This window comes from Theobroma cacao, chromosome 8 (genome assembly GCF_000208745.1).
Source record: "Theobroma cacao cultivar B97-61/B2 chromosome 8, Criollo_cocoa_genome_V2, whole genome shotgun sequence".
In the NCBI taxonomy this organism is placed as follows: Eukaryota; Viridiplantae; Streptophyta; class Magnoliopsida; order Malvales; family Malvaceae; genus Theobroma; species Theobroma cacao.
Genome location: NC_030857.1, coordinates 5993412 through 6063796, shown reverse-complemented (window position 1 = coordinate 6063796; position 70385 = coordinate 5993412). Strand labels below are relative to the sequence as shown.

At 33.0% G+C, this 70385-nt stretch overlaps 8 protein-coding genes across 14 annotated transcripts in view; 2 read left to right on the top strand and 6 right to left on the bottom strand.

The window, feature by feature from the left end:
- Positions 1–1070, bottom strand: part of LOC18592278 (histone-lysine N-methyltransferase ASHR1) — an 8293-nt gene extending 7223 nt beyond the window's left edge. The window contains exon 1 of the mRNA XM_018125486.1: positions 941–1070. Coding sequence (XP_017980975.1) covers positions 941–1070 — 130 coding nt within the window. The remainder of the gene's footprint in view (positions 1–940) is intronic.
- LOC18592277 (histone-lysine N-methyltransferase ASHR1) lies at positions 4455–8196 on the bottom strand. The gene is made up of 13 exons (XM_007018913.2): positions 8070–8196; positions 7494–7636; positions 7027–7161; positions 6876–6930; positions 6676–6794; positions 6298–6386; positions 6126–6207; positions 5772–5955; positions 5561–5692; positions 5317–5423; positions 4976–5045; positions 4809–4872; positions 4455–4733 (listed from the first exon to the last, which is right to left on the bottom strand). Exons 1-13 carry the CDS (start codon positions 8176–8178, stop codon positions 4586–4588), a joined length of 1437 nt encoding a protein of 478 aa, XP_007018975.2. The 5' UTR covers positions 8179–8196; the 3' UTR covers positions 4455–4585.
- Positions 13750–16832, bottom strand: LOC18592275 (histone-lysine N-methyltransferase ASHR1). Its single transcript, XM_007018911.2, has 12 exons — positions 16730–16832; positions 16060–16194; positions 15892–15946; positions 15692–15810; positions 15378–15466; positions 15206–15287; positions 14928–15111; positions 14720–14851; positions 14476–14582; positions 14200–14269; positions 14033–14096; positions 13750–13960 (listed from the first exon to the last, which is right to left on the bottom strand). Exons 1-12 carry the CDS (start codon positions 16757–16759, stop codon positions 13804–13806), a joined length of 1224 nt encoding a protein of 407 aa, XP_007018973.2. The 5' UTR covers positions 16760–16832; the 3' UTR covers positions 13750–13803.
- LOC18592274 (histone-lysine N-methyltransferase ASHR1) lies at positions 19201–24278 on the bottom strand. Its single transcript, XM_018125440.1, has 13 exons — positions 24088–24278; positions 23271–23413; positions 21963–22097; positions 21371–21428; positions 21157–21275; positions 20938–21026; positions 20766–20847; positions 20463–20646; positions 20253–20384; positions 19940–20046; positions 19659–19728; positions 19492–19555; positions 19201–19421 (listed from the first exon to the last, which is right to left on the bottom strand). The coding sequence occupies exons 1-13, from the start codon at positions 24194–24196 to the stop codon at positions 19274–19276; spliced, it is 1440 nt and encodes a 479-aa protein (XP_017980929.1). The 5' UTR covers positions 24197–24278; the 3' UTR covers positions 19201–19273.
- Positions 26734–29654, bottom strand: LOC18592273 (histone-lysine N-methyltransferase ASHR1). Of its 2 annotated transcripts, XM_018125442.1 has the most exons (4): positions 29480–29654; positions 27577–27716; positions 27029–27168; positions 26734–26852 (listed from the first exon to the last, which is right to left on the bottom strand). In XM_018125442.1, exons 1-3 carry the CDS (start codon positions 29583–29585, stop codon positions 27070–27072), a joined length of 345 nt encoding a protein of 114 aa, XP_017980931.1. In that variant the 5' UTR covers positions 29586–29654; the 3' UTR covers positions 26734–26852; positions 27029–27069. The 2 variants fall into 2 exon arrangements, with proteins under 2 accessions (XP_017980931.1, XP_017980930.1); XM_018125441.1 differs by lacking the exon at positions 26734–26852 and having other exon boundaries at positions 26858–27168.
- LOC18592272 (histone-lysine N-methyltransferase ASHR1) lies at positions 29939–35834 on the bottom strand. Its single transcript, XM_007018907.2, has 14 exons — positions 35430–35834; positions 35103–35248; positions 34887–35021; positions 34732–34786; positions 34509–34627; positions 33899–33987; positions 33738–33819; positions 32747–32851; positions 32550–32640; positions 32352–32471; positions 32001–32107; positions 31543–31612; positions 31086–31149; positions 29939–30418 (listed from the first exon to the last, which is right to left on the bottom strand). Exons 1-14 carry the CDS (start codon positions 35527–35529, stop codon positions 30259–30261), a joined length of 1443 nt encoding a protein of 480 aa, XP_007018969.2. The 5' UTR covers positions 35530–35834; the 3' UTR covers positions 29939–30258.
- Positions 36940–42864, top strand: LOC18592271 (biotin--protein ligase 2). 5 transcript variants are annotated; one of them, XM_007018903.2, is made up of 10 exons: positions 36950–37150; positions 37226–37496; positions 37593–37654; positions 37801–37949; positions 38246–38366; positions 38784–38939; positions 39479–39524; positions 40628–40694; positions 41395–41471; positions 42511–42850. In XM_007018903.2, exons 1-10 carry the CDS (start codon positions 37015–37017, stop codon positions 42551–42553), a joined length of 1128 nt encoding a protein of 375 aa, XP_007018965.2. In that variant the 5' UTR covers positions 36950–37014; the 3' UTR covers positions 42554–42850. The 5 variants fall into 5 exon arrangements, 4 of the variants coding, with proteins under 4 accessions (XP_017981762.1, XP_017981760.1, XP_007018966.2 ...); XM_018126271.1 differs by lacking the exon at positions 42511–42850 and having other exon boundaries at positions 36944–37150; positions 41395–41666; XM_007018904.2 differs by lacking the exons at positions 41395–41471; positions 42511–42850 and adding an exon at positions 41061–41179 and having other exon boundaries at positions 36946–37150.
- On the top strand, positions 54010–63959 carry LOC18592269 (oxysterol-binding protein-related protein 1C). 2 transcript variants are annotated; one of them, XM_007018899.2, is made up of 10 exons: positions 54010–55028; positions 55121–55477; positions 58414–58513; positions 59037–59482; positions 59815–59970; positions 60942–61109; positions 61189–61329; positions 61476–61706; positions 62124–62237; positions 63445–63959. In XM_007018899.2, exons 1-10 carry the CDS (start codon positions 54441–54443, stop codon positions 63610–63612), a joined length of 2469 nt encoding a protein of 822 aa, XP_007018961.2. In that variant the 5' UTR covers positions 54010–54440; the 3' UTR covers positions 63613–63959. The 2 variants fall into 2 exon arrangements, with proteins under 2 accessions (XP_007018961.2, XP_007018960.2); XM_007018898.2 differs by having other exon boundaries at positions 59034–59482.

The following is a 70385-nucleotide window of genomic DNA, read 5'->3' as shown; positions in this document are numbered from 1 at the left end:
ACCCAGCTTTTGTAATTCAAATGCTTCCAAAGCCTAACTTAAAGCAAACCAAATCAGAATCTCAAGACATCCTAATGTTTTTGTTTCCCTCAGCTGTGAATTAACAAATCAACCCATCAATCATGCCTGTTTTCCAAGCATAGACGCTCAAAACCAACCAATACAACATAGCACTTTCCATGAAATCAATTTTCCAACTATATATTCAGCCCTTCATAACAAGCTTCATTCAATAACATGCCAAAGGGGTTCCATACCATACTTAGCCCATATCCCATAAAGTTTCAACAAGCCAAGGCTTCCGAAAAGAAAAATAAAATAAAATAAATCCATGTGAACTGAAATCAGTTTGCCAATCTCATAGCCGGCCCACCAGCAGCCCCCTTCTGTATATATTGGTTTCTTGACAGTCCAATTGTCAATATCCTTCTGCTAAATCCTCAAGTAATAACTATTTAAGCACCCTCCTTCATCAAACAAAGTACCCGTCACGCTATAGCACTCTGTTCCTGCGAGTGGTTGCAAGAGTCCTAACTCACCCTATCACTCCTTTTGTGATAATGGCTAAATCACCAGATTTCCACACCACCAAGAATTTCAAACAGATAGAATTCCATAAAAAAAAAAAAAAAAAAAAAAACCTTAGATACGTAAATAAAAGTCTAGTCAATGCGTTTTCTTTCTGGTATGTTTCACTATCTTCTTTTTCTTTTCTCTCTTCTTTCTTCTGTTTCCATGCAAGAGAACAAATCAATTTCCAGTCTGCATTGTGAATGCAATAAACACAAACTCTCTTCTTTCTTGTTGCTTGTATGCAAAAAATGAAGTTTAACCTTTTCTTTCACTTTCCTTTTCCTTGTATAACAAGCAAATTAAAAGCTTCCTAAACTTATAAAGACATTGTCTTTACTAAGAAAAATGAAGAAGATCAGAGAAGAACCTGTAATAAAATCTCTGGTGGCGAAGAGGCAACGCATACATTCCCCATTGTAATCAAATTTCGGTAGAACAGAAGAAACGGTTAAGCCTTCAGCTTTAAGAAACCTCTGCAACTCCAAATCATCCTCCATTGAAATGATATCTAACTCTCTTTTCTTTCTAGGTTACTTTTTTTCTCTTTCAGAGTCAGAGGTATTCGCAAGTGAAAATAAAGCCAGCGAGCTTCTTCTTCAGTATTTATAGTATGTAAAGAAAAATTAGTTATAGGATTTCGGTGCTTTTGAATTGGAACATGATAGTTAGAGAGCTTCGAAAACTAATGATGGTCGGATTGTAACAAACTCATCAAACTAACGGCAGTCCGACATTGGTGATTGTGTCAAATTCTAAACTAGACAGTTACAAATAATTTGAAATTGTCAATCATTGTCTTAAACTATTTTTAAGTGTTACAAAATATTATTAGATATTAATTGATATTGGTAAAACTTTTGTTTGATGAAATATATATTTATTTATTTATTACATTTTTAAATTATCATTTTAAATATTTTTAATTATAATTATATTGAATGCTATCATTATAAATATTTTTATTTTATGTATTTATGAGATTTATTTAATTTTTAAGAAAGAATTCTATTTCTATTAAATAACATTCATCAAAAAAGATCTTTTAATATTAATAGTATTGAAAATTTTATAAATTAATATAATAAACTTTCAACGATATAATCTTTAAACTTTGTATTTAAAAATATTTGTACTTTACATTTAAAATCATTTGTACATATATATAAATGTTATTTGAAAATAAATAAAAATAAATATTCACATACAAGTAAAGAATGTGATGGAATCAAAGTTCTTAAAGTGCATTATTGTTTGAAAAGACATAATTGTTCTTTTTAAGGGAATATTATCAAACATCTAATAACAGAGATATAAATAAACATAATTTTGTAATTTAAAATCAATATAGAATAATAAATCAAACCCAAATATTACCAACAAGATTTATGTTTATGTAATCAATATAGAACTATACATTTTCACCTCTTTTAAGCACAAGCATGGACACGAGCAAGCTAGCAAGTGTAGATATAAATAACAGATAAATCTCCTTTAATTGGAGGCAATTTCGATTTCTTTTTCTCAAACAAGTGATTTTTTCCGTGAAGGAAAATATGGGTATCTTTATTTTATTTTATATTATTTTTGCCTATACTAAGTATTAAATCAAGCAAAAAAGCATGCACCATTAAGTATACATGAATTTGACATGAATGGCAACAAAGTCAGCAAACAAAGGCTTTTCATCCAAAAACCTTTACTGATAATGAAGGAAATGTGAAAAGAATAAAATCTTTGAAAAGAATACCTTAGTAAGTATATCTCGGATCAGCTGCAGGTCGAATGAACAAAGGATGGTAATAGTTCATGATAGATTTCTCAATCACCTTACAAGTAGACAGCTTTTCCTCAACATCTTTAACACCGTCAACGAACAACTTTTTTTTTTTTTTGTAGTGTTAATATCTCAAACTGATATAAGTAATAATAGTTAAATACAAACTATTGAGAAGGATACTGTCAAAGGTCGAAGTAGCCATGTCAATCAGTGACTTTACCATGCGCCTTAGTTTGCTTTCCTCTTCCGAAGTCCTGAAGTCTCTACATTGGTAGCATGCAAACTAAATACAGAGGGAACATCAGCAAGCAAAGCCTTCTTCCTCATCTGCAACTTTAAATATAGAAAGATCAATTAATTTTTAGATCTATCCACAACAGTTCAGCATTGATATGACATACCGTATTTATCAACCATGAACGAAACCATTGCATTCATCATTCTTGCATCGTATAGCATCCCTAATTTCAACATTAATGCAACGGGGACATTTGCAACCAAAATAGTATTTTTTTAGGAGAGCCTGCTGCCGGAACGTGGTGCTTCTATCTGTGTCTATGTAGCTTATTGATACCTTATGCCATGAAAGCAAAATGACGGAGGACTAGTTAATCCCATCATCAGACATGTTGCTAACATTTATTTCGATTGCAGAAAACTTACTTCATAAGGTGAAGGGCAAAAAGAAATAAACATATATTACCTCATCACCTCTCTTCACATGCTCTCCATAGCACCAACTACTGCATATTTTCCCTCAAAAACCAAAACAGCATTTGGCAAGCAGCTATAATACCAAAATGATTAAACCCGTAAAGAGCAAGCGCAAGAGAAATCACAAGTTCAACAAAACATTAATTAGTTATATCAGTTACCTGTGGTTAATAATAGAAGATAATAGAAACTACAATTGAAATCTCACTTTCGGTATTCAATGTCACAAATGGCATGTGCATTGCATGAAAACTGCATTACAATTGAAAGAATATCCTTATCCAATTTGGGAAATTAAAATTTGATTTCAGTTAAGAATCTAACAACATAAAAATTCTGTGCTTCAGTCCCACGGAGCTGACTTGGGATTGCCCCCACGAATGTTTGAACAAGTTACTGACTTATAGACGGAACAAATGCCTATCGACTGCCATTAACCTCCCTTGGTCATACAGATCGATTCAACATAGAATCTAGCAAATTGGACCAAATAATTGATTGTCCAACAATGTATTGCTTTACAAGCACACTGAATTTATAAGGACAAAACAAGCAATTGTTGGATACTTCATGTGGTCACTTTCATAGTACAAACCTGACAATTCTTTCTTAGTGGTTTTTCCCCCTACATGTACTTCTTTCCTACTAGGCTTCACAATGAAATTCAAGCAATCTTTTAATATATAAAAGAAACCTCTTAGTGCAAGTTATTGATACTAAAAAAACTTACCATTTTGCTGGCAAAAGTAATCAGTTTTGCTTATGTTTCTTCTATTTTGCTGCTTGAGAGTCTTTTGAATTGTATTTAGTGTTAAGGAGTAATACTTGCATTTTGGCTGCACGTGGATGCTGTTTTGATAACATATTTTCCTTACTTTGTTCAGTTTGTTTCATTGTGCTGATGGTTAGCATTAATGTAGTGTTTGAGCTGTCCTTTGATGTGTTAGTGTGCATGTACACTAACACTGACACTTGTTAATCATATTTACAGGTGTCTTTTATGTAGATAAGGCATATAAGTCTTGTTTTTGTATTAATGAAAAAATTCTGATCATTATCTTCTTCATATACTCTGTTTTTTCTCTCTTCATTACATTAACATTTAGTACTCTTGATCTGTTTCTGCATTAGTTTTACTTAGAACTCTTGTATGAATGCAATGAAACTTACTTTTGGCTTTCAAATATGTATTCTATATATATATATATATATATATATATATATATAGTGTTCCTTTAGATTAAGGCCTTGAGCTTTCTGTAGTGGAATATGATAGTGAGGAAGGTAAAAAGGATGAGATTGATCACTTATTAAAGCACTAGTTCTTAGAAGTATAAGAATGGAGGTTTAGCACTAGTTATTTTCTGTATATCACACTCCAGCGGTACCAAAAACCTGGCATATTGGAATTGAATCAAGTAACTCTTTTAGGTACACAAACAGCATTGCTTATGCTTAAAAAAAAAAAAAAAAAACCTCTTCACAGAAATGGCTCAGCAAGTATGCCTTTCTATCTATACATCAAAATCCACTAGGACCTCCCTCTTGTTCCTTGGCCAAGTTGATCAAGAGTTCTTCCACCAAAGGAAAATTTGTCCCATGAGTAATTCGCAGTATATTACCTGCCCTGTTCAGATAATTGAGAGAATCCTCTTTGTTCCCTCCAGCCCTGTAATATACTATGCCAAAATAACATCCTTTTTTTGTTCATAATATTGAAGATAAACACAGAAAATTTTCTTACCATTCAAGCATCCCTCGTGCGTAGTAGTGCATTCCAAGAACAGGATCTTGTGTTTGTAATAGTCCTGGATAAAAAGATAAAAAAAGCAAGAACATTGGATAAGAAATTTAAACAAAGAACAAAGTAACTACAATATATCTCCTACTGAAGTATAGAAAATGACATACTTTGATGTACTGGTGTTGTCAATCTACAACATTCCAGCGCTGCTTGTATATCTCCTGTCTTCATATAGAGCTGAAAAGCACAAAGTAGCAAACTTTCTGATTTAAGAAAAGGCTTCAGCTTATACTAACAACTGTCAGCATAAACAATATCAAATCTTATTAGCCCACACTTTGAGTAGCAAGTCAATCTGTATCAAGACAAGACTGTTCCTGTTAGTATTTCTTCATCTAATTAAGCCTCTCATCTATTGACTATGTTGTCCAAATGGCATCCAAGTCACCAAACAAAGACTTTTTCAACTTCTTTTCTTCCAGAGAGAATAAGATCCTTAAAAGGCTACCTTTGTAAGTAAATTTCTGACAATCATCACGCTGAATGAAGAAGGATGATAAAGATCCAGGGTCGCTTCCTCAACCCTCTTATAAGTAGACAGAGCTTCCTGAAAATCTACAACACTGTCAAAGAACAACTTTTGTTTTAAGCATACAAGGACAAAATCAATGCAAATATGAGCAAAACAAATCTCAACATGCTGTATGAGAAATAATATTTATTATTTATATACAAACAATGGAGAAGGATACTGCGATTAGCAAAATCCGATCTACCCTTGGCAAGCAGTGGTTCTAATTTCTCCTTTGCTCTTTTTTCCGCTTTCGAAGTCCTGACACGTCCACATTTGCTGCATTCAAGTTTCTGGTCACGACCATAAAATCCTGCATCTCCAAACAAAGAAAGATCAATTAGGCCCTAGATCTATCCAAAACAGTTTAGGCTAGCATTGATATGACATACCATCTTTATCAACCAAGAAACCATCGCATTTGCCATGCTTGCATTGCAGAGCATCCAAAATTTGATCATCGATTTCGTCAAACTTACAGCAGCGGCGACATAAGCAAAGACAATGGTATTTTGCATTAAGATCGTCCTGTCGATACCTGGTGGTTCGACCAAGGTCTATGTAACTTATAAATACCTTGTGGAAACAAAATAACAACAACTTAGTACTTGGTTTTTTTTTTTTTTCATTTTTTTTTTGAAGAGCAGAATTCATTTCATATCATGATAGAAGAACAACTTAGTACTTGGTCTTATCAACCAATAATCAAACATGTTGACTCAAAATTCATTTGTTACATATATTACCTCATCACCTTTCTCCACAGGCAACAGAGCACGAAGTACAGCAAGTTTTCCCTCAAAAACCAAAACAGCATTGGGCAAGCAGCTATAATCCCAAAATGGTTAAACCCGTAAAGAGAAAGCCCAAAAGGAATCACAACTTCAAAAAACGCCGTTAATCAGTTTTATCAGTTACCTGTGGTTAATAATAGACATGACAGGATACAGTCCAATTCCCAGTTGCTCCATTTCAATGTCAACGATGGCATGTGCATTGCATGAAATCTGCATTAGAATTGAAAGAAATGATTTTCAGGGAAGACCTGATCAAAACATCATTCTTCTACACGGAGCTCCGTTCTGTTTAATTTAAGAATCTAAAAACATTAAAAAAAATTATTGGCAATATGCACGGTCAAAACCTCCTTACAGCTCTGCAGAACTTGAAACATCTATTGTCTTTCAGGTTCAACCTTTAAAACAGTTTAGTGCGGCAGCTTCATTTGAGATACAAAAGGGACCTCTACAACAAATGACTAAACTAAGTAAACCTAAACTTGCTATTCTAGAATACCTTGCAAAAGTTGTTTACTGCCTCGTCTTGATTAAACCGAGGCTGCTGAAGCATTTGCTTGACGATTTCAGCCTTCATCTCAAACGCGACCACTTTCGCCGTCTCCATATTATATCGGTCTTCCCAAAAGTAGGTTAGGTGAAGCATAAGAATTTATTAAGAACATGCGCGGGAATGAAACCACAAACAAAAAAGGATACGAGCTATCATTGCCTCCACCAAGCTATAATTGTCTATAGGAGTAGTAGGGATGACCTGCCAGTATACATAAATAACAAGCATGAAACTATTAAAGTTGCAGATAAATAGGCTGAATTTGAAAAGCCATAAATTACATAAGAAGTTATTTACCTTTTCACACTGTAACTTTCTCCGAATGAAGAGCTTTACCGCCAGGCGTATCTCAGGTGTAACAAGCTCTTGCCACTTCTTTTCAAGCCTTGAGATGGCACGACATTCAAGTTTATGCAACTTCCAATCAAGCCTCTGAAATTAGGGAACAATATACATTCAGATCAAACAAAATACAAATTCCACTTCTTACTTTTATCTTCCAAGTCATTAATTCCATTTTTCATTGTTTTTTCTCCTTTGTTTCCACAAAAACTTATATCAATCCCACAAAAGATGACTACTATGATGATTACTAAGATTAATTATAATTCTCATTCTTTGGTCTTGTGTTTTTCTATCTGATATGAACCTCAACAGAGAAAGCTGGATCATTGCAATTGGTGAGCAAATAATATATAGAACCATAACCTAAAGCTGGAATCTAACCATAAAACAACACACAAACTACAAAAAAAAAGATATACCTGGCATTCTGCACCACAGTACCAAGCGATGTTACAGGATGCACACTTCAGAAGGGCGCCATCGGATTTAAAGCATCGCTGACATAGGGGTTCAGAGCTTGTTGGTATACACACATAAGGCTCCTCCCTCATAATCACTTCTCCTGAAATGTGGTTGTTACCACCAGTGCCAAAATTAGGAAAACAAGAAATAATTGTATTCCCTACCGTAGCTATAAATGAATTATTGGCATACAAACATATATCCGCTCACCAACCACAACTACATACATACGCATCTACTATACCTATTTTGAACTTTGAAGAATAAGAAAAGGATAAAAAGAAAGTACCTTCATGAACTAATACATTACCAGATGCTAATACGCATCTTCTTTCTTTTGTTTCCAAGCAAGAAAACAAATCAAGTTCAACTCTGCATTGTTAAGGCAATAAACACAAACTCTCTTCTTTCTTGTTGCTTGTATGCAAAAAATGAAGTTTAACCTTTCCTTTCACTTTCGTTTTCCTCGTGTAACAAGCAAATTAAAAGCTTCAAAAACTTTTAAAGAAAAACAAAGAAGATCAGAGAAGAACCTGGAATGAAATCTCTGGTGGCGAAGAGGCAACGCCGTTTCGGTAGAATAGTCTTAATGGTTAAGCCTTCAGCTTCAAGAAACCTCTGCAATTCCACATCATCCTCCATTGAAATGATAACTAACTCTCTCTTTCCTTTCTTGCTTTCTTTTTTCTCTCTCAGAGTTGGAGGTATTCGCAAGTGAAAATAAAGCTTTCGCTATTTATAATATGTAAAAGAAAAAGGGAAGGGGGGAAGAGAGAGAGAGAGAGAGAGATTAGAAATGATAGGATTACGGTACTTTTTGATTAGTGACATGACAGAGAACTTTGATAACTAATTATCATCCGATCAAACTCATGAAATCAACGGCCGTCAGACGTTATTGATGGTTACGAGACTGACAATTGTGTCAAATTCTAAACTAAACGGTTACAAGTTACAAGAGGAGGTTACTTTTCAGAAAAAGGTGTAGAGGAATAAATACACGTCGGATTTTGCCTGTTTACTTATTTCTAATACAATTTTAAAGAGGAAAATTATTGTGGTAACGTATAACATTAAGAAACAATTTGTAAATAAAAAGTTTAGGTATTTTATCCAAAATTTTAATTACATTGAATGAACTTTCACCAAAAAAAATTAATTTAATAATATTGAATAATTGTTTGACATATAACTTTGAAAGAGAATATTATAGAAAAGTAGTAAAAATGCAAGAAGATATTCTATCTCATTTCTTATTTCATTGTAGGGTTGTCAACGGGTAGGGTACTCGCTAATTTTGAGGTATCCGAGCCCTAACCATATAAAAAATAAAAAAACCCAAACCCTATTAACTATCCAAACATTTTTAAAAATTACCACCCTAACTCTAACTCTAATGCATCATCAATATCTTATAATTACCCTAATTCGTTTAAAAACCCGATTATATAAAAAAATTATTAAAATACTATTCATGGGTATCTAATTATTCGAACCCAAATCCATAACCGTATCCATATACAATAATATTTCTCTTACATATTCTATAATTTACTAATAATTAAATTAATAAAACATACAAATAATAAAATTTAAATTTAAATAAGCAATAACAAATATCTCAAACATAATTAATAATTTTATAAGTTATAATTTTTTTAATACTAACACAAAATAGAAAGTAAATATGTTTAATTTTAAAGTGTATATATACTAAAAATATTTTAATATATATAATAGTAATTGTATTTCTCATAAATGAACTCAATATATATAAAGTATATATATTAAAAGACATTAGTAGTCAATTAATAATTGTAGTTTCATTAATTAATTTAATTAACTATATGCATTTGTCATTAATTTCATAAAATTAAAAAAACCCTAAATTTAAAAACTATTCTAATCTCACAACTTCCCTTTAGATATATATATATATATATTATAAGTTTATATAAAAAAGGTACATATATTGTAATTAATAATTTTATAAGTTATAATTTTTATAATGTTAACACAAAATAGAAAATAAATATGTTTATATTTAAAGTATATATATACTAAAAATATTTTAGTACATATATAATAGTAATTATATTTTTTATAAAATAACACAATATATAAACTAGATATATTAAAAGACATTACAAGTTAATTAATAATCATAGTTTCATAAATTAATTTAATTAACTATATGGATTTACCTAAATAGAGGGGATGACCTTAATAGATAGAAATGTACATACACTAAATGAAACTAGGAGATAAGGATGTATGTACCAACATAAATATGTATATTGGATATAGAGAGATACATTAGATGTTATAAATACAATGGATATTCACATATATTCATAACAATAACTTATATATTAATTAATTTTAATATATTTTGATTATATATTATTGAAACATTAATGGTCTTTCAACTATAATTATCTTTTACTTATAAACAATTAATTTTACATTTTGTAAATATTTACATTTTATATGTAATTATTATTTAAAAATAAAAAAATAAATATTCACATGTATTTCAGGGAACAATAAATATTGGTACATATAAAAGCACAAGTATTAAAAAATTTTTGATTGATAAAAATGAATAATTTTACTTATTATATTTTTAAATTGTCAATCATCATCGTAAATAATTTTTAAATATTATGTAACTAATATTTAAAATTTTATGTAATAATAATAGACATAGATTGATATTGGTAAAACTTTTGATTAATGAAATAAATATATTTGTTCATTCTATTTTAAAATTGTCATTTTATACATTTTTAATTATAATTGTATTGAGTGACTATCATTATAAATATTTTTTAAGTATTAATAATTAATAAGATTTATCTAATTTGTAAATAAGAATTTTACTTATATTAAATAACATTTATTAAATTTTTTTAAATTTTAATAGTATTAAAAAATTTATAAATTAATATTATAAAATTTCAATAATTTATACTTCAAACTTTGCATTTAGAAACATACGTGTATATCATTTTATTAATAAAATAAAAATTCACATGCAATTCAAGAAATATGATGGAAGCAAAATTCTTGAACCGAATTATTGCCTGAAAAAGACATGATTAATTTTTTTTTAGGGAAATGTTTTCAAACATTAGATATAAATAAACACAAATTTGTAATTTAAAACCAATATATCAAACTCAAATATTATCAACTAAATTTATGTTATGTAATTATTAAATATATATAAATAAGTAAAATCTCACCCTAAAATCAGATTTATGTTACCTCTTTTGAACACAAGCAAGGAAGCAAGTGTAGATGTAGGTGACGGGCAGATCTCCTCCAATCCAAGGAAATTTTAACCTACTTTTCTCTAGCTAGTGATTTCTCTTTTAAATTGTTGAGTTATATCCATTATATTATGTGTAAATTATATTTTTCTTCCTTTCTTTTATTCATGTAGGGGTAATATGGATATCAATCATATAATATCTATATGACTTTTTTAATGACAAGACTTACGAAACATGCTAAGTTGATAATATTTTGGGGTAATATAGCTATTGTGTTTGAACTGATTCAAATACAAACTATTGAGAAGGATACTGCCAAAGGTCGAAGTAGCCATGTCAATCAGTGACTTTATTACACGCCTTATTTTGTTTTCCTCTTCCAAAGTCCTGAAGTCTCCACATTGGTCGCATACAAACTTAATGCAGAGGGAACAGAAGCAAGCAAAGTCCTCTTCCTCATCTGCATCTTTAAACATAGAAAGATCAATTAATTTTTAGATCTAATCCACAACAATTCAGCATTGATACTACATACCGTATTTATAAACCATGAAACCATTGCATTCGGCATTCTTGCATCGTATAGCATCCCTAATTTCAACATTAATATGAAGCGGAGACATTTGCAACCAAAATAATATTTTTCTAGGAGAGCATGCTAGAACATGGTGCTTTTATCAGTGTCTATATAACTTTTTTTTTTTTATATTTGAGAAAAAGAGATTCGAATCTTACTCTTTTTAAGAGATAAATCATGTACCAACTAATAAACTAAATACTTAAGTGCAATGTCTCTGTAGCTTATTGATTCCTTATGCCATAAAAGCAAATGATGGTGGACTAGTTAATCTCATCATCAGGCATGTTGCTTATATCTAATTTGATTGCAGAAAACTTACTTCATAAGGTGAAGAAGGGCAAAAAGAAATAAACATATATTACCTCATCACCTTCCTTCACATGCTCCATAGCACCAACTACATGTCACAAATGGCATGTGCATTGCATGAAAGCTGCATTACAATTGAAAGAATATCCTCATCCAATTTGAGAAATTAAAGTTTGACTTCATTTAAGAATCTAACAACATAAAAATTGTCGGCATCGTACTTATATGATTACAATTTTGCCTTCTTTATGATACCCTCAGTAGTGTATTTTTAAGTTGCCGGATTAAGGAACTACTATGCTTCTAACATTGCAGCATGCACCTCTCTACAACAAATGACTAAAATCAGTAAACTAAAATTACTAAACCAGAATATCTTGCAAAAGTTCTCTACTGCCTCGTCAAGATCAATCACAAGCCGCTGAAGGAAGCCTGGCAAATGAAAATTGAACTTCTAAAGGATCCTGATCCTTGTCCTCAGTATGATAAGTCAATCAAAGGGCAAGATTTTGCAGGCGATGTCACTAATATACAATCTCAGGCTCCATTGTCGAAAGACTTGACTTCAGATGTCAAGTTAGAGCCTTCTAAAGCAGAGAAGCAGGGGAAGGTTCCAAGTAGTAAAGGAGCATCAGCACCTCGGAATCGGAATTGGAATTATGCTCCTGACTTGTTCTTCAAAGTGAATGGAAAGCTGTATCAAAGGCTTGGAAAGATAGGCAGTGGAGGAAGCAGTGAGGTCCACAACCACAAAGTCTTTTCATCAGATTGTACAATATATGCAATTGAGAAAATCAAGCTCAAAGGTCGTGACTATGCTACTGCATATGGGTTTGCTAGGAAATTGAATATTTAAACAGGTTGAAGGAACAGAATAACATGATCCAGTTAATAGACTATGAGGTACCTCGTTCCAACCTTTGTCCTGTGTTTACTTCCAGTACACTAAAAAGTTTATCCTTTTTGATTGTTTCAATTTGTTCACCAACAACACAAATCTACCAGCAATCATTTCATGGATTTGCTATTATTATATTAAATAGACACTCATGTCGGTCATTTTATTCATGCTGAACTAAAATGCTTCAATTAGGGGCCTTTAACTTTGTAGCCAATGAAGGTTTTGAGATATTGTTGCTCTAAGTAGGCGGTTGATATGCAGACTGATTTCATGGCCATTTGTTGTTCATATGCTGTGGAACTTAATTATCTCTTATTTTCTGCAGTTTGGAAAATTTTAGGGTCATTGGAGTTAACTTGTCCAATGTGGGGGTATGGGAGGGGGAGGGGATCTGTCACCTTTGAAAGATAATTTTATAGCTCGCCGCAAGAGCAGAATATTTACTTCATATTATTATGTATTATTCAATAAAGCAGAATATTTACATTAGTTTGTTGAAGCAATTTGCAGCAAAGCAAATACTTCAAGCTGTCAACGCTACACACGAGGAACGTATTGCGCACTCCAACTTGAAGCCAGCCAATTACCTTCTTGTAAAAGGTTCTCTAAAACTTACTGATTTTGGTATTGCCAAAGCCATAATGAGTGATACAACCAACATCCAAAGGGATTCACGGGTACTCGTTGCTCATTGTACTCTCCAACTATTGATTCAAAGTACTACTGGAAACCTTGGTCCTCTTCTAATGTAAAAGAAACCTCTTGGTGGCAGTTATTGGTGCCAAAATAACTTACCATTTTGCTGGCAAAAGTAATCAGTTTTGCTTATGTTTCTTCTAGTTTGCTGCATGATAGTCCTTTGAATTGTATTTAGTGCTCTTGAGCTTTCTGTAGTTGAATATGATGGTGAGGATGGTGAAAAGATGAGATTCACATGTTAAAGCACTATTTGTTAGAACTATAAGAATGGTGTTTTAATAATTCTTAACATACATGAAAAAAAATGGTGGTTAAACCGATCATAGAGTATTTAAAGCTAGCTGTTTAGGTACACAAATATACAGCATTGCTTATGCTTCAAAGGAAAAAAAAACTTTGTCACTCATGCATGCAAGCAGGGGAATCAACTTTGTCATCAAATTTGATTAGAAATGGCTCAGCAAGTAAAGTATTCATTTTCATCTATACATCAAGATCCACTAGGGCCTCCCACTTGTTCCTTGGCCAAGGTGTCCAAGAATTCTCTCACAATGCAAGAGTTCTGTCACCAAAGGGAAATTTGTCCCATGAGTAATTTCCAGTATATCACGTGCCCTGATCAGATAATCGCGACCATCCTCTTTGTCCCCTTTAACCCTGTAATAAGCAAACATCCATTTTATGTTCATAATATTGAAGATAATGGAGACACAAAGAATATTTTCTAACCCTTCAAGCTTCCCTCGTAGGTAGTAGTGCCGTCCAAGAACAGGATCGTTTCTTTGTAATAGTCCTGTATACAAAGATAAAAGAGCAGGAATGTTGGAAAGGAAATTTAAACAAAGAACAAAGTAAATACACCGAAGATTCAGGTACAAGTATAGAAAATGACATACTTTCACGTACTGGTGTTATCAATCTACAACATTCCAGCGCTGCTTGTATATCTCCTGTCTCCATATGGAGCTGAAAAGCACAAAATAGCACAAACAATATCAAATCTTAAAAGTCCAACTTTGAGCATCAAGACAAGACTGTTCCTGTTACTGTTTCTTCATCTAATTAAGCCTCTCATCTATTGACTATGATGTCCAAATGGCATCCAAGTCACCAAAAAAGGACTTTTTCAACTCCTTTTCTTCCAGAGAGAATAACATCCTTAAAAAGGCTACCTTTGTAAGTAATTTTCTAACAAGCATCACGCTCAATGAGGAAGGATGGAAAAGATCCAGGGTGGCTGCCTCAATTTTCTTATATGTAGACAGAGCTCCCTCATAATCTACAACACTGTCAAAGAACAACTTCTGTTTTAAGCATACAAGGACCAAATCAATGCAAATATGAGCAAAACAAATCTCCAAATGCTGTATGAGAAATAATATTTATTATTTATATACAAACAATGAAGAAGGATACTGAGATTATCCAAATACGATCCAGCCCTGTCAAGCAGTGGTTCTAATTTCTTCTTTGCTCTTTTTTCCGCTTCTGAAGTCCTGACATGTCCACATTTGCTGCATTCAAGTTTCAGGTCACGACTGTAAAATCCTGCATCTCCAAATAGAGAAAGATCAATTTCTCTAGATCTATCTAAAACAGTTTTGTTAGCATTGATATGACATACCCTGTTTATCAACCAAGAAACCATCGCACTTGCCATGCTTGCATCGCAGAGCATCCAAAATTTGATCATCGATTTTATCAAACTTACAGCAGCGGCGACATGAGCAAATAAAATGGTATTTTGCATTAAGATCGTCCCATCGATCCCTGGTGGTTTGACAAAGGTCTATGTAACTTATCAATACCTTATTGGAAACAAAATGACAACAACTTAGTACTTGACCTTATCAAACAATAATCAAACATGTTGACTCGAAATTCATTTGTTACATCTATTACCTCATCGCCTTTCCCCACAGGCAACAGAGCACGAAGTACAGCAAGTTTTCCCTCAAAAACCAAAACAGCATTGGGCAAGCAGCTATAATCCCAAAATGATTAAACCCGTAAAAAGCAAGCCTAAAAGAAATCACGAGTTCAAAAAAAGCCGTTAATCAGTTTTATCAGTTACCTGTGGTTAATAATAGACATGACAGGATACAGTCCAGTTCCCAGTGGCTCCATATCAATGTCAACAATGGCATGTGCATTGCATGAAATCTGCATTAGAATTGAAAGAATTGGATTTCAAAGAAGACCTGATCAGAATCTCAATCTTCTATACAGAGCTCCGTTCTGTTTAATTTAAGAATCTAAGAACATAAAAAAAAAAAATTATTCGCAATGTAGTTATATAATTATATTTTGGTTTCCTCATTACTATGCTTCCAACATAGCAATAGCACGGTCAAAACCTCCTTACAAAAGTTATATAATCTAGAATACCTTGCAAAAGGTATTTACTGCCTCGTCTAGATTAAACCGAGGCTGCTGAAGCATTTGCTTGACGATTTCAGCCTTCATCTCAAACGCGACCACTTTCTTCGTCTCCATATTATATCGGTCTTCCCAAAAGTAGGTTAGGTAAAGCATAAGAATTTATTAAGAACATACGCAGGAATGAAACCACAAACAAAAAAGGATACGAGCTATCATTGCCTCCACCAAGCTGAAGTTGTCTATAGGAGTAGTAGGGATGACCTGCAAGTACACATAAATAACAAGCAAACCGTCCTCAAAGGCATGAAACTATTACAGTTGCAGATAAATAGGCTGAATTTGAAAAGCCATTAGTTACATAAAAAGTTATTTACCTTTTCACACTGTAACTTTCTCCGAATGAAGAGCTTTACCAGCAGGCGTATCTCAGGTGTAACAAGCTCTCGCCACTTCTTTTCAAGCCTTGAGATGGCACGACATTCAAGTTTATGCAACTTCCAATCAAGCCTCTGAAATTAGGGAACAATATATATTCAGAATAAACAAAATACAAATCCCACTACTTACTTTTATCTTTCAAGTCATTAATTCCATTTTGCATTGTTCTTCCTCCTTTGTTTTCATAAAAACTCATATCAATCCCACAAAAGATGACTACTATAATTATTTTATCCTGTGTTTTTGTTGCTGAACTGTGTTGCCATTTAGGACCCTTATAACAGGGGGCTTGTTGCTTTTTCGTGGCTGAATTATGTAGCCTGTTAGGTCTCTTTGTAACAGGGGATTGGCAGCTGAAGGGATATTTCTCTACCCTCTCTGCATTTTTTCTAGCAACCCCCTTGCCAGCTCTTTCAATGAAATGTTCCTGCCCTTAAAAAAAAATTATAATTCTCATTTTCTGGTCTTGTGTTTTATCTATCTGATATGACCCTCAACAGAGAAAGCTAGGTCATTGCAATTGGTGAGCCAATGATATATAGAACCATAACCTAAAGCTGGAATCTAAACATAAAACAACACAGAAACTACATTAAAAAGACATACCTGGCATTCTGCATCACAGTACCAAACCATGTTACAGGATGCACACTTCAGAAGGGCGCGGCCGGATTTAAAGCATCGCTGACATACGGGGAGATCAGAGCATGTTGGTATACACACATAAGGCTCCTCCCTCATAATCACTTCCCCTGAAATGTGGTTGTTACCACCAGTACCAAAATTAGAAAAACAAAAAATAATTTTATTCGCTACCGTAGCTATAAATGAATTATTGGCACACAAACGTATATCCCCTCACTAACCACAACTACATACATATGCATCTACTTACATATCTATATATATACACTATACATATTTTGAACTTTGAAGAACAAGAAAAGGGTAAAAAGAAAGTACCTTCATGAACTAACACATTACTAGATGCTAACAAAAGATCATAAAACTACCTTAAAAAAAGAAAATGAAAAGAAAATATCATGAATAGTCAAGTTTAGTTTAATGCGTTTTCTTTTTCTTTCTTTCTGGTATGTTTCACTCTCTTCTTTCTTTTGTTTCCATGCAAGAAAACAAATCAAGTTCCAGTCTGCATTGTTAAGGCAATAAACACAAACTCTCTTCTTTCTTGTTGCTTGCATGCAAAAAAATGAAGTTTAACCTTCCCTTTCACTTTCCTTTTCCTCGTATAACAAGCAAATTAAAAGCTTCAAAAATTTTTAAGGAAAAACAAAGAAGATCAGAGAAGAACCTGGAATAAAATCTCTGGTGGCGAAGAGGCAACGCCGTTTCGGTAGAATAGTCTTAATGGTTAAGCCTTCAGCTTCAAGAAACCTCTGCAATTCCAAATCATCCTCCATTGAAATGATAACTAACTCTCTCTTTTCTTTCTTGCTTTCTTTTTTCTCTCGCAGAGTCAGAGGCATTCGCAAGTGAAAATAAAGCCAGCAAGCTTCTTCTTCGCTATTTATAGTATGTAAAAGAAAGAGGGGAGGGGGGAGAGAGAGAGAGTAGAAATGATAGGATTACGGTACTTTTGATTTGGGACACGACAGTGAGAGGACCTTGATAATTAACCATCGTTTAGAAAACTAAAAAACCAACGGCTATCCAACGTCGGTGATTCTGACAAACTGACAGCTGTGTCAAATTATGAACTAGACACGTACAACTTACAATTGGTAGTTAAATGTATCAGAACATATACACGTTGGGATTTGCATGTTTACTTATTTCTAATACATTTTTGGAGAGGAAAATTATTGTGGTAATATATAGCATTAAGAAAAAATTTGTAAATGAAAATTTGAATTACATTGAATGAATTTCACCAAAAAATATTTTTTTATTCTATTAGTATTTTAATTAATATTATAAAATTTTAATTATATATTATTGAAAAATTAATTGTTTTTCAACAATAATCATCTTTTACATTTTGTAAATATTTATATATTTTTTATACAAAAAATACGTAATTTTTGTTGTTAGGTGCCAAATAAGCATTTGGACTTTAAGAGTACATCAGAAAATAAAAGAAGTGCTAGATAATCCCCGTACAAAATAGACCCAACTTTAGGGATGTCCAGTCTAGGTACAGGCTACCGGATTTTGACGCAGCTCGATTTCCATTGTTGACTCACGGCTATCGTTAAAGGCGATCCACATTTAATCTGTCAAGATTGCGTTACCTTGTCCTACTTCAATGGAATCATAACTCGTTATACGAATATATAACTATTATTTTAAAAAATAAAAAATTCACATGCAATTTAAGAAATATGATGGAAGCAACCGAATTACTGCTTAAAGAAGACATAATTGATTTTTTTTTAAAAAAAAATGTTTTCAAACATTAGATATAAATAAACACAAATTTGTAATTTAAAACCAATATATCAAACTCAAATATTATCAACAAAATTTATTTTTCTAAGAAAATTTCAACTTATTTTTCTCTAACAAGTGATTTCTCTCTTAAATTGTTGAGTTATATCCATTATATTCCATGTAAATTATATTTTCCTTTCTTTCCTTTTTTCATGTAGGGGTAATACGGATATCATATAATAATCCATGTGACTTTATTAATAACAAGACTTATGAGACATGCTAAGTTGATTATTTTGGGATAAGATATATCTATTTTAAAATCTAATGTACTTGAACTGAATTAAAATAAAACTTTAAGAATTTGAATGTATTTTATTTTTAAAAAAAAAATCTAATTTGATGACTATATTAAAACAATATTCAATGTTAATGTGCATTAATGTTTAACATGGTTAAGAAAATCTTATCAACTATAAATTCAAACACATCATACAATTAAATAAATACAACTTCAGTTTTTGTGGGTTAATTGTATATCCTTGGCTTATGCTCATGTGATTATTTTTTAGGGACTTGTCCCCTTTTTCTGTTAGGTGTCATATATGTCAATATTCACAGAGGCTTTTAACAGAATTTTATAAGTAACAATCCATGAAAAAATGGTATTAAAACCGATCAAAGAATGTTTAAAGCAAGCTGTTTAGGTACACAAACGTACAGCATCACAGAAATGGCTCAGCAAGCATTGCTCATACATCAAAATCCACTAAGACCTCCCTCTTGTTCCTTGGCCAATTGGCTCAAAAGCTCTTCCACCAAAGCAAAATTTGTCCCATGAGTAATTCGCAGTATATCACCTGCCCTGGTCAGATACTTGATAGCATCCTCTTCGTCCCCTTTAGCCCTGTAATAAACGAACAACCCTTTTATGTTCATAATATTGAAGATAATGGAGACACAGAAAATTTTCTAACCCTTCAAGCCTCCCTCGTACGTAGTAGTGCATTCCAAGAACAGGATCGTTTCTTTGTAATAGTCCTGTATAAAAAGATAAAAGGGCAGGAATGTTGGATAAGAAATTTAAACAAAGAACAAAGTAACTAAACTGAAGATTCAGGTACAAGGATAGAAAATGACATACTTTCACGCACTGGTGTTATCAATCTACAACATTCCAGCGCTGCTTGTATATCTCCTGTCTTCATATAGAGCTGAAAAGCACAAAATAGCATAAACAATATCAAATCTTAATGGTCCACGCTTTGAGTATCAAGACAAGACTGTTCCTGTTATTATTTCTTCATCTAATTAAGCCTCTCAACTATTGACTATGTTGTTCAAATGGCATCCAAGTCAGCAAACAAAGGCTTTTTCAACTCCTTTTGGTCCAAAAACCTCTACTCCTTTGCTTAAAAAGGCTACCTTTGTAAGTAAATTTCTGACAATCATCACACTGAATGAAGAAGGATGGAAAACATCCAGGGTCGCTTCCTCAACCCTCTTTACAGTAGACAGAGCTTCCTGAAAATCTACAACACTGTCAAAGAACAACTTTTATTTTGAGCGTGTTACTGCAAATTAGCTTCACTAACATATTTGCCAAAGTATACAAAGACAAAATCAATGCAAATATGAGCAAAACAAATCGTAACATGCTGTAGGAGAAATAATATTTCAAATTGATATAAGAATTACTAATATTTATTATTTATATACAAACAATGGAGAAGGATACTGCCAGAAAAAAACTCCGATTTCCCCTTATCACACAGTGGATCTATTTTCCCCTTTGCACGTCTTTCCGCTTCCAAAGTCTTGACGAGTCCACATTTGTTGCATTCAAGTTTCTGGTCATGACTGTAAAATCCTGCATCTCCAAATAGAGAAAGATCAATTAAGCTCTAGATCTACCGAAAACAGTTTAGCTAGCATTGATATGACATACTGTCTTTATTAACGAAGAAACCATCGCATTTGCCACGCTTGCATCGCAGAGCATCCAAAATTTGATCATTGATTTCGGCAAACTTACAGCAGTGGGGACATGTGCAAGTAAAATGGTATTTTGCATTAAGATCGTGCTGTCGATGCCTGGTGGTTCGGCCAAGGTCTATGTAACTTATCAATACCTTATGGAAACACAATAACAACAACAACAACAACTTAGTCATGAAGAAGCAGTACAGGATCAAGTTCTATGTTGACTTAAAATGCAGAAAACTTCAAACTCATTGCGTACATATATTACCTCATCACCTTTCTCCACAGGCACCAGAGCACGAAGTACAGCAAGTTTTCCTTCAAAAACCAAAATAGCATTGGGCAAGCAGCTGTAATCCCAAAATGATTAAACCCGTAAAGAGCAAGCCCAAAAGAAATCACGAGTTGAAAAAAAGCCGTTAATCAGTTTTATCAGTTACCTGTGGTTAATAATAGACATGACAGGATACAGTCCAATTCCCAGTGGCTCCATTGCAATGTCAACGATGGCATTTGCATTGCATGAAACCTGCATTAGAATTGAAAGAATTGAATTTCAGAGAAGACCTGATCAGAACCTCAATCTTCTACATGGAGATCTGTTCTGGTTAATTTAAGAATCTAAGAACATGACAAAAAATATTGCTAATCTAGAATACCTTGCAAAAGTTGTTTACTGCCTTGTCTAGATCAAGGTCAGGCTGCTGAAGCATTCGCGTGACAATTTCAGCCTTCATCGCATACGCAACCAATTTCTTCATCTCCATTTTATATTGATCTTCCCAAAAGTAGGTTAAGTGAAGCATAAGAATTTGTTAAGCACATGCGTGGCAATGAAACCACAAATGAACATCAGCAAACAAAAAAGGATACGATCTATCATTGCCTCCACCAAGTTGAAGTTGTCTATAGGAGTAGTAGGGATGACCTGCTAGTACACAAATGAACAAATGAAACTCAATATTTATACTTAGTTCAGTATGCTTATTAGTTTTACTTCCTCGTTGAGAGCATTAAATTCTTATTTCTGAATTTCTAATTTTACATGGAATAGGCATTATTTATTGAGAATGCAGATGATAAAATAGGAAGAAAACTCTTTCTTTTTTTTTTTTGCTAAAACCCTGAGATAGATAATTTATTATTTGATATATTGCTAAGAAAACAGTATCTGATTTCTCATTCAGTATATGCATTTCAACACTCTTATGTTTACATAGAAACAGGTAACCCATGCCTTGTTTTCTCATTCAGGATATTCAACAACAACTGCTTGGTTGCAGTTCATTTCAAATTACATGTACGCAGAAAGGCAAAAGCCCGAGTAGGTCAATGGCGAATCAATAAACCTCTCTATCAAGGATTATTAAAATAACAAGTAAACTGTCATCCAAATCATGATACTATTGCATGTTGCAGATAAATGGGCCAAATTTGAAAAGCCATTACATAAAAAGTTATTTACCTTATCACGCTGTAACTTTCTCCGAATGAAGAGCTTTACCAGCAGGCGTATCTCAGGTGTAACAAGCTCCTGCCACTTCTCTTCAAGCCTTGAGATGGCACGACATTCAAGCTTATGCAACTTCCAATCAAGTCTCTGAAATTAGAGAACAATATATATTCAGAATAAACAAAACACAAATCCCACTACTTACGTTTATCTTCTAAGTCATTAATTCCATTTTCATTGTTCTTCTCCTGCGTTTTTGTTGATGTAAGGCTTGCTTCGAAGACCAAAGCAAAGTCAAAGGTTTAGTGGGCAACCATACTTCTGATGGTTAAGTGTGACAGTTTACTTGCTAAACTGTTTAATGTCAGCAAAGTATGGCTATGTATGTAGTTAGTTGATTTTGAGTACGGATATGTTCTACTGAAACTCAAGCAATGTACTTCATGTATATTTATGTCTTAATGAATGAAAATGGTACTGATGCCATTACTTTAAGTATCTCTCTGTTTTACTTTCTTAAGCTTTTAAGCTTTTCTTTTCTCTGATTTTGACGTCGGGTGTTGTGAACACACTAATCATGGCAAGGTTAATAATCCCACTAAGGCAAATATCAATTTTGACGAGGTTAGAAACTCCATTAAAATGAATAATGATCAAAATCCTATTTTGGTTAGTCAAATCAAAAATACTAAAATCTAAATAAACATTCTTACTTACTAAAAAAAATATTATTTATTAATTCTTAACTTGAATGTGTCTAACAATTAAGTCAAGAGGGTTTTATATAACTATTCTTAAGAAAAAGAGTCTTCTAACTTTTCCATGTGAGATTATTACAATTCCTAAATAAATAAAAAAATAACTCAACTTAAACTTTATTGAAATACAAGTAAAGTAAAAAATAACTTAGTCTAACCTAACTTAATGCGCAAATAACCTAAATAATATACTCTTGTACCAGATTTCTTCTTCTTCAATATTGTTGCACTAAGCTTAAATGTTTCTACAACTCAAACGTGTGATATAAATGCTTAAGTTCAACAGTTTTGTCAAAAACTTATATTGATCCCACAAAAGATGAATACTATGATGATCTCTAAGATTAATTATAATTTTTATTTTTTGGTATTTAGCATCATTAATTGGGAAAAAAAAGTTCTAATAAAGAATCCAAATTTTACTTGTGTTTATATATCTGATGTGACCCTCCACAGAGAAAGATGGATCATTGCAATTGGTAAGAAAATGATATATAGAACCATAAACCAAAGCTGGAATTTAACCATAAAACAGCACAGAAACAAAATTAAAAAGATATACCTGGCATTCTACACCACAGTACCAAACTATGTTACAAGATGCACACTTCGAAAGGGCACCATCGGATTTAAAGCATTGCTGACATAGAGGATTAGAGCTTGTTGGTATGCACACATAAGGCTCCTCCCTCATAATCACTTCTCCTGAAATGTGTTTGTTACCACTGGTACCAAAATTAGGAAAACAAGAAAGTGCATACCAAAAATAATTGTATTCTCTACCGTAGCTATAATTGAATTATTGGCATACAAACATATATTCCCTCACTAACCATAACTACATACATATTACCTAGTTACATATTTACATACATATCTATGTATACACACACACACACACACATACTCTCACATATACCAATGAATAAAATGTTATTTTTATACTTACATGCATAAGAAACGGATACTTATACATATTTTGAACTTCGAAGAATAAGAAAAGGGTAAAAAAAAAGTACCTTCATGAACTAATACATTAGTAGATGCTAACAAAAGATCATAAAACTACCTTGAACAGAGTTATAAAAAAAGAAAAAGAAAAGAAAATGTCATGAATAGTCAGGTTCAGTTTAACGGGTTTTCATTTTCTTTCTTTCTGGTATGTTTCACTCTCTTCTTTCTTTTGTTTCCATGCAAGAAAACAAATCAAGTTCAAGTCTGCATTGCAAAGGCAACAAACACAAACTCTCTTTTTTCTTGTTGCTTGCATGCAAAAAAAGAAGTTTAACCCTTCCTTTCACTTTCCTTTTCCTCGTATAACAAGCAAATTAGAAGCTTCAAAAATTTTTAAGGAAAAACAAAGAAGATCAGAGAAGAACCTGGAATAAAATCTCTGGTGGCGAAGAGGCAACGCCGTTTCGGTAGAATAGTCTTAATGGTTAAGCCTTCAGCTTCAAGAAACCTCTGCAATTCCACATCATCCTCCATTGAAATGATAACTAACTCTCTCTTTTCTTTCTTGCTTTCTTTTTTCTCTCTCAGAGTCGGAGGTACTCGCAAGTGAAAATAAAGCCAGCGAGCTTCTTCTTCGCTATTTATAGTATGCAAAAGAAAAAGGGGAGGGGGAAGAGAGAGAGAGAGAGAGAGAGAGTGGAAATGATAGGATTACGGTACTGTTGATTTGAGACACGACAGCGAGAGGACCTTGATAAATAATTTTCGTTTAGCAAACTCAAATTGCTTCTTCTTCGCTATTTATAATATGTAAAAGAAAAAGGAGGAGCGGGGATAGAGATTAGAAATTATAGGATTACGGTGTTTTTGATTTGGGACATGATAGTTAGAGAGCTTCGGAAACTAATGATACTCGTATTGTAACAAACTCATAAAACAAACCGCTGTCCGACATCGGTGATAGTGATAGACTGACAGTTATGTCAAATTCTAACCTAGACAGTTACAAATAATTTGAAATTGTCAATCATTATCTTAAATAATTTTAATTATTATATAAATAATAATTATTTAAAATAGTACGTAATATTATTAGAGGGTAATTGATATGGATAAAACTTTTGTCTGATGAAATATAGTTATTTCTTTATTATATTTTTAAATTGTCATTTTAAATTTTTTTAATTATAATTATATTGAATGACTATTATTATAAATATTTTTATTTTAAGCATTAATGAGATTTATTTAATTTATAAATAAGAATTCTAATTCTCTTAAATAACAGTCATTAAAAATATGTTTTTCAAAATTAGTAGTATTGAAAATTTTATAAAATAATATTATAAAATTTCAACAATTTGTATTTCAAATTTTACATTTTAAAACATTTGTATGTATATATAATTGTTATTTATAAATAAATAAAAATAAATATTCACAAGTAATTCAAGAATGTGATGAACACGAAATTCCTTAAATGGATTATTGTTTGAAAATGACATAATAGATCCTTTTTAAAGAAATATTTTCAAACATCCAACTACAAAGATATAAATAAACATAATTTCATAATTTAAAATTAATATAGAACAATACATTTTCAATTCTTCTAAACACAAGCAAGTCTAGATATATAAGTGATAGATAGATCTCCTCCGACCAGAGGCAATTTCGATTTTTTTTTTTAACAAGTGATTTTTTTCGTGACAGATAGATTTTTATTTATTTATTTTTTAATTTTACCTGTATTAAATCAAGCAAAAATGCATGCAGCATTGACTACTGTACATGAATTTGACATCAATGGGAGCAAAGTGAAAATATACAACAGAAGCGAGGTTGGATAAGCTCACCGCTTAAAGCAGAAGTAAGTTTTAACAATGCTTATGCTATGAGAAAAAAGAAAAAGTCTTGAGATTTTCCTGGACTTATGCCATCACCAAGTTTGTCAAGAAGCTTGCCACAAGGGATGATCAGCCAATATACCAAATTATGAACAAAATGAAACTCAATATTATAATTTTTATTACCAAACCACAAATCTACTAGTAAGATGTTTGACAAGATTTGTTCACATCTCATAAGTCATGTTTCAAACAGGGGAGGAGGAAAACTCGATAGTTTCGGGCACATAATAATATTCAACCAAAGAAGCTATTAGGTATGTATCTATTAAGAGGAAAAGAATCACTGGGCCTAAGGAATTTAAACCAATTCCATCTTAGCTTTTCAGCAAATCTCACATTCTACAGCTGCAGTAAAAGCTGTACTGCAGACTCCTCCCACTTAGTAGATAAACCTCAAGTTGCATTAAGTGCAATAACTATCAAACGTAAATTTATCTTTCACTACATGCTAATTGAGATATGAACTGTTATAGCACTTAAGCTTTGGATGCGGATCCTGTCATGCCAATAACAAGTATCATAATTCATTATCAGTTTGTGATGAAGATAAAGGATCCAACCTATAAATCATCCTAAGTTGCTTCACATGGTCTTTGCATAGAGAATTTGTAGACCGTATTTTTCATACACAAATGAGTAATGCGCCAGATAATCTTAATGAATGGAAAAATGATAGCCCTTGGGAATCCTTGCGGACTATATTTTTGTTTGGGTACGAGAAGGGGGTTGCTAGGTAAAGCAATAAAAATTTGAACAAAATCAGTTTGCATTGAGTGTCGGATAAAAATGTCCCAGACACCAGATAAGAGATTGAAACATTACAGGAATGTTGAAAGCTAAAGGGTTTGCAGCCTTATTCAAGGTGATTATAATATCAAATATATTTTATTCAATGTATCAGGCGACACTAACACATCTTTTTGCATTAGGTTTTGGAGCTAGAAGGACCTTCTCAATTTATGCTTCTCAATTTATAGAGCAAAAACCAATTTTCTTTGCTAAAACCCTGCATACAGATAATTCATTACTTGATATATTGCTAAGAAAACAGTATCTGATTTCTCATTTAGCATTTGCATTTTAACACTCCTGTTGATATTGATATAGAGAGGATTTTTCGGCAAATCCTTTTAAAACAGGTCATGTTACTAATTCTAAAGATTGACATAGAAACAGTTAATTCATGCCTTGTGTATTGAGAAGGCATTGTCAAGCATGGATGTAGGACAGCTCCCCCCTGGCAGTACACTTCAAATTATGTGTTTGCAAAACGCAAAAGCCTGTGTAAGTCAATGGAAAATCAACAAGCCTCTCTCTCTCTATAGATAGATAGATATATACACCCAACATTAATGCCCATAAAGTACGAACTAATCAAAGTCTCAGTACAAAGAGTCATCAAACCATTACAGCAGGTTGTAGATAAATAGGCCTAATTTGGGAAAAAAACATTTACCTCATCACTCTGTAGCTTTCTCCGGAGGTAGAGCTTTGCCACTACACGTATCTCAGGTGTAACAAAATAGTGCCACGCCTAGTCAATCCTTGAGAAGGCACGATATTCAAGCTTATGCAATGCAACCTCCAATCAAGCCTCTGAAATAAAAAAAGGAATAATATATTCAGAATAAACAAAACGCACATCCATTCCACCAGTTAAGGATGAGTTTCATCCCTTTGAAACAAAGACATGTGTCACTATCTTAAAGATCTGTCACCGATATAAAAAGGTGAAGGCATTCATTGTGAACACGGCTCCCTCTCTAATTATAACACTTGTCTCTATCCTTGCTCTCCCTAAATACCCTAAATAATTACTGATCATCGAGATTACAATTCTCAATTTTGTGCATGTAACATTATCTACTCTTGGGTATCATTGCACTTGGTGAGCGAATGCTAAATAGAACCATAACCCATAGGCTGGAATTTGCCTAAGGCAAAGTTTTGTTGCATCAACACTTAAGTAATTAAACAAAACAGAAAAAAAATTAAATAAAATACCTGGCATTCGCTACCACAGTACCATACAAACTGACAGGCTGAACACTTCAAAAGGCCCTGGGATTCGAAACATCCCTTGCATACAGGAAAGGGGCTTGCTGATTCATTAACATATGGCTCTTCCCTGATGATCACTTCTCCTGAAATGCAGTTGTTACACTAGTATAAGGAAACATGAAGGTGCACATCAAAAATAAGTGTATCCCCTTTTCTTGTGGTGCTAGTAGCCCCAGTTCACCTTCAAAATAAATATTCTTAATTAAGTTCTAATCCCCATGCCAACTAAATACATATACAGAGATGTATGTATACATGAGAGTACACATACATGTACATAAATGTACATCCCCAGGCCTACTATGAATTTATACATAAATGTATGACATACATACGTATATATCCATAAACATTAAAAAATACATACACATATATAAACATATATATAAACATGCATTTTTTATTCCTGCAAGCAAGATTCATCAAAATAAGGAAATAATTTACCTACATTTTTGTTTTAATGTATTGATACACTAGATGATAAACAAAATAATAGATCACCAAGAGTTCAAGGCATAAAAAGATCAGTAAAAGGAAAAGAAAAGATCATTGACAAGCTACAAAAAAAGAGTAAAAAATAGGGAAAAAAAAAACCAAATATTCACGTCTCAAAACTATTGTCTAATTCAATACAACTCCTTTGTTTTTCCTTTCTGGGCACGTTTGCACTTCTCTTCCATGCAAGACAACTCTTCTTTCTTTTTGCCTTTTTAATGCAAAAGGTGAAGCAAGGCCTGACTTTGGTTAAAGCCACCTAAGCAATAAGCAAGGGCTTTAGTTCTCAAATTTAAAAAAGTTCATATTTTTATATTATAATAATATAATTAATTATTTATCTATTTTCTCATGTCTAATAAATATTTGTTTTCTTTCATTTCTATATTTTTATTAATTCTGAACTAATTGTCTTATTTTTTATTAAAAATATATAAAAATTTAAAATAATTAATAAAATGATATATTCTCTCACTTTTCTAAATATGTACCTAACAAACTCAATTTTTTATTACTTTTCAATTCCTACAATTCTATTAATTTTATTATTTTTTCTATTTTCAATCAATTAACAAAAAGATGTATTTAATAATCTCCCATAATTATTTTTTTCTCACATATTTTTTCTATTTTCAATCAACTAACAATAAGATTTATTTAATGATCTCTAATAACTATTTTATTCCCTATACATAAAACCAGTTATCTTTTTTTTTTTCAATTTATAATATCCACTTGTCTTCCCTCATTTGCTTTTGTTTATTTTTAACTTTAATTTTTTTCAAAAAAATATGTAAGAAATCTGTTATGTTATTATCTTCATAAAATCATGAGTTTTATCTATGATATGTAATAAGCATTTAACAATTAGGTACTATTGTTTTAATCTTTGTAAATTTTTTACTTTAATTTAGATTTTATATTATATTGTTATATTATCTTTATGTTATGTGATAATTTATTTGAATTAAAAATTTTGATTGTTGATTTTATATTAATTATTTAAAAACTATAAAATAATTATAATAACTAAATATTTTTTATACTTTTTAATATATATTTAAATATATCAAATCAAAAATATAAATGTAATTATTTAAAACTTAAAAAAAATTCTTCATTTCAATAAAAGGCTTTATTTGATTATTTTGTTTAAAACATTTGAGTTATTGAGTCGTCTGAAGTGAAGTTTAACATTTTTTTCGCTTTCCTTCTCGTTGAGTCGTAATTATCTTGTGTAACAAGCAAACACAAGCTTCCTAATTAACATAACAACATTTTCAACTTTCTTGAAGTAGCATTTCTCTAGTCTTGACTAAGAAAAACCAAGCATAAGAGGAGAGAGAAGAACCTGGAGTGAAAGCTTTCTTTGCGAAGAGACCACGCCCTTTCGGTAGAATATAAGAAACGCTTAACCCTTCAGCTTCAGGAAAATCCTGCAACTCCAAATTCTCCATTGAAATGACGACGAATACTCTTTTCTCATAGGAATTCGCAAGTGAAAATAGAAAAACCAGGGAGCTTCCTCTTTGCTATTAATATATGTAAAAAAAATGGGAAGAGAAAGATTAGAAATGATAGGATTACGGTGCTTTTTATTTGGGGCCAGTGACAGCTAAGAGGAGCTTTGTAAATCAATGATGGTCGGATCGTAAAATAATCATAAAACTAACGGCTGTCAGATGCTGGTTACAACTTACAAGAGGGAGATAACGGCTGTTACCCTTGATTTTGCTTGTTAATACATTTTTATTAGAAATTAAATGTCACCCTAGATTTGAGATTTTCAAGAGTTAGCATATATATTCTGGCCAACAAAAGAGAGTCACTATATATCACAAACTTTAATCATTTGATTATAAACGTAGAACAGCACTAATACAACTGAATCTTACTAAAAATTTCATCATCAAATGAAATAATTTTTTTCCTTTTTTCAATAGGTTTTCAGATATATAAAATAAGATAATTTCTTTTTTCATCTTGTAAACTTAATCCACTCGAACATGCTCGGGGAAAACCAAACGCATGGCTTCCGACTATCGAACCGACGGAACAACTGAATCACTCCCAGATCAACTTTTATGCTTCACATGATGACAATGCTAATGACAGTAGTGAAGTAGTTTACTACTCCTTACATGAAAGCGTGTAAGAAGCTTCAGCACGAGCTTCCTCCAACTTCATCAAGAGTTCTTTCATAAATGGAGTGTTTGTCCCATGAGTGATTCTCAGTATGTCAACTGCCTTGGTCAATGATTTGATAGCGTCATCTGTCTCTCCAAGCAACCTGCCGTGATTAATATCAAAGTTGTTTATGATTCAAAAGAGTAAAAAATATCAGTAATCATATCAAGGGGAGGGTTGAGGTGATGTGAAAGTTGCCAATTTCATGATTCAAGCAGCCCAGATTGAATCTTCATTAAAGGAACGTCATGCAGGCAGTTCATGCCCACTCATTGACCCATGAAAGATCAATAAAACAACTGTCCAGTGCATTTTTTAAATAAGCTGTTTCCAAAGCCTCAACCTACAATGAAAAGAATGGATATTTTCCTCTAAAAGACCTCGCATAAAGCTTGCCAGGGCCAAGGAAAGTTGCTAAAAGATACTTTCACTGTGGCTTTTAACAGAACTCTATAAGTAACAATACCATGTCATTAACCAATCGATCAGAGTGATGTAGTTACTGATTTTTGGTTATGTTCCTGCATGAGCACAGCTATAAAGATAATGAACTGAGGTGGATTTCACATTCATGTTAGGCACACAAAAGTAGTTTAGCCGTTATAAGGTCCCAAGAGGCAACTTTGTAAAGCAAGTTATGGATTCTGTCTATTTTATAAAATTGATAAGTATTTTAAGGAATTAACATATATTTTTTAAAAGAAAAATAGGGGAAAGAAAGAAGTGCACTGGAGAATGAAGAAAATAACAAAGTCAAGAAAATTTCTAACCACTCAAGCTTTCCACAACTGTAGTATTGTAATCCTAGTAAAGGATGAAATCCTGGATAGACCCCTGCAATGAAACAGAAAGGTAAGTTCAGGATGCCAGTAATTTCTCAACTCAGGAACATTAAACTGTATCTAATTTAGGCTAAATTTTATCAACACTTGTACTGGAGTTTTCAGGCCAAATTGAAAACATCACAGGTGTGAACTAGGACTATGAATGCACTTTTAGGTTACTCCTATAGATTAAAACCACTAGATTGGGTTGCTAAACTCATGAGATATTGAAAAAGAAAAAAAAAAATCTTGATGCATCTGGCTTATGTTGTAAGTGAGGAAGCGAAACTAAAGTTTCTTGTCTCTTCCCCCTCCGAATACCATGACAAGTGAGAAAAGTGAACAACTTAAGTAGATGTGTAATTAGTTTCTTGTCAAAGATTTAAGTTGAAATAAGACATACTTTCATACACTGGAATGGTTAATCTGCAAAATGTCAAAGCTTCTTTCCACTCTTCCAGCTGCACTAGTATCTGCATGAATTGATCCATTTTTATCAGAACCACAAGTCAACTCAATTAATATTGCAAAAAAACCAATATTATTTTACCAAATGATGTTTGACAGAACAGGAAAAAAAAGTATTGCATTCAGTTTAGCTTCAAACTTAGTTAGCCATTCATCAGATCAAAAGTACAAAGAAAAACATATTTACATGGACCATTAGATGATAAAAAACAAATCAGCAGTAAGAATCATGACGCTCTATTATACAAAATTGAATCATCTTTAGATTGATTACTCCAAGAGAAATCGATAGATAGACATAAAAACACACACACACACACATGCACACAGAAAAGCATAAGTTTCTTCAACCTATATTCTGCTCTAAGATGTCAACATGACTCAAGGAAGTACCTCATGAAGTTTTTCCCAAGTTCGCATCAAACTGATTGAAAAAGGATGGCATACTTCTTTCTGGAGTTTTTCAATATTTTTATACAAAATCATGGCATCCTGGGGATCTGAACTTTAAGTTAAGAATCAAATTTCATCTATTTCTTTCTATGAATGCACATAAACATTGTTCCCAGATGATATTAATTCACCAAAGACAAAATTATTTACTCAAACAGTGGCATCGGAAATGAGATTAAAATTAGAATATCAAAACAAGTAACCAACTGCAAAATTATATTTCAACTTTATAAAATTGAAGTACCACCAAAGGTGATTAGTTCCTTGACATAAAAAAGTAGAGAAGGATATTGCCAGAGGAAGTAGACTTAGGAGCCTTGTCCAACAATGCTTTGATATCACGTGATTTCTTTCTTATCTCTTCCTTGTTTCTAGTGAGGCCACACTGTTGGCAAACAAATCCTTTGTCATCTGCATATCCAAACTTCAAAATGTGTAAAATTTTGTCTAGGTCATTTTGGGTGGCTTTAATTACATATTGTCACATACCAGATTCTCTAAGCAAGAAGCCACTGCATCTGTTGTCCCTGCACCGATAACCCTCCAGAATTGCACTTTCTTGGATATCATCATGTTGACCCTTCAACAGTATACAAGCACCGATTAATCAGTGAAATGAAAAATGTCCATTCCAAAAGCAAATATGTTACATGCTAAAAGAATAAAAAATGTGATAGAGCAAGTACCACTTTGATACAGCAGGGACATGTACAAGTGAAAAGGTATTGTTCTTTGAGAGTCTTTTGCCGAGTAATGGTACTTGTAGCAGTCTCTATATAACTGATCAATATCTTAGGAAATACAAGAAAAGGAATAGCACATTCAGTTGCAATATCAAAGGATTATTCTAATTATATCTTCTGGAATATCTATGGTTAATTGAAACTTGAACATGCTCTAGTAGTTCCTCTCTGTTTCTTTGTCATAAGACTAGTATTCAGCTTGAAGCTGGTTCAAGCTTCAGATAAAAGTTGCAAAGAAAAGAACAATGAGATTCCAAGAGAAAGAGCATAAAATAGATGTCATAACAAATTGCAGCTGCATTGCGCCACAAATAAATTACAAGGCTAAAAGCTGAAATGCTCTCCATTGAACATCTAGAAACCTTTTTCCACCGTGAGCAAGCATTTTAGCCCTATGCATAACCTAGCTTTGGCAAGACAACATCCAGAAATTTTCATTGATGGTTTATCAGGTATGATCCAGAAAAGAAAGAACATAGAGCAAAACTAAGCCTACTATCACTTCACATAACTGGAAAGAATAAATCTGCAATAATAGCTGGCAGAGCTACAAGCTGTGGGAGCACCATGTAATGATATTATTGAATAAAAGAATTATGGAAAAAAAATAATGAGGCCATAATTAAAACATAACAGAAAAACCAAATCATTTAAATCGTATTGGTGCTATCTTCACAGACATCATGATGGTACAAGCTCCACATAAGAAGAAAAGATGACAGGTATGATTTAAAGTAACTAAATAACAAAAATAATTCTAAGCTCTAGCTTGCCCTTGACCAAACTTGGCGTCCCAAGAAATTGAACCTTACTACAGGGTGTTCTTCTATATATTTGACAAACAGACTAACCATTTTTTGACCCCTAATCTGAAGAAGACATCCTAATACATCAGTTCCTAGCATAAAAAAATGTAAAATGAAAAATTTCTCACCTCAGCATCTTTGGGTATATGTTGCACAGCACGTACTAAAGCCAACCTTCCCTCAAATACCAAGACAGAATTTGGCAAGCAGCTACAGCAGGGGAATTGTTTAGTGAATCAAAGATCACTAGAAAGGAAACCATACTGCATGAATCTGTAAGCATAATTACCTGTGGTTGATAATGGAAATAACAGGATACAATCCTGTCCCCAGGGGTCTCAATTCACTGTCACAAATCGTATGTGCATTACATGCAATCTGCAATTTTCAGAATCAATAGATCAGTATATCTGTCTATCTAGTGTAGAAAGATATTGCTAAGATTTTTTTCCTCACTTTGGTGAAAGAATTAGAGACTATTTACGTGACAAAGAGCAATTTAAAAGAAACCGGAAATTACACTGTAATAAATTCCCACATTGCTTATTTAGGCCATTCGTACTTTTGCATGAACTTTGGATTGAATATCCATCAAATTACAACATAACTTAGACAACCTTGCTCCTTTCTGCAAATTGTTTTAAGTAAGCCTCAGGTTTCAACATAAGCTTGCACTCTTCCTGTTGTTTTGAAATTTAAAAGAAGAGATTTTAATGATTAAACAGAGAAACATCACATGGAAGAAATGTAAGACTGCTCCCATAGTACCTAGATATAACGTATTCTTTCTTGGATGGAGGGAGGAAGGGCAAGCATACCAAAAACAATGCTTTCAAGTAATTATGCTTCAAATATAATAAATGACTAAGACATTAGCTTAAATTGACTCAAAGATGGACCTTGGAAAAGTTTTCAGCAATCTCTTTTATGTCGATGTCAGGGCACCCAAGAATCAAGTTAACAAGGTTGGCCATCTGTGCGTACAACACTAGCTGCTTCTCATCGATATCCAACATGTCTTTCCCGAATTTAAGGCTAAACAAAATAGTTGAGCAGCAGAATTATAAATCAGAAAAGATATTCTACCAAAATGGACTAAATCCAATGATAAAGAAAGGATACGAGAAACCAATTGCTCCACCAAATTGTAATTGTCTATAGCAGTAACAGGGATGACCTGGAAATCTTAAGGAATTATTAAATAATACCCCAGAAAAAAAAAAAAGCTCATAACTTATAATTGTCACATATGAAACAATAATAACCAGCCCCATTACCCTTTCACTTTGCAATTTTCTCCTAAGGTAAAGTTTCACCATCATCCGGATAGTAGGCGTAACAGACTTCCTCCTTTCCTTGTCAAGCTTAGCAAGTGCCTGGCATTCCAGTCGATGCAACTTCCACTCGAGCTTCTGTAAATAGACATTAACCAATCAATAATTTTCAACTGATTCGATGAGAAATTCAACTAGTTGAGTTGAAACACGGTATACCTGGCAAGTGCTCCCACAGTACCAAACAACCTGACAAGCCGAGCACTTCTTGAGATTGCTTTTGCTGAAACATCCATCGCAACTTGATTCAGTTAAGGAGTTGTTTGGCACGAAAACGTATGGCTCTTGGCTTATAATTACTTCTCCTGCAAATCAAAGCTGCATTTTAAATTTTCCATTTTTTTTTCTGCACTTTACTGAAAACAAACATAGAATATTTTTAAAAAACTTATCGCATTCCCAGGCTATTGATAGATTAATTGATCAAATTTACAGAGTTTTTCTCTTTTCTTTTTTTTTTTTTTTTGAATTTGGCGGAAAGAAAACCTGGATAGAAATCCTTGGTGGTGACGAGAGAGCGGCCTTTATCGGGGAGGTTGGAAACGCTTAAGCCGCGAGCTTGAAGAGAAGCCTGCAATTGCTCCATGAACAAGCAAGAACTCGCAAGCTCTGGAAGGTTTGTTCTTGACGAACGAGGACTAATCCAGCTGCTTCGCTCGTAATTACTACGGCGTTCTACATCAAAAGAAAATTTACTGCTGCGATTGTTTCTCGTAAACAGGAGTGGGGGAAAACATACTTAATACGGCATCGTTAGGGTATATAAATTTGGAAATCAGGGCCTTAAATTGAAGATACACCCTCTTCTCTGGCGGTTCGGAAGTTTTACTAATTTTCCGATGGAGAAGCAATTACAACAATAAGATGATAGTTTTTCTTTTTTTTTTTGGTTTTAAATGTGGACTTATGATCTTGATACTTTTTGTTAGTATTTATATACATAGTTCAAGTGATAAAAGATGATAATTTTTGGAGAAAGTTTAGGTTCAAGTCAAGGTGTTACATTTATGTGTGATGTAATCATATGTATTTTTTTTATTAATCCTATATTTGAGCAATTATGTTACTAAAATGTATAAATTTTTTGCATGTTGATAAAAAATACAGATGTAAATAGATATTTTGTAATAAAGTATCTTGTATTATTTTAGCCGATATTAAATAAAATCAAGATATTATATAATTAAATTTGAGTAGAATTCAAATAATAAAATTATTACTCTAATAGGTTTGAATAGTAATTTTAAAATACCCATTTCCCAATTTGATTATAAAATAATAATTTTTAATGTTAAATTTTTATTTATATATTTATTAAAATTTATTATTTATTCTAAATATAATTTTAATTTTTAATTTATTTTTTTATAAGCTAACTTTTATTTATTAATTTAATTTTCATTATTAATATACATAAAAATTAATTCAAATTCATTTTAACTAAATATTTAATAAATAGTATTTAAAATATTTCAATAACAATTCAAAATTTTAATAAGATATTTGTAAGATTCGAATATCTTATCAAATAATATAGTTTGGATTAAGGCACTTAACAAATAATAATTACTTACCCATTACCGTCCCTAAAATTCAATAAACCTAGTTTAATCATTTATTACTTCTTTATTTTTCTCTCTTTTTTTCTAAGTTTAACTAAAAAAATATCTTAACTTAATATACCCCTTTTAAGGCGATAACAAAATTACACGTACCATAAAAAATAGATTTTAATATATATTTCATTATTGCATATGATAAAAAAATTTTAAATAATTAATTGGGCCAATTTGACCGGAGCCCAGCCCACCATGCTGGCCTTGCAGGCCTTGGCGGGAAGGTCTCGTACAATCCCGTAACTATTCAGTGACGAGCCGCATTGAAAATTAGCGTCACAGCCACTCCTCCGCTGACCGATTTCACAGGTCTTTCATCCACTACTAAAATTTGCGGTTTCAAAGGCGTCTGTGATGCCAATTCCTCGACCATCCCCGTAATAACACCCTTCATAATTTTCTCAGTCCTAAAACCTCTCACGTCACTAAAATCTTCGTCGAACTACCAGTCTTCCATGTGGCTTTGCCAAAGCATTTTTTGCATGTTGGTAAGCAGCCGTTTCCGTTTACTTTCTCCCCATATTTCTTTCTCATTCCTCTCCCTGAAAAATCACACCCCGTCAAGGCTTTCTTTCTCCGTCGCAGCCTCAGGTAATTTTCTTGCTCTCTTAAAGCCTTCATCTTTCCTTTAATCCTTAATTAATCACTTTCCCTCTTTTTTCTCAGCCATGGAGACGAGCTCGCCTTCTGCTCTATTTCTATGCGGCAAATCATCTGCCGAAACCGAAATTGCAAAGTCATTAAAAATCAACAACGCTCTTAAGCTTCCAAACGGCGGCGAAGTTTCAACTCATTTACAATCAGAGATTAGCAATTTCCAATTGGGTGAAGAGGCTTTTAATGTCAATTTGTTTCTGAATTCACTCTCGACTAACCGATTCGGTCGGAATCTTATTTGGTCCCCGCGGTTGCCTTCCACGCACGACGTAGTTTCTCAGTAAGCGAACAATCGATCGGCCAAAAAAAAATCGAAATTATTTGAAATTTTTTGTTATTTCGTGAATGCTAAAGTTTTATTTTTTGCTTTGAACAGCAATTTTTGTGAGCTTCCAATTGGTGCAGCTTGTGTAGCTGATGTTCAGTTTAAAGGGCGAGGTAAGGTTCGTTTGGTTGCTACTTCAAGAGGCTCAAAAACAGCAGTAAATAATAATTTTGAATTATTAAAAATTGAATCTTGCATTTAAGTTTTTTTGTTTGGTATTAATGAATATGATTTTGTAAATGTTTCGAGATTTTTGCAGGTCGGTCCAAGAATGCGTGGGAGTCTCCGAGGGGATGCCTTATGTTTTCATTTACTTTAGAAATGGAGGATGGAAAAATTGTGCCTTTGGTACAATATGTAGTGTCTCTAGCTCTGACGGAGGCTATAAAGGATATTTGCGATCGGGAAGTAAGCCTTTCTTCTTTCCCTTTTACTACCGATAAAGACTTATTTTTCCTTAAAAGATGAATGCCATTGAATGAAAAGGATGTATAGTCCATAATTGGTATGCATCAACTTCAAATTCAAAGGTTTAACTTAGAGTGCACATCTTAGGAAATTACCAAGTCGAAGCTGAAGAGTGGAAAATGTTAATTATTCTTTGATAATTCACATCTGTTGCCATTCTTATTTTGCAAATTATTCTTTGGTATGAACCTGAAGTTTAGATTTTGATAGACTTCTTTTTCCAAAAATCTTTTCAGGGCTTCCCATGTCTTGATGTTAGAATCAAGTGGCCAAATGATCTGTACTTAAATGGCCTTAAAGTTGGAGGCATTCTCTGCACATCAACATATAAATCAAAGAAGTTCAATGTCAGTTCTGGTAAAAGTACTTATTCCTTTGAGTGCCAATAATCAAATTCAGTGTGACTATCTATGCTTCTGTCTGTATCTTTAAATCCCTAGATTCACTGGCAGAGCCACTGATAAATTTTAAGCTTGAGGGACTGAGACCCTTAAATTTTCTTGAAAGTTGATTATTTATCTTTGAAGATGCTCATAAGCTGAAAATATATTGACTTCAATCCCCAGTAGCTCTGTTATGCCACTGCACCTGTGCAGGCATTTGCAGCAGCATCCTTGCTTCTGCTCTCACATGGAAAATTCTTGCTTCACTATGGGTAGACTATTGATCTATTGAAGCACATTCTGCATTTGAAAATAGGATTTTGCTGGCCTTATTTTATTTATATACCATATGTGCATGATGAAGCTTACAAATCACTGGATGTTCTTGCAGGTGTAGGTTTGAATGTTGATAATGAGAAACCAACGACATGCTTGAATGCAGTATTAAAAGAGCTGTCTACTACTTCTAACAAATTTAGAAGAGAAGATATCATGGCTGCCTTCTTTAATAAATTTGAGATGTTATATGATATTTTCTTAAATCAAGGTGAGTCATTCTTTTGGTTCTCTCTATAATCTCCTGGGTCATATGTGTAAATATGCATTTACTCTGTCGAATTTGGTTGTTCTTAAAATGAGCATTGTGCAATTTTCATTCTCATGCTAAAACTATTTCCATAAGTTTCCAACAGACAGTGGTTCACTGAAATGCTAGGAAAATGGTCATTGGTGCTACCATTAATTCTCAATTACTTATAGGTTGTGGAATTTGGATCACCTTTTGTGAATAAGAGACAGCAGCTGCATCTTCCTGATTCTGCCCTCTGATGCATACACATTATTCTCCATTATCCAACCCCCCCCCCCCCCCCTCCGCCCTTCATTTTCTCTGATACACTGACAACTCATCAAGTGGAACCTATATCTTCAATTTAGAATGTTTGTTGTCTAAGTTGTGAAACAAATTGGGAATCTGTTTTAGACAAACGATATACCATATTTATCAATGTGTATTAATTGTGTTGCATAGCTTTCAGTACCACTAATAACTTCTAGTTTTCTTTTTGGGGGTCACATAACATGCAGGATTTCAAACTCTAGAGGAGCTTTACTATAGAACATGGCTTCATAGGTGAATTTTCTTTTATTATTTTCATCTTTCATTTATGTGTTGTATTATCTAGTAAAAACCTTTGTGGTTTTAATAGTGCAAGGAAAGGTGCTATTAGCTAGTTATGGTCCCAGCGCTTTACTATATAACATGACTCCATAGGTGAACTTTCTTTCATAATTTATATCTTTCTTTCAGTGTGTATTATCTATTAATTTTTTTTTTTAGTTTTCATAGAGTAAGGAAAGGGATTATTAGCTACTTATGGTCCCATCAAAATAGGGTCCTGGAACTGTGGGCCTGTGAGACTGGCTTTGGCAGTTTTACCTTTAGCATTTTATACTAAGTGGTTGTTTTAATGATTTAGGGGACTGCTGTTGCACTTGTCAGCCTTAGTCTTTTATTATTGCATGAGCAGTTGCCTTTGGTTACATCAGTATGAATTCTAATAAAATCCTAAGCTTTCCTAATATATAGGAGAACCTTAAACCTTAATCACTTATTAAAAAAAAAAGCGAAAACATTAATTAAACCTTAAAGATAAGAGATGTATGCCTACGTAAACCATCCTTTGCTGAACTTGGTTGTACAAGTTTGTAACACAAGTGGGGGCATTAAGGTGGCTGGCTGAATGCGATAGAGATGGATTCTTGCATCGGAATTGCCTACCTTGCAGGATTTTCCATCCAAGAGAGATTAAAGAACTTATCCCTCCCTCTCCCCCCACCCCACGCGTACACACACGCACAAAGAAGAAGAAGAAGAAGAAATATTTTAGAAAGAGGTTTTCATGTGGATGGCCATCTTGTCCAAAGAATAAAATTGTGGTCAACTTATTCTTCTATGACCATTAAGTCAATAGAAGCTGATGAAGTTACTTGTCTCAAGAATTAAATTCAACTTGAACAGCCTTTTAGCATTAATGTGTGTATCTCTATGTTGATCTTTTTTCCATTAACTTTAATAAAGTTCCCTGTGTGTGTTTGTACAGCCAGCTTTTTGTTTTTCTTAATTGAAGCAACCCTACTAAGATGAAACTTTTCCATCATTTATGGCATGCATATATATTCTAAAGCTGTTTTTATAGGTATGTGAGTTTATTTTATATTGAATTGGCCATGCAGTGGGCAGAGAGTTATTGTGCAGGAAAAGAATGAGGATAGAATTGTGGAAAATGTGGTCACGATCCAGGTATGGCAGACCTGAAAGGTTTACTGCATAAGTTTCTGACTTGTCCTTTCTTGACATTTGCATATGCAGGTGTCTGCTTGCGGGTATAATTGTAAAAGAAAATAAAATGGCCTGCTAAATGATTAAATCTTTTAAGTTCGTACTTAAATTTTCTGTCTTCTTACGTATGATGGGAAATCTTCTGTTTCCATAATTATCTAGTTGAAGATTTTTGTTGTGTGCTCGAAAGTAAATAATTGTCAATTAGCTTAGTGAAAGAACATACTATGCATCGTTATCCATTTTTCTCTTTTTAATGTATAATTTTTCTATTGATTGTTGGGGGAGGGAGGACTAGTCAAGAATTCATTTGTCTTTTTCATTTAGGAAAAGTTCTTGTAAAGTCTCTTGGGTAAAAGTAAACAATGCCTTGAAGAGCATCTTCATTTCAAATTTCAGACCAGAATATACAGTTTGTTTCTCTCGAGCTTTAGTCTTTGCCTTCGCATATCTGTGGGAGAAGAGAATGGAAATTCTTAGAGTAAAGGGTATAGCCAATGATCTTGTAGTAACTTAGAAAAACTTGTAATATCAATCTGAATTATTGTTGAGTGGCAATATTTGTTCCACAAACATGTTAAAGTGAACATAATTTCTTATTGCAGATGCTGTAACTTGTAATTGAGTGTGTTAGAAGTAGTATTCATTTTTTGTTTTGCAGGGTTTGACATCCTCAGGGTATTTGTTAGCTATTGGTGATGACTATCAAATGTGTGAACTTCATCCTGATGGAAACAGGTATCTTTCGTTTACTTTTTTTTATTGCAGAGGTTGCGACATCTCCCCATCTAGGGCTTTAGAATATATATCCAGTAGCTGGAAAGAAAATATTAACACAGTTCAGAATTCATTTTTCTAATTTTTAGGTAGTGCCTAATTTAGCCACCTGTAAGAACATCCAAAAAGAAAACAAAAGATTAATTATTGTGGAAAGAGGTGATAAACATGCTACACGTGGTTCCCGGAAGCTTTAATGGCTTCCTTTAAAATCGGGTAGTGTGCGAACACCGGAAGACACCAAGTTATTGACACTGATTTCCTCGTTAATCAAACCAAGTCACCACTTTCTGAAAAATTATTCTGCTCCTTGTCTGTACGGATAGCAAAAAGCCATTGAATGGTGCAAGATTTCTGACAATCCAACTTGTATGGCCCAAAAGTAAATATATGGTCCACGAATTCTGGCTCCGTCTTGCAAAATGGGCCAGTAGTGACTGGAAAAACGGGTGAAAAACTCTCTCTCTCTGCAATGTTAAGCAAGCATGTCAATGCTAAATTGAGCAATAGTATAGTATGTTCTCTCAGAAAGAAAATAATAATAATAAAATAAAATAAAGCAGGAGTATGACCAACTGGAAATTTAGGACTTGGATTGTGACTGATATGAAAGATTCATGAATTACTAAATTTTTAAGGATACAAAATTATGTATCGGAAGGTTTTTAAAGTATGAACATGCATGCATGTATACATATGCGTGCAGTGCACAAGGAGTTTCATTTTCTTTCAAGTCCAGAGGATGATCACCTTTTTAATTACACATTTTTAAATACGGTTTCTTTAGATTATCAAGTTCACAAGGTGGAAAAAGAATATGCTTTGATTCGGTGCATCCTAAGAGCATTAGATTCCCTTGTTCTAATCATCTTTGAATATAACACTTGGCAAGGCACCCATTTCATTGGCAGTAGTAGAAGTTTCCGCGTACTTTCCACATATCAGTTTCACGATTCTTTTCCGCTGTAATTAAAAAATATCGCCTCTCATGTGGCCACAGTTTTGACTTCTTCAAAGGACTGGTCAGGAGAAAACTTGAATGAAGAACATTCCACAGCACCTTCAACGGGAGGCAAACTGTCATGTTGTAACATGTGCCAAACACAGGATGCTCTCTTTCTTTTCTTTTTATGTGGTTTTTCAACTTATGTCATTATTCTCCGAAGGTTATCCATTTTTTTATTTAATATAATTTTTATTTGAATGAGATCTGGGTCTGGGTCAAACTTATATTACACAAGTCTTTGGTTTTGTTATTTAGATGAGATTTGAGTAATGGACAGTGAGTATAGAACAAATCTCATGCAATTTTGAATTCAAATCTATGCCCAATTTGTCAATCATTTGTTAGAAATTTGGTGCCTTCTTTGCTGCCTGTATGTTGATGAGAATAAATAGTTGTATGATTTGCTGTATATCTAGGATCACTTAAAAGACAGGATTATTTTAAGTGGATCAGTGTCCTGATAAACCGACCCCATTGTCTGTCCTGTGGTCGTGGGAACCTTGTCCCATCATCGCCTCCGTGTTTGCTCAACCCACCATCCCACTCCCGGTCCCCCCTTCTTCTTCCTTCGCCCCAAACCTAGCCTGGACATGGGCTTCTTACATCAAAACAAAAATGTCTTAGCAATTCAACCCGATATTATTGGAAATGCCCGCAGGCCATTGTTAAGGGGTCCATACAGCACAAATTGTCTCCATTACAGTATCAGTATGGAATTATATTTAGGTTTGGTCATCCTGAGAACGCTGCAAACGAGCTTGTGTCATATGTTTCCATTGCCGTTCACGAGAGCTTTTAGGTTCAATTTTCATTCCCCAGAGTTTAGGGGTCCCTCAAATTTGTACAAAAAAACAACATACATCAGCTCTTAAGCTTTGCAGCTTTTGTCTGCCTCCAGCTTGTCTTGCATGCAATGAAATGAGTTGTAACCCAACATTTATACATGGTAGGATGATATGGCATGAACCTATCGTGTTAATAACCAAAAAAATAAAAATAAATAAAGTTTGTGTCTTGCTGTTTAGAGCTTGTTTGCTGTTCACCACACAGTCAACATTGTATTGTGATTGTCATACTTGGCTGCCTGTTGAGAAACTGTGACTGTGGAAACAAACAAATGCCTTACAGCCAAATCATGTGGGTAAATTCATGATGGTGACAAATGGTGCTTTTTATCAATTTCTTTTTCTGCTCAAAATGATATCTTCCCCTCTTGTATCTTTGATTTGTTTCTTCCATTCCAAAAGGGGTGATGAAATTGAAATGAGTTGTAACTTTCATGGCTTTTAATTTACTTTAATTTTATTTTATCTGGGATATATTGCTTTTTCTGAACTGTGAGTAAAACAACAGCTGTAAAATTGAAGAAAGCACATGATCCACATTTAATAATTATGGCTGTGGGCTTTTACTCCATGGAAATTCAACCAAAATTCACCAAAAGTGATTCCTGGTATTTTTTACTACTTTTAACATGGATCCACTTTCATTTGCGGATAAAATAAGATTTTGAGTTAAATAAAGCTATCTTGATGCCATTTAGTAGGCTGTTAATGCCTACATTTAGGGTTTCAGAACTTTTTCTTTTCTTTTCATTAACATCCTTTGGTTTTGTCATGCTATGTATTGATAGAGATGAAAAGGCTTTTAGCATACAATTCTAAATTTGTTTTGCCAGAAAGTGAAAAAGGATTATAGAGAAGAAAGGCACTTAATCGGTGAACACTACTCTAATTAATGAAGGTAAAGTGAGATGGATTGGGTCAAGACTCAACAGATTAATTATCATAATGATAATAATCATGGTTCAGAATGTACTGAAAAGAATAAACAACCAGCGGGAAAAACAAAATGGGGATTGGAGAAGGAGAAAGTAACAGAGAAGTTGAGCCTCAGAAAAAAAAATGTGGTACGAATTAACCATGGATCTTTCTCTGCTGCTGAAGAAAGGAACAAGACCAGTCAAACATTCTTTAGGCAATCACATGGTGAGCTCCCATGGTGGACCCAAACATAGCTTTAGACCTTAGAGCATGGAATAATAAGGTTGGAAAAGAGTGGGCTACACCTAGTAAAAAAGATGCTGCAATATGGGAGTATCATAGATAGAAATCAAAGCTCTTTCCTTTCACATTTTACATTACTTGTAACACTACGCACCAATACCAAATATGGCATTCACATTATGGATTAGTTCAAGTTTGATCTAACGGTTATTGTTCTTCTTAATCTTCTTAATAATTATTACCTAACTTTGTTTCAAATGTTGCCAAAGAAAGAAATGCATGGATATCAAGATATAAGTACCAAGTTCTTTTTGACCCAACCTAGTGGCATGGGGTAATTAGAGTCAAGACCCTTTATTTTTTAGGATTCTTTACACTTTTATCACCATAAAGCATGACAGATGATTGGACTTATTGGATCATTCTCTCCTTGATATTTGCTCACATCTAAAGTTGAATATGCACATTTACTGTACTGAACATCATAAATTAGAGTAAATACAAAAATATATATAACTTTTGTTATGGTCTACAAGTTTCAATGATTAAAGTGTTTGGTAAAAGTCTTAAATATCATTGTCGATATGATTATTGAGATATTCTTAACATGATTACACATATCATGTATATAAACTTTTAAATGATTTATCATATCTTATAGATTTAAAATTTTTAATTAATTTATTTAATTTATATATAAAAAAAACCTCCAATTGACTTGGGTTATTTAATTTATTTAATTTTTTATTATTATATATAATTTAAAATATATAATTTTATATGATTATTTTTAATAAATTTTTTATATAATTCTAAATAAAAAATTGAACAATCCCAATTGACTTGGGTTTGACAACAAAGGTTTACGTGGGATAATGGAAGTGCAATGATGAAAAGTCGAGGAAAATGCATGAACTTACCCAATGATAAAAGAATAAGAATGGGAAATGCAAATACTGTGCCCATTCACACCCCATTTTACTTTTAAAAACAAAAAAAAAAAACACTCTGCTCTCTTTCTCTGTCCAAATCCTTATGAATTTGCGTGCGATGGAGCACGCATGCACAGATTTTCTGTCTCTCTCTCTCTCTCTCTCTCTCTCTTTTCTTCTTCCAACGAAGAAAGGAGGCTAGAGGAATAATTGAACTGTGATGAGCGGGAGGGACTAGGGAGTGGGGAAGGGTTTGGTCAAAGAGATGATCGCATCGGCATCAAACTAATGATCAAAAAAGATTAAAAAAAAAAAAGTGGATGGTGCATCATGTCATGTCTCGTGATTAATTTTGGGACAACATCCTACCTCCTTTTTCTTCTTTTTCCATTTAATCACTACTCCTATTCATATTTACTATTTTTGTTTCTTTATATTTGTGTCTCTTATTTAATTTTTTTTATTATTATCGTTTGGTATTAAAATTTTTTAATATATATATATTTTTTGAAAAGTTTAGAATTCCAAAATTTTACATCTTATCTTTTAAAATTTTTAAAAAATTATTTTTAATCATCTTAGGGTTTTGTTTTTTGTTTGGTGTAAATGAGAATACTAAGATTTAATGGATTTTCATATAAATTTCACCTCAAATCACTTGAAATCTAAACGAGTCAAGTTTAGATGATAATCTTACGATTTTGATAATGATTTAGTGTTTTTTTTAATCATGTACTATTACACTGCAACAAATAACCTCAATATGTATCATTCAAAAGATATTTCTACGTCACTCAAAATGTATATATGTAGTTCATAAATCATACTCAATGAATTAGATTTCAAACTTTCAATTCTCATATCAAAATCTACGAAAATTGGCCAAAGATAGAAAATTCAAAACATACTTTAAACGTTAGATCAATTAATATGCGTAACAAAAGAGAAAAAAAAAAGAATAATGTGCTCGAAAGTTTGAAGATTCTTCATCAATTTTTAATCAACCAGCATGAACTTTGCTCACAAAAATTGATTTCATTTATAAAAGCCATAGAATACGTGCACAAAACCACAAGTATAGATACGTTGGAGTTGTGGATGACATATTTGAATAATTTGTTATCTTTTGAGAATACATTACCAAAGCAATAATGAATCTTGGAATGCCTGTGACAATATCTCAAAAGTAATTAAATAAATAAAGATGATGGCTGCTGATTTCATTTTTTATTTAAAAATAAAAAGCTAATCCAATTATAATCTTTTTGGAACATAATATTTACCCATATCTCCATCATTGTACCTTTTATTGTTATAAAATGTTGGAGGCAAACTTTGTAAATGAAGAGACAAAATCTTCAATCTCGTGCAATAAATAAGAATTGACTATTATCTAGTCTCTCCATTGGGAGAAAATGTTGTCAAAAAGAGTATACTATTTTAATCATTAATCTTTGATGCCTCAATTATCTGTATTGGATAAGCAATTAATTAAACAATCTACCCTTAGTTTTTATATCTAGTTTCTTAATTATTTGGGTCGTCATTAAGGTATCAACAAAAACCTAATTAAAGAAATAAAGACGTATGCATGCATTTTCGTGCTGCCACGACACATCATGGTGAACTTGTTCTCTTATCGTCATGATGAACTTGCCAAAATAAAGCAATTGTCCTTTTTTTTTTTACCTCTTTTTTATTTTTCAAAGTTTTTTAACTATTTAAAAAAGTTGAAATAAATTTTTATTTTTCTATTGAATTCAATAAATTTTATTTGTTTTTTTTTAAATTAAATAAGAACATATACTTAGCGTTATTTATCATTTTACCTCCACGCAACATTGACATGAAAAGTAAAAAGTGTCATGTGATAATATTAACATGTCAATATGTTACGTTATTATCATATAATATAAAATAATAAATGATATTTGAATTAATTATAATTAATCAATCTGTTAATAATAAAAAGTTTATTTGATTTAAAATAAAAGTATAAAAATTTAATTGAATTTAATAAAAAAATAAATATTTATTTAAAATTTTAAAATAATTTAAATTTTTTAAAAATATTACATCCTAAAAATCATTAATCAAGCATTATTTCAATAAAAAAAGCTTTTAAAGTTCACAAGTTTTAAGATTACATATATAGCTTTCTTTCAACTTTATATTAAATTTTTTTAATTATATATTATTGATTTATTTATTTATTCATCTATGTTCCTATTTGACGTGATAATATTATCGTATTTATTAAGGTGAAATACAAAAACCCATTTCATTATAAGGTATTATACGGTGATACCTTCGAACGTTTTAAATTTAAAAACCGAAACTCTACATCTAAAGAGGAGTGAGGGGCATCTGTTCCTCGATATAGCCTAACAAGGAACATGGAAAGTCTTGAAAATTTGTTTGACACTGGGGAAACAGTAGTATGGAAGCAACGGTGGCTGGTGAAGGAAATTAACCATTTGATCATTGAGGAGGAAGTACACAGTACACCTCCAAACGACACAATCACCGTACCAGTGCCGACAACACAGAGCACCAGACGCTGTGATCAGGCATTCAGAAAAGCCAAGTTGTATACTACAGTTCACGACGACGGTTCATAGTAGTTATTGGGTACCAGACGCCATCATGATTTCGTGAATGCCGTCCACGTGTTATCCAGATCAGCATCTGCCACTTTTTTGACTGTCCTCCGGTCAAAACCCCAAAACTCACGTAAAAACACGTAGACAAATAAAACAAGAAAACGCGGTTTATCCGTGATCCTCTGTGTTCCGGTACACGTTAACAATCAGTGCGTCGTCGTCTAGTTGTACAGCGAAAGAAAAAGCGACGGTTCAACACGTGTAGTGGAAAATGACACAGTAATAATAAAAATTAAAAAAAAAAAACTTATGCGTATTTCAAAAATAATATTCCTTATGGTTTCGGTTAAAAATATTGCTAAAATTCTAATTATCTATGAAAAATCATTGGATCGTTTAAAAAGGAGATTCCTTATTCTTTCTAGCAAATGCGTAAGCCTTTATTAATTTGTCTTCTTGTTTTTATATGACACTTCAATATTAATTGTTTAATATTCTACTTTTTGTGACCTTTTGATATCAGTATACCAATTTAAAGATTTCAACAAATTTGCTTAAATTAATATTCTTTATGATTTAAACTAGCATATTGTGCACATTAAAACGTATGCTACAATGTTTCATTCTATTAATTAATCAATGCTCACTTGATGATAATAATTAAAAATTCTTTTTGCCAACTTATTTTGTTCGTATCGGATGCTGTTAATTTATCACGTTTAATCTAATCTTGATCGTTAATTGGAAGTTTGGTTCTTCTTTTACACAATAACAAGTTGCGTTGAAACGTTGGTACCTCAGAAGAATTGAAATCAAGAACAATATTTGTTGGAATAACCAGCAAATAAGTAGCAGACTTTACACATGGTCTAAAGGAGACTTTTCACATTGGGAGTATTTGTTCCTATCCAAAATGGGAGACTTATCATGGGTTTTTTCTTTTGTTTTCGATAGAAACTTATCGCGGTTGTTCCCACTGTTTGTCCTAATTGCCACTTTTCCACGAAGACAAATCTCATTCATTAATCTGAAGTTGATACCAATTATAGAAATACCGAAATAAGTCTACCAATCAGATGCAGACGCACAGCGGCATAAAAGAATCATCACCACAGCATCAACCTTGAGCTCAAAGTCTCCCACTAAATAAAAGCACTAGGACGTTAATTTCCACGACCTTTCTTAGTTGGAGATTGATTTGGGGGTAATCCTATGCAGTGGAGGCCAATAAACACGAAAAGAAACGTGATCAGCTAGTTAAGTTGAAACTTTTTTTTAATTTGAATATTATATTTGTTGAACAAGATAAACATACACCAATCACTAAATTAAATATTTAAATACAGTTAAACCTTTCATTCATAATGAAGTTTGATATTATAAGTCAAAACTCTCCAAATTAATTTAACATGAGAATTAATCTATAACTATAATAAATTTTAGTGTATATAAAATTATACACGACTTCTCTAGTTGTGGCCTGTGACATTTGTGAATAACTGCAAAAAAATAAAATAAAGGGTGTCTGCAAATATTCCAATACCTAATACATGTACAGATCGAATTGCTTTCCACTTTGGTGGTTGGAACTGATCGAAGCTTATATATCCTAAACAGGGTCTTAGTTGTTGTATCCACGCAATTATTCGAATATGTACCAATTTAGAATTTATACACATTCCAAATGCTTTTCAAATGTTATAGTTTTATTAATTTCTCAATAGTACCGATCATTGTTTGTCTTGTTTCACAATAGTACTAGATTGGAAAAGTTCATTAAGCTTCCTGGTTTCAAGGTCTTATCTCGGTTGTTTCATTTACACTAAATTTTCAACATAGGTGGATAAGTTCCTTGCATATTAATTAGTAGTCATTTATTTTACCTAATTGGGTCACAAATGATGGCTTCTTCCTAGTTTCTTTTCATTTGTTTTGCTAAAATGACTCTTTTAAGTGAACCTTATTAATTACTTATTTTTATAATTTAATAAAAAAATTAACGCAATTTTAATTTAAAATTTTTCTTCTCATGACACACACATAAACATGTTTGCACGCGTATAACAGATCTTACATTAATAATAAATAAGATAAGTTTTGAATATATAAATATAAATTTTTTATTATTTATCATGTATATTATTTAAATTGAGAATGTGAGTTCATAATTTATAAATTTACTTAAATTTTATTTATTTCAATACGTAACATGCGTATATAATTACATTATTGGTTGGATATGCATTATGAGCTCACCTTGTCTACCAAATGCTAAAACCCTCTCATCCCATTGCTTTAAAATTTTCTTGCTTCAACAATCATTAGATAATGATAGTCATTGAGTAGGACTAATTCCATAGACTTTTCTTCCTTTTTTTTTTTTTGGTCAAACTTTATACAATGTTTACTAAGCCTACTATTATCTTAAACTTCCTTTGTCGCAAGCAAAGTTGTCTAAGAAAAATAAAGCAACAGTACTAATTTTTTTAAGATAATATTGAATAGACGATTTGGCGATCGAACACCTTTGTCAAACATATCTCTTTGAAGTTTATGAACCTTCATATCACGTTTAATTATGATATTCAAGCTTAAAAAGAAATGTTTATGATATCCAAATACCTATATAAATTTTTTATTAAAATAAAATTTATGACATTAATTTAAAGCTTTGTTGGGTTCAAGAAAAATTTGAGAGAAAAAATATAAAAAAAATTAAGGGAAAGGAAAATAAGATTCCTTAATTTGTTTGCATATACAAGAAAATAGCAAAGAAAATTTTATAATTTTAATTATTTTTTACCTTTGAAAAACAGGTAAAAATATTTTATGAGTAAAAGAACAAGAAAAAAAAATCTTAATATTGTATTATGAGGCAAACTTTGAATTATAAATAGAATAAGGTAAAATAAAATATTAGACTAAATAAATTAGTGGGAAAAGTTAATGTAAGTGATTATAAACTTATAAAATATGGAATCCAAGACTACAACAAACAAACCACCGAGTGAAAGGCGACGGCTAGATCAGCCGAAACAAAACGAAAAGGCATCAGCTATGCATTCAACACGTTGCAACAGCTAGCTGTTCGCCTATTCGTAAAAGCTGTAATGTAAATGGAAGTTGGATTGCTGTCTCAGTGCAATTGTGCTTACAGCGGCTAAAAGCGAGAGAAGCCCCGAGTGTCGTGGGGCAACGCCAAACCTTTCAAACCCGATAACTTTTTGCTAAATTAAAAAAAAAAAAAAAAAATTTGAGAGGGAAAATTTCCAAAGAGAGAAGCAGAACGAGACAAAAAAGAGTACGGGCAAGTCGCTAGACTCAAAACAAACAGAAAAGAACAAAAATTAAAAAAAATAACAAAAATTCTGGGCCTTATAAAGCCTCCTCTTAGGGCATCCTACCCTAACTGGTACTGCCATTTTCGCCATAGCCCCCCCGTACAGTCCTACAGGTGAAAGCAGAGAAGAACATTCTCTCCGTTTCCCGTTTCCCGTTTCCGTTAAAAAGTTGATAAACCTTGGTGACGACATATTATAAGAGCAGCACCTGACGTGGAGCGCCGTGAAGTCATTGCAATCAAAGAGGACACAGCCACGCGTTACTCCGCCTCGCGTTTATTTTGACTCTCTTTTTTTTTGGTGTGTTCTTTTGAGTATGACAATTCGAATTCCATTTTCTACTGCGAACTGTTATGTAATTTATCCTCCCCGAAAGTTCCGCTCTTTTGCCTTATTCTACACTGCCACGTAAGCAGCTCAACATGGTGGGCCAAACTTTTGGCCTTTTTTGTTTTTTAATAATTTTTTTTAAAAAAGAGAAATTTCCCTTGGATATCAAGCATGTCTAGTGGGTCCTAATCCCTGTTTTGCTTAACTTGCAAAGTAGACAATGCAATTCCAAAAAGTGGAGCCCAATGAGATTCTTTTGTAGCAATTTCATTTTTAATTTTTGTGGGTTTTTGTGAATTAAGTTAAATCTTAATGCATTGTTAAATGGCACTCTTGAAAAATTGAAATGAATCAACGAAGCAAATAAGGGGAGCTGCGGATAAAGAATAAGTTTACTATTAATAGTTCCTCTTCCAAATCTAAAATGGGCACACATGACCAACAATGTATTACATCATGGCCTCGAGCTCACATGCACATCTGTACTCAAGCATCCGATATATGAGATTTAGCCTCATTGATAGTTGGTGAGCTTAGCCTTACAAGATTGGTATGCTTACTGTCATCCCTTGGTACGATTATAAGGTTTGTTTGACTTTGAATACCATGCTGATGGCAATTTTTTAATTTGGACACCTTGTAAATTGATTCAAGGCATAATGTCTCTATCCTTTTTCCTCAAAAACATTAAACCTTTCATTAATGCAAGACTTAGAGATCGAATAAAGACTACGTAAATAAGTAAATTTCTTATGAATTTCAATTTACTTTTTATAATTTAAAGATTTATCATATTTTTTAAAAGCAGTTTAAATTATTTGAGAATTTCACATTTTGTTTATATCCTTATTTCCAATATTGAATCGAGTAAGGAATTTAAAGCATCCTTGTCTTTTTAACTCATTGATGAATCAAAAGTAACCTCGACATGTACATATGCGAGGTCTCAGTCCTTAGGTTGAAGTACACTTCCCTATGAAATGACCTTAACTATGCATTGATGTGAAATTGCTAATGACATAACATTGCCCTTTAGAAGATACTAGGTTTCTAAAGAGAGATATATGCTCTAAACTTTATTGTCATACCCTTATTGCGTTTTTAAAATACTGATTATGTTTTTAATTAAAATTTGTAGGAATGGACTAGCTATACAAAAAATTGAAAATTAATATTAAATATTTGAGGAACAAATATATATATTCAAAAAGAAAAAGAAAAGATTGGACAGAAATGGGTGGTGGTTTTGTGCCTATTTGAGTGGGTCAAGCAGAAGCAGTCTCATGTTCAGCCAAAGCTGCCCTCCACAAATGAGAGGCCGTATTCATTTGCAGTCCAGCCAAGATATTGACACAGATGAGAAAAAACACCAATCATGTAGTTTTTAAACTACTGTAATCCACCTGTTATTGGACGTGCTCAATTTGAAATTCAAACCCCACAGTTTCTATGCAACCTTGATGAGATTTCAAAAGAATTGGTGCTTTGCTTTTGTTTCAACATCCTTTGAATTTATTTGGGTTAAATTCTAATGCCCTTGGAAAATCAAACTTCTTTTTTTTTTGTTTCTTTTTATAATAAAATTACAATGCCAGCGATGGGTGGACAAGGAAAGTATGAACATGATGGCTACTAAAATTGCAATTATTATTTGGAAATTATGACTACTAATTAAACAATATGGTAGTTGGCAAGAATGACCAAAGTTATGATCTTTAAATTAACGTCTGGCTTGAAATAGTCTCTTATTGTCAAGCCCAACAAATTGTAATTAACTTGACATCGAGTTGTAGTTAATTAAAGATTTGACTTTGGGGAGGTTTACCTCACAAAATGAGAAGAAAAGGAGGAAGTACCCAAGAATATATACATATATATTGTGAAAAGGATCGTGTACTACTGCAGGAAGCATAAAGTCAGGACCACTCAGCGTAGTCATGCAGCAGCAATCAGCGTCCTTGATCGACGTATCAAATTCATTATTAGCCGGAACCGAACCTTCATCTATTTAAGCCAGACCATCTTTTTTCCCTTCTTAGTACCCTCAAAAGCCTACTTTCAGCTCAGTTCCCGTCAATATTCCCCCACCAGTCATCTCTCGCCACGTGTACGTCATCTCTTCCCTCCACTTGTCTTGCTCTCAATGCGCCGCCGGCTCCCCCTTCCCCTACTTGTTCCCACATTCGATCAAACCCCTCCTTCTAGTAGCCCTTTTATTTGATTTTTAAATTTTAAATGAAAATGTAAAATCTTCCGCACTTATATTTCCCCAACGACCGCTTCATATTTAAACTACTTATCGAGTTTTTATTTTTCTCTGGTTTTCAGCTTAAAAATCAATGAATTTGTTGCGTCTTGGTTGAGCGAGTCTTCACCCAACCTAACCAGTAATCACGCTCACCGGATTCTCTGTCGGGTTACTCCGCCGAGCTTCTCGGCAACGGCCATTCCTTTCCACAAACGCTGTCGTTTTCAGTATCATTTTGTAACCGTCTTCCGCAAATTGTTCTCACGCAAAAAAAAAAAAAAAAAAAAAGGGGAAGTCTCCGCTCTCTCTTTCTCAAAACGCCAATCCAAAAACTCAAAAGAGGAAAAGATAGAAGCATGAAAAGTTTCACTTCATCCGCCGTGCTCCGTCGCCACGGCAGCTTTTCTCAATCCCGGAATCTTCCCATTCTTTCACGTTATTAAAAAAAAAAACCAATTCCCTCTATGCATCCTTTTTGCTGTGTTTCCACCGTATCAGATCATTCCCCGGTCAAACCATTACCCGACCACGTCATCACCATGCCTCCTCCTCCTGTAACAACCATAACGACCACTTCTTCTTCCGCTCCCGCCACCAGATCCAACTCGGCCCGATCGACGGCCCAAATCCAGTGCCACTCCAATCAAAACCATGATCCGCACCATCATCGTAGTAATAGCATGGATTTGAATCGGCTGAGCCTGAGAAACGGGATGTTGTTGGGAAGAGACGCTACGCCGGCTACGGCTCCGGCTCCTCCGCCGCAAGTAGATGTGAAGATAAACGACATCGTAGGGAACGGGATATCGGGAGTGCTTTACAAATGGGTGAATTACGGGAAAGGTTGGAGACCCAGATGGTTCGTTTTGCAAGACGGAGTTTTATCTTATTACAAAATCCACGGACCTGATAAAATCGTTGTTAGCCAAGAAACGGAAAAAGGATCCAAAGTTATCGGCGAAGAGTCTCTCCGTATTATCTCCCGCCATCGCAATTCCATTTCTCATCATCCCCTCACCCGTCGCAAACCCTTCGGTGAAGTCCACCTCAAGGTCCAAATAAGACAAATGATTAACCAAAAATAAATAAATAGATAAAGGGTAAAGGAAAAACAATTTTGATTTGATTTTTGAAATTTTCTCAGGTTTCCTCTATCAGGGAAAGTAGATCAGATGATAAGAGATTCTCGATCTTCACTGGAACGAAGAGGCTTCATTTACGAGCCGAGACGCGGGAAGATCGGGTGGCGTGGATGGAGGCGCTTCAGGCGGTTAAGGATATGTTCCCTAGGATGTCCAATAGCGAGCTCATGGCTCCGGTGGACAATGTGGCGGTTTCGACGGAGAAGTTGAGGCAACGGCTGATGATGGAAGGGGTAAGCGAATCGGCTATCCAAGATAGCGAACAGATCATGAGGAGCGAATTCGCGGCGTTGCAGAGCCAGCTGCTGTTGCTTAAACAGAAACAGTGGCTTCTCATCGATACCTTGCGTCAGTTAGAGGTACATGCTAGCAAAATTTGAAAACAATATGCTGCTGCCAATCATCATTCAATTCAAAAAAAAAAAAAAGATTGAATTGAAATGGATTGATTGTTTCGAAACAATTATATTGATTCGTTATTCTTTTATTTAATGCTTTTGTATAGAAATTATGAAGGAGTGTGGTTTTTAGGATATAGTAATTGTATATTTTCGTGATTGGCATTTGTTGAATTTTAACCGGAGAAGGGTTAGTTGATGTAGGATTTGTATGTTAGGTCAATAAATCAGAGGTCACATTTAATAATATTTCAAATAAAATTTCAGAAGTATTTGTAATTTTGAAGGATTATGTCATCTACCATTTAATTTTCTTTTCTTTTATTTATTTGATAGATATAGGAAGCACTTGGTGTTGATTCTGGTTGACTGTTGAAATCCATCTATGGGCAGATTGGATATTGTTGAGACCAGGACCGGTAGTTTTTCTTTATAGGTACCTAGAAAGAGTGTGTATATCCATGAAGGGTTGCCATTCATTTTCATCTTTTGATGTTTATAGAAGAATTTTGGTAAACGAACTATCTGTTCACAATTTTTAAATGCATTTCTAATGTTGCAGTTGCAGAAATATATGATATGTAGAGATGACTGAGGGTTATGTGTTTGTCTAACCATAAATGTCTTTTGAATGCTAGTTTGAATTATTAGATGAGGGAATATTATAATGAAATTTTGATTTTAATGGAAAGAAAAATTTAGTTTCCTGACTTATCTCCCACTGAAGGCAATATGTAATTTTGAAGCTCTCTGTTAATATGCCTTTTTATTTTTTGTTGTTGCCAGTATTGCCTCTTGCTTATACTCTATGTCATAGAAGTTGAGAGCTGTTTAATCTAATATGTCTCTGTCTTTTGAGGTAGTTACTTAAACATCAGTGGTATTGTGGTTAATTCAAGATAAATATATATCAATAATTGTGAGACATTTGTTTGGGGCTTGTAGCAATTTTGATGATGACATTGATTGTGGTGACAGTAGCAGTTGTGCTGGTGGTGGTTGGATCAGTGATATTTGGGGCAGGTTACTGGGAGAAGAGGACATAAGCTGTGTACTAGCCATTAAGTACTCTAAAGTTTTTGCTTCACAATGGAAGAATTTTTAAGTTCCTTGAGAAGCAGTTCATATGCTTAATCACAACTGAGTATTCTTCTGACCAAGTAGCATTAAGTACACAGCAAATGTCCAATGCTTGAATATCTTGCTGGCTTTTTGTTTTTGGTGAGTTGGTGGGGGGATTAAGGATAGAGTTTCTCTCTTTTATGGAGTGCCCTTTCATGTTGTTTTACTTTGAAATGCCAGCATGTTCAAATATCTAGTCACCAGGGTCAGCTTTAAGTACTTCCATTTTCTTGCATGTATACTTGTCTTGTAGGTTTGCCCTTCCTTTTAGAAGAAAAGAATCTCCTTTTGCTCTCTCTCCCTGAACTTGGTGGTACATTTGGGGTAAAATGGAGCTGAATAAGTAAACCTTTGTACCATCTTGTTCAGTAACAGTGCATTGCAGCCCTTGTTGAAGAGTAGAAACGTGTACCTTAAATCTATGTTTCGATTGAGGGGCGGGGACGGAAAGTAGGAACCCCTCTCCTTGTTTGGGTTACTTTAAAAAACAAGGATGGAAAAGAAGAGATTGTCAAAAACCCCCTTTTCCCTTAAAAGGAGTAGATATTATTCCCAAATCTGTGAGAAAGGAGGGGATAGGAAAATTTTTTATAAAGAAAAGTCTGTATACCCTCATTACTTACATTTAATGCCAAGGAATCGACCTTTAAAAGCTTCCTAACACCTTAGCTAGTCATTGCTATCCTTTTTTTCTCCCTTGATCTCATCCCCTGCAACTTTTTAATTTTATATTGGTAAACTTGTAATTTTTCATTGCCTCTCTCTGCTTTTACCTTCTTTTTTTTCTTACCTCTGCTTTATACATGTATACTTTCTTTGAGTGGATTTTTCTTTTTGTTTCTTGACATGAAAAAAATTGAATTTTTTTCTTTACTAAATAATTGGTAATGCTCACAAATTGCAAAGGAAAACAATTTAAAAAAGAAAAGATAAATTTCTTAACATAATTGAATTGATGTTATTTTATATAGAAGGATATAATTGCAAAATACATTATGGTGTACTATTTCCTTCCCTTTCCACTCATTAATCAAACAAGGGATTTTAATAATTCCTTCTCTTCCTTTCCCTTACTCATTTTTATCAATTCAAACAAGGGAAACATATATCCTTTCATTTCCTTTAAAAACCTCTCCGTTCCCTCCTTTTCCTTTCTTTTATCAACTTCTATCCAAACATAGTGTTAGTTAATTGGAAGCTTACTAACTTCAGCTTTGGCCTTTGAGTTAATGCTTAACAAAAGGTTAACTCTTGATAGTTTGTTATGAGCTAGGCATTGCAAGCAGGCCTTAAATGTACCCTTTTGCTATTTCTACAATTCTGTTGTTGTATGGCCTATAGTTGGGGCATCTGGTATTATGCAATGGATGAAGCATCAATTGCCTGTCAAGAGGGTGACAACACTACAAGTTGATGGTCATAAGCATGTTGAGGGGTATATTTAGATTTTGTCTTGGGTTTTGAAGCTATATCATTATTCATTAGAATCTAAGAGTCCTGCTAGTTGTGAGGCTTATGTTACACCAGGTCGAGTTTCATTTTACTATTTGCTATAGTGAAAATCGTTGTCTTTTGTTGCTACAGCAACATGCATGCACAAAAAGCACTGGGCTTTATCTGTGATTCAGATTTTTTTTTTTTACTTCTTTAAAGTGAACTATAGCTACTTACTGCAGTCATTAATTGCTCTTATCCCTACAGATGAATTTCTGAAACAAAGTTTACTTCTTTTTGCAATGTTCTGCTAAGAAACTGCTATTTTTATTTTTTTGTAGACAGAAAAAGTTGATTTGGAGAATACAGTGGTTGACGAGAGCCAAAACAAATTGACTGATCAAGGGGCTTCATCCATAATAAGGCAAGACAAGTCTAGTGGTAAGATATTATGCAGTAAAACTATTTATTATCTCTGTTGGTTCCATAGGCTAATTTATGCTGGACTGTTTGTTATATGCTGAGATATGTGGCTGATGTTTATGATCAGTGTTCACAGTTTTCTATTAGTTCAGGAAGTTATTTTTTTTGTTCTATCAGAAATGTTCCCAGGCATTACCTATAGTTTTATGTAGACAACTTATAATACTTGCTAAGGGGAGGTTCATATATTATCTTGATGTGGTTTTTATTTATAGCTCACATTTTTTGATTGTTGCTTGGCAAACTGCACTTGCCAACCTAAATTCGAATGAAGGACATCATTTTATGTTATTAAAATATTAGTTGGTTCATGTTTGTGCCTTTTCTTTGTTATTACTTGGATATATATATATTGCTTATGCTGACTTCTTTGGTTTCATTTGCATTCAAGTCTGTTATTGTTTTATTGTTTTCTATAGAGTCACTATCTTTCATTGATTTTTTTTTTTCTTTTTGCTTGCTTTAAATTCATGCTCAGAAGGAAGTGTAACCGACTCAGATGATGATAATGAAAGAGTTGATGCTGCTGAAGAAGAAACTGATGAAGATGACCACACTTTCTTTGATACTCGTGACTTTTTATCATCAAGTTCTTTCAAAAGCAACGGATCTGATTTCCGGACATCATCTTTCTCTTCAGATGATGATGGTCTTAATGCTTTTGATTCTGAAGATGACATCGATCCTTCCATCAAATCAGTTGGAAGTAACTTTCCTTACATTAAACGTCGGAAAAAGTTGCCTGACCCAGTTGAAAAGGAGAAGGGTGTAAGTCTTTGGTCAATGATTAAGGATAATATTGGGAAAGACCTTACAAAAGTTTGTCTTCCTGTTTACTTCAATGAGCCTCTCTCTTCTCTTCAAAAGTGCTTCGAGGATTTGGAATATTCATATCTGCTAGACCGTGCGCATGAATGGGGAATAAGGGTAAGTCTAAGAACTCCATATTATTTTGTTTGAGAAAACAGAGCATTAGTTGCAATATGAAGCTGTTCTATTCTGCAACTTCTGTATCACCATACCACTTCCTTCTTTAATCTAGTTATACATCTTGCCTTTGTCTGGTTTTTTTTTCCTCTTTTCTCTCTTTTACAACTGTTTTGGCTATTTATTTGTTTATTTCATACGCCTGCATACTTGACCTTGCAAAAGACTAGTTGCAATGCTTATAGCAGTTCACTCCTTCTTAAACTTTGACAATCTGAATCTTTCGTCAAGATTCCCCTGAAACTGATGAATTTTCCCTCATAAACTTGCAGGGCAATAGCCTCATGAGAATTCTTAATGTGGCTGCATTTGCTGTGTCTGGATATTCTTCAACAGAAGGAAGAATTTGCAAACCCTTTAATCCATTATTGGGGGAAACATATGAGGCTGAGTTCCCAGATAAAGGCGTACGCTTCTTCTCAGAGAAGGTTTGTTCTATATACTCAGGAGACAGTCTATCCTTTATGTCTACTTTTTGTTTTTTTTTTTCATTTACAACACGTTGTCATTAAATCTTCAAAGCATATCAACATCGCTTCTGTGGTCAATGTTTTGACTGAAGAATGTGCATGGTTCACCTGGTCAACTCAGAATATCGATTTAACATCAAATTCAATATGCGCAAAAGTTAAACCTTTTTCACGTGTAAATCTCAAACATAAGAATGTTGCATTTTATCTTTTACGTTCTATGCAAAATCAGTTCACCTGGTTATTACAATGATGTGAAATTCAACCTACTTTCCAATGCCTGATGTCAAAATTGATGTATCATACTGCAAGATCTTTATAAATTTAGTACATTATTGCTCCTTTGGTGCGTAGAAAAGACAGATAGAGGATTTCCTCTCTTGGCTTACCTTTCTTTGTTTCTTCTTCTCATTCTTTTCCTTTTTATTTTTGTCTTAGATTCTCATAGAAAAACTTGCTGAAACTGAAACAACTGTTCGCTTAGTTGAAAACCTTTTAGAAAATCTTTTTGCTTCAACTTTAGCAGACCAAATAAATAGGGTGGTAAGGAATAAGGTAGCACAGTTGGTAGATCATCAATCAAAATGATATTGTTTGGGTGCCTAAGTATGAATGAAGCTAATGGCTTCCTATCCATTGGAGTCAGCCTCACAATTGTCAAATTACTGAGGGAAGGGAAAGAGGACTGTGTGCTGACGACTCTGAACCTCATAATTTGAAACAAGTATAATTGATAGATGATCTTAAAACATTAACTTATGCATGCAAGTGTTAAGAAGTAGTAAAGCTAGTGGCTCTTTTTATTGGAGAGGCATTGATACCTGTTACAGTGTTTGGGTACTGGGAAAAGAACAGCATACTGCTTACTATTTTTTTTTCCAGAGTTCATCCTATGAAGTTGCCAATAACTATTAGGTTTTTGGTGTCAGGTCAGTCATCATCCTATGATTGTAGCATGTCACTGTCAGGGTACAGGATGGAAATTGTGGGGTGATAGCAATTTAAAGAGCAAATTTTGGGGTCGCTCAATTCAGCTGGATCCTGTTGGTGTTTTGACCTTGGAGTTTGATGATGGAGAAGTGTTCCAGTGGAGTAAGGTATAACTCCTACAGTTAAAGAAGAAATATATATATGTATCTGTAGTATCCAGTTTGGAAATTGACTTTCTTTTGCCAGGTTACAACATCAATATACAATCTCATACTGGGAAAGTTGTACTGTGATCACTATGGTACCATGCGAATAGAGGGGAATCGTGAATATTCATGTAAGCTGAAATTCAAGGAGCAATCTATCATAGACAGAAACCCTCACCAGGTGATCTTTTTTCTTCCTCAAAATAATCTTTTTATTCAATGTTTTATTAACAACTCTTATTTTCATGGAATTATAATACTGTTTGATTATCCTCTTTTCAACCATCATCGACATTAATCAGTTTATAAAACATTTTTGATCTTCAGGTACACGGTGTAGTACAAGATAGGAATGGAAGGACAGTGGCTACCTTATTTGGAAAATGGGATGAGAGCATGCATTATGTGAATGGAGATTGTTCTGCTAAGGGAAAAGGTCAAGAGTCTTTATCAGAATCCCGTTTGCTTTGGAAGCGGAGCAAGCCTCCTAAATATGCCACCAGATATAACTTAACTCGTTTTGCCATCACATTGAATGAGCTCACACCTGGTCTGAAGGTGATTATTATAGTAGTTTTGATTGGATTAAACGCGGTACCCATCTAATGCCTTAAGTTGGTGGTATGAAACTTCCATTCTGATTTATGTCACTTCTTACATAGGCACAGGGAGGCATGCACAGACTTTCATATATATATATATATATCAGTTTGGTTTCCATTGCATTTTTGGGTTATCCCTACAATTCTTGAATTGCCATGTTACAGCTAGTACTGTGAAGCACACCAACCTTCTAAGTTCTAATAATTTAATTTTTGCTAGTGAATTTTTTTGGGTCCAAAAGATGGAATTAAATGTATCCATTTGACTCTATAAGAATGAAATTTAATGAATTGAAATTAATGCACTTCTAAATACCCTAAGAACTACTTTGCAGTAATTGAGACATTCATTTGAATCTCCTTATGTATGCAGGAAAAGTTACCTCCTACAGATTCAAGGCTGAGACCCGATCAAAGGTATCTGGAAAATGGGGAGTATGAAATGGCAAATTCAGAGAAGTTGCGGTTGGAGCAGCGACAACGGCAGGTAAGTTTTATGTTTCATTTCTGCTTTGTGGTCCATTCCATGTGTTGATAGGACAAATTGGCTAAGCATGAGTTTGAGTTTAAAAGAACTACTGACTTATTATGAACATGTGGAGGATGTGTTGGTTGGTGAGGAACACAGATCACAATGAAATGTTTTCTTGGTTTGGTTCTTTTGGGAAAGTATGAAGCAAATACACAAACCAAAGTTGATATTGCTCATTCCAAGTTTTAGACTCCTAGTTGAGAATTAAAGGTTAATGACATGAACATGCCAAAGCTTCTTAAAACTAAGTGGTAAATACTAATAACGTACATTAAAATTATAAACCATGAGTGATGCATGTGAAGGCATAGCAGCAGCAGGAATAATATCACTGTTTGATGATTTAAATTCTCTCAATCTGTTCTGAATATATGAGCTGAGCCAAACATGTAGTGTCCAATAAGTGAAATTTATAATAAGAAATTCTGATAATGTCACAATATTCTGGAACTTAATAGCCTGATACATTAAGAAACCGGTGCGCTACATTATCTTTGGAAACCATCATGGCTTGCAAGACATCTTCTTGAAAGTTGTCTCATAACTAATCTAGCAACTGGCCCAACTGCTAACTAGGATGTCAGTAGGACTGCCAATCAGTGTAAAGTTTCACTAAGCATGGACGGTGTAACCATGTCTTAGGATCACTTTTTATTCCAATCTTAGGTATGCAGGTGCATAAGCAGAGATTTTATCCTAGACTATGCACATGAAAACAATTTAGATAATCATTTGTTGTGGATTACTAAGAAAACCACACTATTGTGATCATATCTGTGCAGCAAGACAGTTAGAAGTCAACCTAAGTGCATTTTGATCAGTAGTTTTCCGCTAAATAATGCAATCTCACACTAAGATCAAATGAAGTACTAGGTTACTTGCTGTAACTTTCCTATTTAGTGTTGGAATTCAGGTAACAGTATCTCGATTTATAAATTAACGAAACAGTGTTCAAAATCTAAAGCACTATTGCTACTGTAATTTGTTTTGAAGCATTACTATGATGCATGTTATCCGTTTAGATATATTGCAGGTAAATTATAGTTAGGCCATTAGGAAAACCCTACTGAGGTGTCTAGCAGAAAGCTGTGCTTGTTTTGTTGATTGCTATAAAGGATTTATCAAATAGTTTTTTATTGTAACATTTTGGATTGGGGTTCAGGCTCGGAAGATGCAAGAGAGAGGTTGGAAGCCAAGGTGGTTTGCAAAGGACAAAGGCAGTGACACATACCGTTATATTGGTGGATATTGGGAGGCTAGAGAGCAGGGAAAGTGGGATTCATGTCCTGATATTTTTGGCCAAATCCCTTCTGATCAGCTCCTTGACTAAGTGCAAGTTGCCTATCTTTTCCTTCTTGATTCTTTTTCAATTTTTTTCACGAGATATGGGGCACACATCCACTGGGCCAACGAGTTTGGGATGACCCATGACAACAATGTAAGTAGTTTAAAAGGGGTTTTAGAAAATAATAGAAGAAGAATGTTTTCCCAATCCTCTTGCTTCTCAATTCATATCTGATGATTTGAGTGTGACCCAAGAATTGGGTTACAATTGCGGAATTTTCATTGTAACCAAAAAAAACAAAAAGAAAAAGAAACAGAGACTTGTATTGATAGAGAATACAAGAAAATTTTCTCTAAAGTAAAGTTTAAATGAGATAACATAATCATTCGTCATGACCCTCAGCATCGAAGTACATTTCGTCGACATTTATTGGTAGAAAAACCAATAGCATATGGTACTCTTGGTTTTTGATTATGATGGTGATTTATTTTTCATTTTTGATACCACTCTTTTCCATTCTTCTGCATTCTTATGTTTTTGGGTTTTTCTATTACATAAATATATAATCCCCCGACTTAATCAATATTTATGGACAAGCCTATTAATAAAATCTGTTTAAACTTGAGATTGCTCAAGTACAGTCGAGTGGAATCAAAATATCCAGCAAAGAAAACTAAACTAGTAGTTGAGACTTGAGTGGGGAGGAATTGAATTGCACAGTGCACAGAGTCCGAGTGCAGGGGTTAATGTCTTGTTTCTTGATTAAAAAAAAAAACAGAAACAACAAATTTTTTAGCAGCAATACAGGTCTGAGACCTGTCCTTTCATGGAATGTCCCGCAGAAACCTGTGGATTAACACAGACAGCCCCAATGTTTATCAACTTAAATCTTTGGTCTAAGTTGTTCACTGTCTTGGAAACTTGAAAGAATTGCCCATCCTCATGATAATGATTTCTGAAAACCCAACAGCTGTTCAGTTTCGAAACATAACTAAGCTGGGCCTAGCTAGCAAATCTTCCACCAAATCATAAATTTATACTGCATTTTCCTCCCTATTCATTTCCTTTTTCCAGAATTTCAGAGTGCAGAACCAATCTCCCTGTTTCTGTTACTACCATATTCTAAAGGGATGGTAATATATGAAAGAGTAGGTCTTTTGACCCCGCTAGTAGAAAATACATGGGCTCAGCTCAAGGCTTTAAAAGTTTTAAAACCCCATCAAATCTTTTTTGACATGCTGACGCAATGGGGATTTGTTTTCTGATTCCTGACAGAGGAAGATCCCCAGCTGTTGTTCTGCTGCCATGTTCTTTGCTCCTTGAAATTTTTTTTTTCTTTCGTTAAAAAAAAAAAAGAAAGAAAAACCAAATGATAGACGATGACAGATGGGTGACCAAACGTATCCAAAAACATGATCTCTAACCGTCCAATCAATCTTGACCGTTCAATCACGTTTCATAAGAAAAAGACAAGGGGACCCCCTTTCTCTCTCTGTTCCCTGAGCCCAAAAATGTGAAGAAAAACGTCTGGAGAATCCGATTTTCGTTTTGGATTTGATTGGTGCTTCTCCCTTATCAGTTGTTTTATCCCTCTAAAACAAACTCCCTCAGCTGCTACTTCAAGGATCCGGCAAACGAGCGAGCCGGTTTTTGTTACGTCATCTCGTCTCAGACTTCATATTGCCCTTTTTCTTTTTTGTGTTCGTATAAATAAAATTTGTCAATTGGGTTTTTTCCTATTTTAAAGACAGAAAAATGAACCCAAAAATAGAATCAGCTTTTGAGTGTTGGGTGCAGGCAGTAAGAATAGATTGTAGGGTGGCTTTTCGACTCAGCATTCGCCATTTGGTGGCTGGGTCGGTCGCTCATGTTGAGCTCTTCACTGACAAGTACTGAGTGACCGTCCAGTGCTGGTATCAACATCTAGCCGAACCCCATTCCTATGAAATACAAAACATACATTTACATGCACTTCTTTGGATTTTCCATCAATCACGTGTAAAGTAACATGATTTGCAGATGGGTTTTGGAATTTTGAATAGCTATGGTATTTTGAGTTGGTCGTGGCTCACTTGGAAGGATATAATAATAATAAGAGATAATTATTTTTATTTTTTATAAATATCATCAATATCTCAAATTTTATTACCTTCACTAAGTTCTATCTTGTGACTTACAAAATAAAAAATAAAAAAACAGCATGTAATCACTCGTAAATCTTTTATCTTTTTTAATATAAATATCCATTAGATTATACTATTTAACTATACAACATAAGAAATAACCATTTTCAAATCCGTTGATCTCATTTTTTTTATCTCGAGATTTAACATTAGAAATCTTTCATTATCTTAAACTCTAAAATATTTTTAAGTTTGGATTAAAATATCGTCTTCTTAACTCAATAATAGTCCAAAAAAGAATATTCTTAACACTTTTTATACAGTAACCTAACTGCCGTTTTAAGATATATATCCAAATAATTGGTGGAATTTTTTTTCTCTAATTTCTTTTACTAAAAATCTTATACAATATGACATGATAACCCCACTACACAAGGCCAGGTATTAATTAGATTTAGATATTCTTTGTTTTTTCCTGGTATAGAAATACTATATTAGATTGCCGAAGAGTTCATCACATACGTAATGTTTATAAGGAGGAAAAAAAGAAAAGGACAACAGCTTCAAAAAGAGAAAAGGACTACTGATACAAACCGCCCTAAGAATTGCTTTCAACCAAAAGGTAATAGCAAATTTAGACACTCAAAGTATATAGAAAAATTATCATATTAAATACGGTAATTAACATATAATTTGATTCCTGTTAGCAGAACCTAAAGAAACAATGGCGGCAGGCAGCTGGGATGGAAGCGTGAAGGAAAGCGGGAAGGAGGAGTACGGTTTGGAGCCACAAAAGACAATGAAACGATTCTATCCAACCAGAGAATATTCACTTTCTCCTCTATTATATATACAGCTATGACTTATGAGAGTGACCTTTGATTAAGCACTGAGCAGGCAGTGAGTCGTCTTTAACTGAGTTTTGTTTTTCTTTTACACGTAAATGGCACACTTGGGCTTGATTACAAGGCGAAGTTACGGGATGCTAAAAAAGGTGGGCAGATGGTTGGGAAGGTTGGTGTTTGATGTGAAAAATGTTTCTTAATTTACCCCTCTCTCTCTCTGACCATAGAAAATGACTCCCTTTCTAAATTTGACATGCCAAATCGATCAGAACTTCCCCTTTGAGGAAGAATCTTCACACTTCCCATGCAAATTGCATTATTCAAAATGCTTAACTGGGACAAATCACTTATTTATTTTTGTTGACATAAAACATATTTGTATTCATCTTTAAATCTGATGTTCGAATATCATTCATCATTAATGTTCTAGATGAGTTTTTATCACGAAATTTTACTGTTAACTTGTCATGCCTAAAGAGAACATTAACTATTTAACTTTACCAACTTTGTCACCTTTTTTTTTATTATTTTGAATCATTTATTAATAAAATAAAAATCCTCTATTTTCATATAATTACGGTTATTTTTATTTCCTCGTTCCTTTTAAAAAGATTTTAATTACAAAAAAGGAAAACATCAATGAAATTCACTATCTACGAACTTTTGAGAATCATTGCAATGAGACAAGCATTATCCGTAACTTAATTACTGTAATTGAAAATTAGCATTGTTATCAATATATATTTACGACTAGTATTGAATTTGTTCCCGACAGTGATGGGATCGCGGTTGCTTGGGCTTTGGCTTTCAACATCTTGTTGAAAGGATTGGTTAAGAGCAGAGATGATCCTCGAATGAGAAGATTTCAAAGTGCCCAACCATTAGGATCGACAAGTCATCCTTTTTATGCATTTTTATCATAGGGTGTCTGACTATTAGCATGTTCAATTTAAAAGCATCCAACAATTTTATTACACGTGTAAATTTGTAATATAATATCAAACCAACAAAAAGAAAAGAAGAAATCCCACATACATGGATTTCAGCTTTTTTTTTTAACACCATTAATTTAATTTAAAAAAAAAATTTAGGCCAGCAAAAATCTTTGATTTTATGGTTCAAATATAGTATTGAATAATATTATTGAGTTTGAATTCTTTTACTTTCATTCAAGGAAAAAAAAATTGCTACTATACTAATATTAGCAACTAAATATAATTTTAGTAATTTTAAACACGACACGTTAACATAATAAGATAAGGCATAGGGTTAAACAGATTTGAATTTAACCTTAATGTGTTTCGTATATAATCATATTTGATATGTTAAGACACATCGTATTATCGTGTTTAAATGTGTATACATAACAAGTTTATCAACTTATTAAAATTTAATAATCAAATACTATTTTAATCTTTTTTAAATAATTTTAATTAATTATTTTAATAAATATTTTTAATTTTATTATATTTAATTTTTTATTATTTTATTTTGTTATAATTGTTTTTATAATGATTAATTTTAAATTAAAATAATAAAATTATATTTAATTATAAATATTTTTATATAATTGTGTTATTAATCGTATCGTGTCGTATATTAACACGTTTAATAAATGTGTTTATCGTATTGTGTTACACGATTATTAAACGTATTCTTATATATGTTTCAGATTTAAAACACGAATATTATTCTTGTAGTGTTTATGTTTCGTATCTAATCATGTCTAACACGTTTAAAATATAAAAACACGAATTGTCAAATCTAATTAAACAAAGCAAATGTTACATCAATTTAGATTTTTTTTTTATCCACAATCAAATGATTTCATTTAATTATATATAAAAAATAAATACAAAATCATATCTATGCCAAAACTAAACAAATCAAAAACAAGTTAACCAACGTTCCAATAAAAAACTATTTGAACGCCTTACCAAAGGAAATAAATAAAAATCATTTAGTACTAGAATCAGACTTAGACCACACCCAAAATATAAAACTGACCGCATCAAAATTAGATTAAAATCACACCCAGAACAAAATATAAAAGTCATCAGCATCAGTCACTGTACCAAATAAATACTAGCAGCATCAGGATAATATCTAAAATATTAGAGCAACAACCAAAGAAAAACAATTGAAAATCAATTGAGGTGCTGTCGCTTCATTTTCATTTTCATATGTAGCTAAGATTATTACTAAAAAAGTGTATTGAACCCATCTCTCCCTAGATATATTTTAAACATAAATTGTTTCAAAATTATATTCTCAGGTCCAGACATAAACAAACTTGCACTGCTCAATCATGTTGGATTGGGAATAGAGATGTACAAATCTTTCTTGAGAATTGAAAGGTTTGATGCATACGTCAAAACTTCATCACTACTACGAAAACATCAATTCATTTGAGAGAAGAAGAAATTATCTTCGGGTCATGATTCAGGGACAACACCCTTGAATTAAAACCTTTTGCATTTAAAGTTTTCTTGTATGTCCAGCAAGACCAGGCAGGGATGAGGGAACACCGCCAGCTGTTTTTGTTCCAAACCCTAAAACGGTCTAATTCTCGCTCTCTCTCACATGAAAACAACTAATTAATTAACCAATCGCCTGACAGGACCCTGAATATATTTTCTTTGCTTTGCCTTGTGACTAATAGTTGGTGACCTCTTGCCTTAACAATAGCAACTCAACGTTACAAGATAAAAGAGTGGGAGAAAAATAAAATTAAGAAGAAAAGATCATCACATGCATGGTGGACCAGTTAGGAGCTTGTCTTCACCACTCGAAAGACGTCAATTAATTTTTTGTGATCTAAAAACCTCTGCCTAATCTATCTGATCGATATCTAGGTGTTGCAATTGTCTAAGTCTAACATCTCAAGGGACCCTTTTGATTCTGTTTTCCGTGTTTTTTTAATGTTAAATTGTTGCGGTTTTTGGTTAGGTCTTCATGTTCCATGCACAGCTGACAGCCAGCTATGGCCGTGCTCCAATTGCTTGTCCTTTTCCTTTCAGTTTCCTCCACATTTTTCTTTCCTCTTTGGCCTTTCTTTTTTGGCCCCTTAAACATGGTCTTAGGTCTTAGAGAGTCGTTGGTTTTATTATTTAAAATACATGCATCTTATACTTTTGCAGTGACGATGAAATCAATGAGTTAAAAAAGATTAACAAACATGTTGAGCCTAGCCCTTCACTTTTCTTATCTTAGGATGAGTATCGAAAGGGAATTTTCAATAAATTCCACGGTATTTATCAACACAATGAAACTCATGAACATCGAGATATGTTAGTTTAATTTTATGAGAATTATTAGGTATGAGTAAAATCAATTCAGACTAATTACCCACTCAAACTAAATGTGATTTGAGTAAAACTGTTTGATCTAATTGGTCTAATTGATTTTTTGATTGGTTCTTGGTTTTAAAATTTTTGGACCAATCCACCCAAAAAATCAAACTAATTTTTTATATATTTATATATACATTAATATATAAAATATTATATATATATATATATATATATATATTAAGAAGAATTGAGAGTAAACTTAATTAATAGCATATGTTAAGGTATTATATGTACATATACAAATTATAATTATAGTAATTTAATATTAGTTTTATTTATTTATTTATTTAGTTATAAATCTATATTTATATGAAATTACAAGTTATATATTTTAAATGATTTAGATTATATGTTAATATTATAATATATGATAGTTTATATCTTACATATTAATATGTTATAATTATTATACCTTAATAATGTCTCGTAATATAAATTGTTATGAATATATATAATTGTATATATATATATATATATATATATATATATATATATAT

Bases quoted from the DNA above. Each gene is read 5' to 3' on its own strand.
- LOC18592272 (XM_007018907.2), bottom strand. From the start codon at position 35,529: ATGGAGCAATTGCAGGCTTCTCTTCAAGCTCGCGGCTTAAGCGTTTCC. The intron at 33,988-34,508 runs GTCCATCTTTGA...TGAAAATTGCAG, and splicing joins TTGCTGAAAACTTTTCCAAG to ATTGCATGTAATGCACATAC. The intron at 32,852-33,737 runs GTGAGAAATTTT...GTATTTCCTAAG, and splicing joins ATATACCCAAAGATGCTGAG to ATATTGATCAGTTATATAGA.
- LOC18592275 (XM_007018911.2), bottom strand. From the start codon at position 16,759: ATGGTTTGGTACTGTGATGCAGAATGCCAG. The intron at 15,467-15,691 runs GTATTCTAGATT...ATTCTAATGCAG, and splicing joins CAGTAAATACCTTTTGCAAG to ATTTCATGCAATGCACATGC. The intron at 13,961-14,032 runs GTTAGAAAATAT...TGCTTATTACAG, and splicing joins CTACGAGGGAAGCTTGAAGG to GGTTAAAGGGGACAAAGAGG.
- LOC18592277 (XM_007018913.2), bottom strand. From the start codon at position 8,178: ATGGAGGATGATGTGGAATTGCAGAGGTTTCTTGAAGCTGAAGGCTTA. The intron at 6,387-6,675 runs GTATTCTAGAAT...ATTCTAATGCAG, and splicing joins CAGTAAACAACTTTTGCAAG to ATTTCATGCAATGCACATGC. The intron at 5,046-5,316 runs GTAGCCTTTTAA...TGTGCTTTTCAG, and splicing joins TCAGAAATTTACTTACAAAG to CTCTATATGAAGACAGGAGA.
- LOC18592273 (XM_018125442.1), bottom strand. From the start codon at position 29,585: ATGGAGAATTTGGAGTTGCAGGATTTTCCTGAAGCTGAAGGGTTAAGC. The intron at 27,717-29,479 runs GTTCTTCTCTCT...ACTGCATTTCAG, and splicing joins AAAGAAAGCTTTCACTCCAG to GAGAAGTGATCATCAGGGAA. The intron at 27,169-27,576 runs GTATTTTATTTA...TTTTTATTTCAG, and splicing joins ACTGTGGTAGCGAATGCCAG to AGGCTTGATTGGAGGTTGCA.
- LOC18592269 (XM_007018898.2), top strand. From the start codon at position 54,441: ATGCATCCTTTTTGCTGTGTTTCCACCGTATCAGATCATTCCCCGGTC. The intron at 55,029-55,120 runs GTCCAAATAAGA...AAATTTTCTCAG, and splicing joins TCGGTGAAGTCCACCTCAAG to GTTTCCTCTATCAGGGAAAG. The intron at 58,514-59,033 runs GTAAGATATTAT...ATTCATGCTCAG, and splicing joins AAGGCAAGACAAGTCTAGTG to AAGGAAGTGTAACCGACTCA.
- LOC18592271 (XM_018126271.1), top strand. From the start codon at position 37,015: ATGTGGCTTTGCCAAAGCATTTTTTGCATGTTGGTAAGCAGCCGTTTC. The intron at 37,151-37,225 runs GTAATTTTCTTG...CTTTTTTCTCAG, and splicing joins TTTCTCCGTCGCAGCCTCAG to CCATGGAGACGAGCTCGCCT. The intron at 39,525-40,627 runs GTGAATTTTCTT...TTGGCCATGCAG, and splicing joins TATAGAACATGGCTTCATAG to TGGGCAGAGAGTTATTGTGC.
- LOC18592274 (XM_018125440.1), bottom strand. From the start codon at position 24,196: ATGGAGGATGATGTGGAATTGCAGAGGTTTCTTGAAGCTGAAGGCTTA. The intron at 22,098-23,270 runs GTATATCTTTTT...CTCTAATTTCAG, and splicing joins ACTGTGGTGTAGAATGCCAG to AGACTTGATTGGAAGTTGCA. The intron at 20,385-20,462 runs GTATGTCATATC...TTGGAGATGCAG, and splicing joins TTTCTTCGTTAATAAAGACA to GATTTTACAGTCATGACCAG.